A 72089-nucleotide genomic window follows, 5' to 3' on the forward strand; every position below is an offset into this window, starting at 1 on the left:
ACCACTATCAGATTAGAGCCATAAGGGAGTCTAGACATCTACCACCCCACTACCACTATCAGATTAGAGCCATAAGGGAGTCTAGACATCTACCACCCCACTATCAGATTAGAGCCATAAAGGAGACTAGACATCTACCACCCCACTACCACTACCAGATTAGAGCCATAAGGGAGACTAGACATTTACCACCCCACTATCAGATTAGAGCCATAAAGAAGACTAGACATCTACCACCCACTACCAGATTAGAGCCATAAGGGAGACTAGACATCTACCACCCCACTACCATTATCATATTAGAGCCATAAGGGAGTCTAGACATCTACCACCCCACTAACACTATAAGATTAGAGTCATAATGGAGACTAGACATCTACCACCCCTCTACCACTATCAGATTAGAGCCATAAGGGAGTCTAGACATCTACCACCCCACTATCAGATTAGAGCCATAAGGGAGACTAGACATCTACCACCCCACTATCAGATTAGAGCCATACGGGAGACTAGACATCTACCACCCCACTATCAGATTAGAGTCATAAGGGAGACTAGACATCTACCACCCCTCTACCACTATCAGATTAGAGCCATAAGGAAGACTAGACATCTTCCACCCCACTACCACTATCAGATTAGAGCCATAAGGGAGACTAGACATCTACCACTATCAGATTAGAGCCATAAGGGAGACTAGACATCTACCACCCCACTACCGCTGTCAGATTAGAGCCATAAGGGAGACTAGACATCTACCACCCCACTACCACTACCAGATTAGAGCCATAAGGGAGACTAGACATTTACCACCCCACTATCAGATTAGAGCCATAAAGAAGACTAGACATCTACCACCCACTACCAGATTAGAGCCATAAGGGAGACTAGACATCTACCACCCCACTACCATTATCATATTAGAGCCATAAGGGAGTCTAGACATCTACCACCCCACTACCACTATAAGATTAGAGTCATAATGGAGACTAGACATCTACCACCCCTCTACCACTATCAGATTAGAGCCATAAGGGAGTCTAGACATCTACCACCCCACTATCAGATTAGAGCCATAAGGGAGACTAGACATCTACCACCCCACTATCAGATTAGAGCCATACGGGAGACTAGACATCTACCACCCCACTATCAGATTAGAGTCATAAGGGAGACTAGACATCTACCACCCCTCTACCACTATCAGATTAGAGCCATAAGGAAGACTAGACATCTTCCACCCCACTACCACTATCAGATTAGAGCCATAAGGGAGACTAGACATCTACCACTATCAGATTAGAGCCATAAGGGAGACTAGACATCTACCACCCCACTACCGCTGTCAGATTAGAGCCATAAGGGAGACTAGACATCTACCACCCCACTACCACTATCAGATTAGAGCCATAAGGGAGACTAGACATCTACCACCCCACTACCACTATCAGATTCGAGCCATAAGGGAGACTAGACATCTACCACCCCACTACCACTAACAGATTAGAGTCATAAAGGAGACTAGACATATACCACCCCACTACCACTATCATATTAGAGCCATAAGGGAGACTACACATCTACCAACCCACTACCACTATCAGATTAGAGTCATAAGGGAGACTAGACATCTACCACCCCACTACCATTATCATATTAGAGCCATAAGGGAGTCTAGACATCTACCACCCCACTACCACTATAAGATTAGAGTCATAATGGAGACTAGACATCTACCACCCCTCTACCACTATCAGATTAGAGCCATAAGGGAGTCTAGACATCTACCACCCCACTATCAGATTAGAGCCATAAGGGAGACTAGACATCTACCACCCCACTATCAGATTAGAGCCATAAGGGAGACTAGACATCTACCACCCCACTATCAGATTAGAGTCATAAGGGAGACTAGACATCTACCACCCCTCTACCACTATCAGATTAGAGCCATAAGGAAGACTAGACATCTTCCACCCCACTACCACTATCAGATTAGAGCCATAAGGGAGACTAGACATCTACCACCCCACTACCGCTGTCAGATTAGAGCCATAAGGGAGACTAGACATCTACCACCCCACTACCACTATCAGATTAGAGCCATAAGGGAGACTAGACATCGACCACCCCACTACCACTATCAGATTAGAGCCATAAGGGAGACTAGACATCTACCACCCCACTACCACTAACAGATTAGAGTCATAAAGGAGACTAGACATATACCACCCCACTACCACTATCATATTAGAGCCATAAGGGAGACTACACATCTACCAACCCACTACCACTATCAGATTAGAGTCATAAGGGAGACTAGACATCTACCACCGCTCTACCACTATCAGATTAGAGCCATAAGGGAGACTACACATCTACCACCCCACTATCAGATTAGAGCCATAAGGGAGACTAGACATCTACCACCCCACTATCAGATTAGAGCCATAAGGGAGACTAGACATCTACCACCCCACTACCACTATCAGATTAGAGCCATAAGGGAGACTAGACATCTACCACCCCACTACCACTATCAGATTAGAGCCATAAGGGAGACTAGACATCTTCCACCCCACTATCAGATTAGAGCCATAAGGGAGACTAGACATCTACCACCCCACTACCACTATAAGATTAGAGTCATAAGGGAGACTAGACATCTACCACCCCACTACCACTATCAGATTAGAGCCATAATGGAGACTAGACATCTACCACCCCACTATCAGATTAGAGCCATAAGGGAGACTAGACATCTACCACCCCACTACCACTATCAGATTAGAGTCATAAGGGAGACTAAACATCTACCACCCCACTACCATTATCATATTAGAGCCATAAGGGAGTCTAGACATCTACCACCCCACTACCACTATAAGATTAGAGTCATAATGGAGACTAGACATCTACCACCCCTCTACCACTATCAGATTAGAGCCATAAGGGAGTCTAGACATCTACCACCCCACTATCAGATTAGAGCCATAAGGGAGACTAGACATCTACCACCCCACTATCAGATTAGAGCCATAAGGGAGACTAGACATCTACCACCCCACTATCAGATTAGAGTCATAAGGGAGACTAGACATCTACCACCCCTCTACCACTATCAGATTAGAGCCATAAGGAAGACTAGACATCTTCCACCCCACTACCACTATCAGATTAGAGCCATAAGGGAGACTAGACATCTACCACTATCAGATTAGAGCCATAAGGGAGACTAGACATCTACCACCCCACTACCGCTGTCAGATTAGAGCCATAAGGGAGACTAGACATCTACCACCCCACTACCACTATCAGATTAGAGCCATAAGGGAGACTAGACATCGACCACCCCACTACCACTATCAGATTAGAGCCATAAGGGAGACTAGACATCTACCACCCCACTACCACTAACAGATTAGAGTCATAAAGGAGACTAGACATATACCACCCCACTACCACTATCATATTAGAGCCATAAGGGAGACTACACATCTACCAACCCACTACCACTATCAGATTAGAGTCATAAGGGAGACTAGACATCTACCACCGCTCTACCACTATCAGATTAGAGCCATAAGGGAGACTACACATCTACCACCCCACTATCAGATTAGAGCCATAAGGGAGACTAGACATCTACCACCCCACTATCAGATTAGAGCCATAAGGGAGACTAGACATCTACCACCCCACTACCACTATCAGATTAGAGCCATAAGGGAGACTAGACATCTACCACCCCACTACCACTATCAGATTAGAGCCATAAGGGAGACTAGACATCTTCCACCCCACTATCAGATTAGAGCCATAAGGGAGACTAGACATCTACCACCCCACTACCACTATAAGATTAGAGTCATAAGGGAGACTAGACATCTACCACCCCACTACCACTATCAGATTAGAGCCATAATGGAGACTAGACATCTACCACCCCACTATAAGATTAGAGCCATAAGGGAGACTAGACATCTACCACCCCACTACCACTATCAGATTAGAGTCATAAGGGAGACTAAACATCTACCACCCCATTACCACTATCAGATTAGAGTCATAAGGGAGACATCTACCACCCCACTATCAGATTAGAGCCATAAGGGAGACTAGACATCTACCACTATCAGATTAGAGCCATAAGGGAGACTAGACATCTACCACCTCACTACCACTATCAGATTAGAGCCATAAGGGAGACTAGACATCTTCCACCCCACTATCAGATTAGAGCCATAAGGGAGACTAGACATCTACCACTATCAGATTAGAGCCATAAGGGAGACTAGACATCTACCTCCCCACTACCACTATCAGATTAGAGCCATAAGTGAGACTTGACATCTACCGCCCCACTACCACTATCAGATTAGAGCCATAAGGGAGTCTAGACATCTACCACCCCACTATCAGATTAGAGCCATAATGGAGACTAGACATCTACCACCCCACTATCAGATTAGAGCCATAAGGGAGACTAGACATCTACCACCCCACTACCACTATCAGATTAGAGTCATAAGGGAGACTAAACATCTACCACCCCACTACCATTATCATATTAGAGCCATAAGGGAGTCTAGACATCTACCACCCCACTACCACTATAAGATTAGAGTCATAATGGAGACTAGACATCTACCACCCCTCTACCACTATCAGATTAGAGCCATAAGGGAGTCTAGACATCTACCACCCCACTATCAGATTAGAGCCATAAGGGAGACTAGACATCTACCACCCCACTATCAGATTAGAGCCATAAGGGAGACTAGACATCTACCACCCCACTATCAGATTAGAGTCATAAGGGAGACTAGACATCTACCACCCCTCTACCACTATCAGATTAGAGCCATAAGGAAGACTAGACATCTTCCACCCCACTACCACTATCAGATTAGAGCCATAAGGGAGACTAGACATCTACCACTATCAGATTAGAGCCATAAGGGAGACTAGACATCTACCACCCCACTACCGCTGTCAGATTAGAGCCATAAGGGAGACTAGACATCTACCACCCCACTACCACTATCAGATTAGAGCCATAAGGGAGACTAGACATCGACCACCCCACTACCACTATCAGATTAGAGCCATAAGGGAGACTAGACATCTACCACCCCACTACCACTAACAGATTAGAGTCATAAAGGAGACTAGACATATACCACCCCACTACCACTATCATATTAGAGCCATAAGGGAGACTACACATCTACCAACCCACTACCACTATCAGATTAGAGTCATAAGGGAGACTAGACATCTACCACCGCTCTACCACTATCAGATTAGAGCCATAAGGGAGACTACACATCTACCACCCCACTATCAGATTAGAGCCATAAGGGAGACTAGACATCTACCACCCCACTATCAGATTAGAGCCATAAGGGAGACTAGACATCTACCACCCCACTACCACTATCAGATTAGAGCCATAAGGGAGACTAGACATCTACCACCCCACTACCACTATCAGATTAGAGCCATAAGGGAGACTAGACATCTTCCACCCCACTATCAGATTAGAGCCATAAGGGAGACTAGACATCTACCACCCCACTACCACTATAAGATTAGAGTCATAAGGGAGACTAGACATCTACCACCCCACTACCACTATCAGATTAGAGCCATAATGGAGACTAGACATCTACCACCCCACTATAAGATTAGAGCCATAAGGGAGACTAGACATCTACCACCCCACTACCACTATCAGATTAGAGTCATAAGGGAGACTAAACATCTACCACCCCATTACCACTATCAGATTAGAGTCATAAGGGAGACATCTACCACCCCACTATCAGATTAGAGCCATAAGGGAGACTAGACATCTACCACTATCAGATTAGAGCCATAAGGGAGACTAGACATCTACCACCTCACTACCACTATCAGATTAGAGCCATAAGGGAGACTAGACATCTTCCACCCCACTATCAGATTAGAGCCATAAGGGAGACTAGACATCTACCACTATCAGATTAGAGCCATAAGGGAGACTAGACATCTACCTCCCCACTACCACTATCAGATTAGAGCCATAAGTGAGACTTGACATCTACCGCCCCACTACCACTATCAGATTAGAGCCATAAGGGAGTCTAGACATCTACCACCCCACTATCAGATTAGAGCCATAAGGGAGACTAGACTTCTACCACCCCACTACCACTATCAGATTAGAGCCATAAGGGAGTCTAGACATCTACCATCCCACTATCAGATTAGAGCCATAAAGGAGACTAGACATCTACCACCCCACTACCACTACCAGATTAGAGCCATAAGGGAGACTAGACATTTACCACCCCACTATCAGATTAGAGCCATAAAGAAGACTAGACATCTACCACCCACTACCAGATTAGAGCCATAAGGGAGACTAGACATCTACCACCCCACTACCATTATCATATTAGAGCCATAAGGGAGTCTAGACATCTACCACCCCACTACCACTATCATATTAGAGCCATAAGTGAGACTAGACATCTACCACCCCACTACCACTATAAGATTAGAGCCATAAGGGAGACTAGACATCTACCACCCCACTATCAGATTAGAGCCATAAGGGAGACTAGACATCTACCACCCCACTATCAGATTAGAGTCATAAGGGAGACTAGACATCTACCACCCCTCTACCACTATCAGATTAGAGCCATAAGGAAGACTAGACATCTACCACCCCACTACCACTATCAGATTAGAGCCATAAGGGAGACTAGACATCTACCACTATCAGATTAGAGCCATAAGGGAGACTAGACATCTACCACCCCACTACCGCTGTCAGATTAGAGCCATAAGGGAGACTAGACATCTACCACCCCACTACCACTATCAGATTAGAGCCATAAGGGAGACTAGACATATACCACCCCACTACCACTATCATATTAGAGCCATAAGGGAGACTACACATCTACCAACCCACTACCACTATCAGATTAGAGTCATAAGGGAGACTAGACATCTACCACCCCTCTACCACTACCAGATTAGAGCCATAAGGGAGACTACACATCTACCACCCCACTATCAGATTAGAGCCATAAGGGAGACTAGACATCTACCACCCCACTACCACTATCAGATTAGAGCCATAAGGGAGACTAGACATCTACCACCCCACTACCACTATCAGATTAGAGCCATAAGGGAGACTAGACATCTTCCACCCCACTATCAGATTAGAGCCATAAGGGAGACTAGACATCTACCACCCCACTACCACTATAAGATTAGAGTCATAAGGGAGACTAGACATCTACCACCCCACTACCACTATCAGATTAGAGCCATAATGGAGACTAGACATCTACCACCCCACTATCAGATTAGAGCCATAAGGGAGACTAGACATCTACCACCCCACTACCACTATCAGATTAGAGTCATAAGGGAGACTAGACATCTACCACCCCACTATCAGATTAGAGCCATAAGGGAGACTAGACATCTACCACTATCAGATTAGAGCCATAAGGGAGACTAGACATCTACCACCTCACTACCACTATCAGATTAGAGCCATAAGGGAGACTAGACATCTACCACCCCACTACCGCTGTCAGATTAGAGCCATAAGGGAGACTAGACATCTACCTCCCCACTACCACTATCAGATTAGAGCCATAAGGGAGACTAGACATCTACCACCCCACTACCACTATCAGATTAGAGCCATAAGGGAGCCTCGACATCTACCACTATCAGATTAGAGCCATAAGGGAGACTAGACATCTACCTCCCCACTACCACTATCAGATTAGAGCCATAAGGGAGACTAGACATCTACCACCCCACTACCACTATCAGATTAGAGCCATAAGGGAGACTAGACATCTACCACTATCAGATTAGAGCCATAAGGGAGACTAAACATCTACCTCCGCACTACCACTATCAGATTAGAGCCATAAGGGAGACTAGACATCTACCACCCCACTACCACTATCAGATTAGAGTCATAAGGGAGACTAGACATCTACCACCCCACTATCAGATTAGAGCCATAAGGGAGACTAGACATCTACCACTATCAGATTAGAGCCATAAGGGAGACTAGACATCTACCACCTCACTACCACTATCAGATTAGAGCCATAAGGGAGTCTAGACATCTACCACCCCACTACCACTATCAGATTAGAGCCATAAGTGAGACTTGACATCTACCGCCCCACTACCACTATCAGATTAGAGCCATAAGGGAGCCTAGACATCTACCACCCCACTACCACTATCAGATTAGAGCCATAAGGGAGTCTAGACATCTACCACCCCACTATCAGATTAGAGCCATAAAGGAGACTAGACATCTACCACCCCACTACCACTACCAGATTAGAGCCATAAGGGAGACTAGACAATTACCACCCCACTATCAGATTAGAGCCATAAAGAAGACTAGACATCTACCACCCACTACCAGATTAGAGCCATAAGGGAGACTAGACATCTACCACCCCACTACCATTATCATATTAGAGCCATAAGGGAGTCTAGACATCTACCACCCCACTACCACTATAAGATTAGAGTCATAATGGAGACTAGACATCTACCACCCCTCTACCACTATCAGATTAGAGCCATAAGGGAGTCTAGACATCTACCACCCCACTATCAGATTAGAGCCATAAGGGAGACTAGACATCTACCACCCCACTATCAGATTAGAGCCATAAGGGAGACTAGACATCTACCACTATCAGATTAGAGCCATAAGGGAGACTAGACATCTACCACCCCACTACCACTATCAGATTAGAGCCATAAGGAAGACTAGACATCTACCACCCCACTACCACTATCAGATTAGAGCCATAAGGGAGACTAGACATCTACCACCCCACTACCACTATCAGATTAGAGCCATAAGGGAGACTAGACATCTACCACCCCACTACCACTATCAGATTAGAGCCATAAGGGAGACTAGACATCGACCACCCCACTACCACTATCAGATTAGAGCCATAAGGGAGACTAGACATCTACCACCCCACTACCACTAACAGATTAGAGTCATAAAGGAGACTAGACATATACCACCCCACTACCACTATCATATTAGAGCCATAAGGGAGACTACACATCTACCAACCCACTACCACTATCAGATTAGAGTCATAAGGGAGACTAGACATCTACCACCGCTCTACCACTATCAGATTAGAGCCATAAGGGAGACTACACATCTACCACCCCACTATCAGATTAGAGCCATAAGGAAGACTAGACATCTACCACCCCACTATCAGATTAGAGCCATAAGGGAGACTAGACATCTACCACCCCACTACCACTATCAGATTAGAGCCATAAGGGAGACTAGACATCTACCACCCCACTACCACTATCAGATTAGAGCCATAAGGGAGACTAGACATCTTCCACCCCACTATCAGATTAGAGCCATAAGGGAGACTAGACATCTACCACCCCACTACCACTATAAGATTAGAGTCATAAGGGAGACTAGACATCTACCACCCCACTACCACTATCAGATTAGAGCCATAATGGAGACTAGACATCTACCACCCCACTATCAGATTAGAGCCATAAGGGAGACTAGACATCTACCACCCCACTACCACTATCAGATTAGAGTCATAAGGGAGACTAAACATCTACCACCCCACTACCACTATCAGATTAGAGCCATAAGGGAGACTAGACATCTACCACCCCACTACCACTATCAGATTAGAGTCATAATGGAGACTAGACATCTACCACCCCACTACCACTATCAGATTAGAGCCATAAGGGAGTCTAGACATCTACCACCCCACTATCAGATTAGAGCCATAAGGGAGACTAGACATCTACCACCCCACTATCAGATTAGAGCCATAAGGGAGACTAGACATCTACCACCCCACTATCAGATTAGAGTCATAAGGGAGACTAGACATCTACCACCCCTCTACCACTATCAGATTAGAGCCATAAGGAAGACTAGACATCTTCCACCCCACTACCACTATCAGATTAGAGCCATAAGGGAGACTAGACATCTACCACCCCACTACCGCTGTCAGATTAGAGCCATAAGGGAGACTAGACATCTACCACCCCACTACCACTATCAGATTAGAGCCATAAGGGAGACTAGACATCGACCACCCCACTACCACTATCAGATTAGAGCCATAAGGGAGACTAGACATCTACCACCCCACTACCACTAACAGATTAGAGTCATAAAGGAGACTAGACATATACCACCCCACTACCACTATCATATTAGAGCCATAAGGGAGACTACACATCTACCACCCCACTACCACTATCATATTAGAGCCATAAGGGAGACTAGACATCTACCACCGCTCTACCACTATCAGATTAGAGCCATAAGGGAGACTACACATCTACCACCCCACTATCAGATTAGAGCCATAAGGGAGACTAGACATCTACCACCCCACTATCAGATTAGAGCCATAAGGGAGACTAGACATCTACCACCCCACTACCACTATCAGATTAGAGCCATAAGGGAGACTAGACATCTACCACCCCACTACCACTATCAGATTAGAGCCATAAGGGAGACTAGACATCTTCCACCCCACTATCAGATTAGAGCCATAAGGGAGACTAGACATCTACCACCCCACTACCACTATAAGATTAGAGTCATAAGGGAGACTAGACATCTACCACCCCACTACCACTATCAGATTAGAGCCATAATGGAGACTAGACATCTACCACCCCACTATCAGATTAGAGCCATAAGGGAGACTAGACATCTACCACCCCACTACCACTATCAGATTAGAGTCATAAGGGAGACTAAACATCTACCACCCCACTACCATTATCATATTAGAGCCATAAGGGAGTCTAGACATCTACCACCCCACTACCACTATAAGATTAGAGTCATAATGGAGACTAGACATCTACCACCCCTCTACCACTATCAGATTAGAGCCATAAGGGAGTCTAGACATCTACCACCCCACTATCAGATTAGAGCCATAAGGGAGACTAGACATCTACCACCCCACTATCAGATTAGAGCCATAAGGGAGACTAGACATCTACCACCCCACTATCAGATTAGAGTCATAAGGGAGACTAGACATCTACCACCCCTCTACCACTATCAGATTAGAGCCATAAGGAAGACTAGACATCTTCCACCCCACTACCACTATCAGATTAGAGCCATAAGGGAGACTAGACATCTACCACTATCAGATTAGAGCCATAAGGGAGACTAGACATCTCCCACCCCACTACCGCTGTCAGATTAGAGCCATAAGGGAGACTAGACATCTACCACCCCACTACCACTATCAGATTAGAGCCATAAGGGAGACTAGACATCGACCACCCCACTACCACTATCAGATTAGAGCCATAAGGGAGACTAGACATCTACCACCCCACTACCACTAACAGATTAGAGTCATAAAGGAGACTAGACATCTACCACCGCTCTACCACTATCAGATTAGAGCCATAAGGGAGACTACACATCTACCACCCCACTATCAGATTAGAGCCATAAGGGAGACTAGACATCTACCACCCCACTATCAGATTAGAGCCATAAGGGAGACTAGACATCTACCACCCCACTACCACTATCAGATTAGAGCCATAAGGGAGACTAGACATCTACCACCCCACTACCACTATCAGATTAGAGCCATAAGGGAGACTAGACATCTTCCACCCCACTATCAGATTAGAGCCATAAGGGAGACTAGACATCTACCACCCCACTACCACTATAAGATTAGAGTCATAAGGGAGACTAGACATCTACCACCCCACTACCACTATCAGATTAGAGCCATAATGGAGACTAGACATCTACCACCCCACTATCAGATTAGAGCCATAAGGGAGACTAGACATCTACCACCCCACTACCACTATCAGATTAGAGTCATAAGGGAGACTAAACATCTACCACCCCATTACCACTATCAGATTAGAGTCATAAGGGAGACATCTACCACCCCACTATCAGATTAGAGCCATAAGGGAGACTAGACATCTACCACTATCAGATTAGAGCCATAAGGGAGACTAGACATCTACCACCTCACTACCACTATCAGATTAGAGCCATAAGGGAGACTAGACATCTTCCACCCCACTATCAGATTAGAGCCATAAGGGAGACTAGACATCTACCACTATCAGATTAGAGCCATAAGGGAGACTAGACATCTACCTCCCCACTACCAGTATCAGATTAGAGCCATAAGTGAGACTTGACATCTACCGCCCCACTACCACTATCAGATTAGAGCCATAAGGGAGTCTAGACATCTACCACCCCACTATCAGATTAGAGCCATAAGGGAGACTAGACTTCTACCACCCCACTACCACTATCAGATTAGAGCCATAAGGGAGTCTAGACATCTACCACCCCACTATCAGATTAGAGCCATAAAGGAGACTAGACATCTACCACCCCACTACCACTACCAGATTAGAGCCATAAGGGAGACTAGACATTTACCACCCCACTATCAGATTAGAGCCATAAAGAAGACTAGACATCTACCACCCACTACCAGATTAGAGCCATAAGGGAGACTAGACATCTACCACCCCACTACCATTATCATATTAGAGCCATAAGGGAGTCTAGACATCTACCACCCCACTACCACTATCATATTAGAGCCATAAGTGAGACTAGACATCTACCACCCCACTACCACTATAAGATTAGAGCCATAAGGGAGACTAGACATCTACCACCCCACTATCAGATTAGAGCCATAAGGGAGACTAGACATCTACCACCCCACTATCGGATTAGAGCCATAAGGGAGACTAGACATCTACCACCCCACTATCAGATTAGAGCCATAAGGGAGACTAGACATCTACCACCCCACTACCACTATCAGATTAGAGTCATAAGGGAGACTAGACATCTACCACCCCACTATCAGATTAGAGCCATAAGGGAGACTAGACATCTACCACTATCAGATTAGAGCCATAAGGGAGACTAGACATCTACCACCTCACTACCACTATCAGATTAGAGCCATAAGGGAGACTAGACATCTACCACCCCACTACCGCTGTCAGATTAGAGCCATAAGGGAGACTAGACATCTACCTCCCCACTACCACTATCAGATTAGAGCCATAAGGGAGACTAGACATCTACCACCCCACTACCACTATCAGATTAGAGCCATAAGGGAGCCTCGACATCTACCACTATCAGATTAGAGCCATAAGGGAGACTAGACATCTACCTCCCCACTACCACTATCAGATTAGAGCCATAAGGGAGACTAGACATCTACCACCCCACTACCACTATCAGATTAGAGCCATAAGGGAGACTAGACATCTACCACTATCAGATTAGAGCCATAAGGGAGACTAAACATCTACCTCCCCACTACCACTATCAGATTAGAGCCATAAGGGAGACTAGACATCTACCACCCCACTACCACTATCAGATTAGAGTCATAAGGGAGACTAGACATCTACCACCCCACTATCAGATTAGAGCCATAAGGGAGACTAGACATCTACCACTATCAGATTAGAGCCATAAGGGAGACTAGACATCTACCACCTCACTACCACTATCAGATTAGAGCCATAAGGGAGACTAGACATCTACCACCCCACTACCGCTGTCATATTAGAGCCATAAGGGAGACTAGACATCTACCTCCCCACTACCACTATCAGATTAGAGCCATAAGGGAGACTAGACATCTACCACCCCACTACCACTATCAGATTAGAGCCATAAGGGAGACTAGACATCTACCACCCCACTACCACTAACAAATTAGAGTCATAAAGGAGACTAGACATCTACCACCCCACTATCAGATTAGAGCCATAAGGGAGACTAGACATCTACCACCCCACTACCACTATCAGATTAGAGCCATAAGGGAGACTAGACATCTACCACCCCTCTACCACTACCAGATTAGAGCCATAAGGGAGACTACACATCTACCACCCCACTATCAGATTAGAGCCATAAGGGAGACTAGACATCTACCACCCCTCTACCACTACCAGATTAGAGCCATAAGGGAGACTACACATCTACCACCCCACTATCAGATTAGAGCCATAAGGGAGACTAGACATCTACCACCCCTCTACCACTATCAGATTAGAGCCATAAGGGAGTCTAGACATCTACCACCCCACTATCAGATTAGAGCCATAAGGGAGACTAGACATCTACCACCCCACTATCAGATTAGAGCCATAAGGGAGACTAGACATCTACCACCCCACTATCAGATTAGAGTCATAAGGGAGACTAGACATCTACCACCCCTCTACCACTATCAGATTAGAGCCATAAGGAAGACTAGACATCTTCCACCCCACTACCACTATCAGATTAGAGCCATAAGGGAGACTAGACATCTACCACTATCAGATTAGAGCCATAAGGGAGACTAGACATCTACCACCCCACTACCGCTGTCAGATTAGAGCCATAAGGGAGACTAGACATCTACCACCCCACTACCACTATCAGATTAGAGCCATAAGGGAGACTAGACATCGACCACCCCACTACCACTATCAGATTAGAGCCATAAGGGAGCCTAGACATCTACCACCCCACTACCACTAACAGATTAGAGTCATAAAGGAGACTAGACATATACCACCCCACTACCACTATCATATTAGAGCCATAAGGGAGACTACACATCTACCAACCCACTACCACTATCAGATTAGAGTCATAAGGGAGACTAGACATCTACCACCGCTCTACCACTATCAGATTAGAGCCATAAGGGAGACAACACATCTACCACCACACTATCAGATTAGAGCCATAAGGGAGACTAGACATCTACCACCCCACTATCAGATTAGAGCCATAAGGGAGACTAGACATCTACCACCCCACTACCACTATCAGATTAGAGCCATAAGGGAGACTAGACATCTACCACCCCACTACCACTATCAGATTAGAGCCATAAGGGAGACTAGACATCTTCCACCCCACTATCAGATTAGAGCCATAAGGGAGACTAGACATCTACCACCCCACTACCACTATAAGATTAGAGTCATAAGGGAGACTAGACATCTACCACCCCACTACCACTATCAGATTAGAGCCATAATGGAGACTAGACATCTACCACCCCACTATAAGATTAGAGCCATAAGGGAGACTAGACATCTACCACCCCACTACCACTATCAGATTAGAGTCATAAGGGAGACTAAACATCTACCACCCCATTACCACTATCAGATTAGAGTCATAAGGGAGACATCTACCACCCCACTATCAGATTAGAGCCATAAGGGAGACTAGACATCTACCACTATCAGATTAGAGCCATAAGGTAGACTAGACATCTACCACCTCACTACCACTATCAGATTAGAGCCATAAGGGAGACTAGACATCTTCCACCCCACTATCAGATTAGAGCCATAAGGGAGACTAGACATCTACCACTATCAGATTAGAGCCATAAGGGAGACTAGACATCTACCTCCCCACTACCACTATCAGATTAGAGCCATAAGTGAGACTTGACATCTACCGCCCCACTACCACTATCAGATTAGAGCCATAAGGGAGTCTAGACATCTACCACCCCACTATCAGATTAGAGCCATAAGGGAGACTAGACTTCTACCACCCCACTACCACTATCAGATTAGAGCCATAAGGGAGTCTAGACATCTACCACCCCACTATCAGATTAGAGCCATAAAGGAGACTAGACATCTACCACCCCACTACCACTACCAGATTAGAGCCATAAGGGAGACTAGACATTTACCACCCCACTATCAGATTAGAGCCATAAAGAAGACTAGACATCTACCACCCACTACCAGATTAGAGCCATAAGGGAGACTAGACATCTACCACCCCACTACCATTATCATATTAGAGCCATAAGGGAGTCTAGACATCTACCACCCCACTACCACTATCATATTAGAGCCATAAGTGAGACTAGACATCTACCACCCCACTACCACTATAAGATTAGAGCCATAAGGGAGACTAGACATCTACCACCCCACTATCAGATTAGAGCCATAAGGGAGACTAGACATCTACCACCCCACTATCAGATTAGAGTCATAAGGGAGACTAGACATCTACCACCCCTCTACCACTATCAGATTAGAGCCATAAGGAAGACTAGACATCTTCCACCCCACTACCACTATCAGATTAGAGCCATAAGGGAGACTAGACATCTACCACTATCAGATTAGAGCCATAAGGGAGACTAGACATCTACCACCCCACTACCGCTGTCAGATTAGAGCCATAAGGGAGACTAGACATCTACCACCCCACTACCACTATCAGATTAGAGCCATAAGGGAGACTAGACATATACCACCCCACTACCACTATCATATTAGAGCCATAAGGGAGACTACACATCTACCAACCCACTACCACTATCAGATTAGAGTCATAAGGGAGACTAGACATCTACCACCCCTCTACCACTACCAGATTAGAGCCATAAGGGAGACTACACATCTACCACCCCACTATCAGATTAGAGCCATAAGGGAGACTAGACATCTACCACCCCACTATCAGATTAGAGCCATAAGGGAGACTAGACATCTACCACCCCACTACCACTATCAGATTAGAGCCATAAGGGAGACTAGATATCTACCACCCCACTACAACTATCAGATTAGAGCCATAAGGGAGACTAGACATCTTCCACCCCACTATCAGATTAGAGCCATAAGGGAGACTAGACATCTACCACCCCACTACCACTATAAGATTAGAGTCATAAGGGAGACTAGACATCTACCACCCCACTACCACTATCAGATTAGAGCCATAATGGAGACTAGACATCTACCACCCCACTATCAGATTAGAGCCATAAGGGAGACTAGACATCTACCACCCCACTACCACTATCAGATTAGAGTCATAAGGGAGACTAGACATCTACCACCTCACTACCACTATCAGATTAGAGCCATAAGGGAGACTAGACATCTACCACTATCAGATTAGAGCCATAAGGGAGACTAGACATCTACCACCTCACTACCACTATCAGATTAGAGCCATAAGGGAGACTAGACATCTACCACCCCACTACCGCTGTCAGATTAGAGCCATAAGGGAGACTAGACATCTACCTCCCCACTACCACTATCAGATTAGAGCCATAAAGGAGACTAGACATCTACCACCCCACTACCACTATCAGATTAGAGCCATAAGGGAGCCTCGACATCTACCACTATCAGATTAGAGCCATAAGGGAGACTAGACATCTACCTCCCCACTACCACTATCAGATTAGAGCCATAAGGGAGACTAGACATCTACCACCCCACTACCACTATCAGATTAGAGCCATAAGGGAGACTAGACATCTACCACTATCAGATTAGAGCCATAAGGGAGACTAAACATCTACCTCCCCACTACCACTATCAGATTAGAGCCATAAGGGAGACTAGACATCTACCACCCCACTACCACTATCAGATTAGAGTCATAAGGGAGACTAGACATCTACCACCCCACTATCAGATTAGAGCCATAAGGGAGACTAGACATCTACCACTATCAGATTAGAGCCATAAGGGAGACTAGACATCTACCACCTCACTACCACTATCAGATTAGAGCCATAAGGGAGACTAGACATCTACCACCCCACTACCACTATCAGATTAGAGCCATAAGTGAGACTTGACATCTACCGCCCCACTACCACTATCAGATTAGAACCATAAGGGAGTCTAGACATCTACCACCCCACTATCAGATTAGAGCCATAAGGGAGCCTAGACATCTACCACCCCACTACCACTATCAGATTAGAGCCATAAGGGAGTCTAGACATCTACCACCCCACTATCAGATTAGAGCCATAAAGGAGACTAGACATCTACCACCCCACTACCACTACCAGATTAGAGCCATAAGGGAGACTAGACAATTACCACCCCACTATCAGATTAGAGCCATAAAGAAGACTAGACATCTACCACCCACTACCAGATTAGAGCCATAAGGGAGACTAGACATCTACCACCCCACTACCATTATCATATTAGAGCCATAAGGGAGTCTAGACATCTACCACCCCACTACCACTATAAGATTAGAGTCATAATGGAGACTAGACATCTACCACCCCTCTACCACTATCAGATTAGAGCCATAAGGGAGTCTAGACATCTACCACCCCACTATCAGATTAGAGCCATAAGGGAGACTAGACATCTACCACCCCACTATCAGATTAGAGCCATAAGGGAGACTAGACATCTACCACCCCACTATCAGATTAGAGTCATAAGGGAGACTAGACATCTACCACCCCTCTACCACTATCAGATTAGAGCCATAAGGAAGACTAGACATCTTCCACCCCACTACCACTATCAGATTAGAGCCATAAGGGAGACTAGACATCTACCACCCCACTACCGCTGTCAGATTAGAGCCATAAGGGAGACTAGACATCTACCACCCCACTACCACTATCAGATTAGAGCCATAAGGGAGACTAGACATCGACCACCCCACTACCACTATCAGATTAGAGCCATAAGGGAGACTAGACATCTACCACCCCACTACCACTAACAGATTAGAGTCATAAAGGAGACTAGACATATACCACCCCACTACCACTATCATATTAGAGCCATAAGGGAGACTACACATCTACCAACCCACTACCACTATCAGATTAGAGTCATAAGGGAGACTAGACATCTACCACCGCTCTACCACTATCAGATTAGAGCCATAAGGGAGACTACACATCTACCACCCCACTATCAGATTAGAGCCATAAGGGAGACTAGACATCTACCACCCCACTATCAGATTAGAGCCATAAGGGAGACTAGACATCTACCACCCCACTACCACTATCAGATTAGAGCCATAAGGGAGACTAGACATCTTCCACCCCACTATCAGATTAGAGCCATAAGGGAGACTAGACATCTACCACCCCACTACCACTATAAGATTAGAGTCATAAGGGAGACTAGACATCTACCACCCCACTACCACTATCAGATTAGAGCCATAATGGAGACTAGACATCTACCACCCCACTATCAGATTAGAGCCATAAGGGAGACTAGACATCTACCACCCCACTACCACTATCAGATTAGAGTCATAAGGGAGACTAAACATCTACCACCCCACTACCATTATCATATTAGAGCCATAAGGGAGTCTAGACATCTACCACCCCACTACCACTATAAGATTAGAGTCATAATGGAGACTAGACATCTACCACCCCTCTACCACTATCAGATTAGAGCCATAAGGGAGTCTAGACATCTACCACCCCACTATCAGATTAGAGCCATAAGGGAGACTAGACATCTACCACCCCACTATCAGATTAGAGCCATAAGGGAGACTAGACATCTACCACCCCACTATCAGATTAGAGTCATAAGGGAGACTAGACATCTACCACCCCTCTACCACTATCAGATTAGAGCCATAAGGAAGACTAGACATCTTCCACCCCACTACCACTATCAGATTAGAGCCATAAGGGAGACTAGACATCTACCACTATCAGATTAGAGCCATAAGGGAGACTAGACATCTACCACCCCACTACCGCTGTCAGATTAGAGCCATAAGGGAGACTAGACATCTACCACCCCACTACCACTATCAGATTAGAGCCATAAGGGAGACTAGACATCGACCACCCCACTACCACTATCAGATTAGAGCCATAAGGGAGACTAGACATCTACCACCCCACTACCACTAACAGATTAGAGTCATAAAGGAGACTAGACATATACCACCCCACTACCACTATCATATTAGAGCCATAAGGGAGACTACACATCTACCAACCCACTACCACTATCAGATTAGAGTCATAAGGGAGACTAGACATCTACCACCGCTCTACCACTATCAGATTAGAGCCATAAGGGAGACTACACATCTACCACCCCACTATCAGATTAGAGCCATAAGGGAGACTAGACATCTACCACCCCACTATCAGATTAGAGCCATAAGGGAGACTAGACATCTACCACCCCACTACCACTATCAGATTAGAGCCATAAGGGAGACTAGACATCTACCACCCCACTACCACTATCAGATTAGAGCCATAAGGGAGACTAGACATCTTCCACCCCACTATCAGATTAGAGCCATAAGGGAGACTAGACATCTACCACCCCACTACCACTATAAGATTAGAGTCATAAGGGAGACTAGACATCTACCACCCCACTACCACTATCAGATTAGAGCCATAATGGAGACTAGACATCTACCACCCCACTATCAGATTAGAGCCATAAGGGAGACTAGACATCTACCACCCCACTACCACTATCAGATTAGAGTCATAAGGGAGACTAAACATCTACCACCCCATTACCACTATCAGATTAGAGTCATAAGGGAGACATCTACCACCCCACTATCAGATTAGAGCCATAAGGGAGACTAGACATCTACCACTATCAGATTAGAGCCATAAGGGAGACTAGACATCTACCACCTCACTACCACTATCAGATTAGAGCCATAAGGGAGACTAGACATCTTCCACCCCACTATCAGATTAGAGCCATAAGGGAGACTAGACATCTACCACTATCAGATTAGAGCCATAAGGGAGACTAGACATCTACCTCCCCACTACCACTATCAGATTAGAGCCATAAGTGAGACTTGATATCTACCGCCCCACTACCACTATCAGATTAGAGCCATAAGGGAGTCTAGACATCTACCACCCCACTATCAGATTAGAGCCATAAGGGAGACTAGACTTCTACCACCCCACTACCACTATCAGATTAGAGCCATAAGGGAGTCTAGACATCTACCACCCCACTATCAGATTAGAGCCATAAAGGAGACTAGACATCTACCACCCCACTACCACTACCAGATTAGAGCCATAAGGGAGACTAGACATTTACCACCCCACTATCAGATTAGAGCCATAAAGAAGACTAGACATCTACCACCCACTACCAGATTAGAGCCATAAGGGAGACTAGACATCTACCACCCCACTACCATTATCATATTAGAGCCATAAGGGAGTCTAGACATCTACCACCCCACTACCACTATCATATTAGAGCCATAAGTGAGACTAGACATCTACCACCCCACTACCACTATAAGATTAGAGCCATAAGGGAGACTAGACATCTACCACCCCACTATCAGATTAGAGCCATAAGGGAGACTAGACATCTACCACCCCACTATCAGATTAGAGCCATAATGGAGACTAGACATCTACCACCCCACTATCAGATTAGAGCCATAAGGGAGACTAGACATCTACCACCCCACTACCACTATCAGATTAGAGTCATAAGGGAGACTAGACATCTACCACCCCACTATCAGATTAGAGCCATAAGGGAGACTAGACATCTACCACTATCAGATTAGAGCCATAAGGGAGACTAGACATCTACCACCTCACTACCACTATCAGATTAGAGCCATAAGGGAGACTAGACATCTACCAACCCACTACCACTATCAGATTAGAGCCATAAGGGAGCCTCGACATCTACCACTATCAGATTAGAGCCATAAGGGAGACTAGACATCTACCTCCCCACTACCACTATCAGATTAGAGCCATAAGGGAGACTAGACATCTACCACCCCACTACCACTATCAGATTAGAGCCATAAGGGAGCCTCGACATCTACCACTATCAGATTAGAGCCATAAGGGAGACTAGACATCTACCTCCCCACTACCACTATCAGATTAGAGCCATAAGGGAGACTAGACATCTACCACCTCACTACCACTATCAGATTAGAGCCATAAGGGAGACTAGACATCTACCACCCCACTACCGCTGTCAGATTAGAGCCATAAGGGAGACTAGACATCTACCTCCCCACTACCACTATCAGATTAGAGCCATAAGGGAGACTAGACATCTACCACCCCACTACCACTATCAGATTAGAGCCATAAGGGAGCCTCGACATCTACCACTATCAGATTAGAGCCATAAGGGAGACTAGACATCTACCTCCCCACTACCACTATCAGATTAGAGCCATAAGGGAGACTAGACATCTACCACCCCACTACCACTATCAGATTAGAGCCATAAGGGAGACTAGACATCTACCACTATCAGATTAGAGCCATAAGGGAGACTAAACATCTACCTCCCCACTACCACTATCAGATTAGAGCCATAAGGGAGACTAGACATCTACCACCCCACTACCACTATCAGATTAGAGTCATAAGGGAGACTAGACATCTACCACCCCACTATCAGATTAGAGCCATAAGGGAGACTAGACATCTACCACTATCAGATTAGAGCCATAAGGGAGACTAGACATCTACCACCTCACTACCACTATCAGATTAGAGCCATAAGGGAGACTAGACATCTACCACCCCACTACCACTATCAGATTAGAGCCATAAGTGAGACTTGACATCTACCGCCCCACTACCACTATCAGATTAGAGCCATAAGGGAGTCTAGACATCTACCACCCCACTATCAGATTAGAGCCATAAGGGAGCCTAGACATCTACCACCCCACTACCACTATCAGATTAGAGCCATAAGGGAGTCTAGACATCTACCACCCCACTATCAGATTAGAGCCATAAAGGAGACTAGACATCTACCACCCCACTACCACTACCAGATTAGAGCCATAAGGGAGACTAGACAATTACCACCCCACTATCAGATTAGAGCCATAAAGAAGACTAGACATCTACCACCCACTACCAGATTAGAGCCATAAGGGAGACTAGACATCTACCACCCCACTACCATTATAATATTAGAGCCATAAGGGAGTCTAGACATCTACCACTCCACTACCACTATAAGATTAGAGTCATAATGGAGACTAGACATCTACCACCCCTCTACCACTATCAGATTAGAGCCATAAGGGAGTCTAGACATCTACCACCCCACTATCAGATTAGAGCCATAAGGGAGACTAGACATCTACCACCCCACTATCAGATTAGAGCCATAAGGGAGACTAGACATCTACCACCCACTACCAGATTAGAGCCATAAGGGAGACTAGACATCTACCACCCCACTACCATTATCATATTAGAGCCATAAGGGAGTCTAGACATCTACCACCCCACTACCACTATCATATTAGAGCCATAAGTGAGACTAGACATCTACCACCCCACTACCACTATAAGATTAGAGCCATAAGGGAGACTAGACATCTACCACCCCACTATCAGATTAGAGCCATAAGGGAGACTAGACATCTACCACCCCACTATCAGATTAGAGCCATAATGGAGACTAGACATCTACCACCCCACTATCAGATTAGAGCCATAAGGGAGACTAGACATCTACCACCCCACTACCACTATCAGATTAGAGTCATAAGGGAGACTAGACATCTACCACCCCACTATCAGATTAGAGCCATAAGGGAGACTAGACATCTACCACTATCAGATTAGAGCCATAAGGGAGACTAGACATCTACCACCTCACTACCACTATCAGATTAGAGCCATAAGGGAGACTAGACATCTACCAACCCACTACCACTATCAGATTAGAGCCATAAGGGAGCCTCGACATCTACCACTATCAGATTAGAGCCATAAGGGAGACTAGACATCTACCTCCCCACTACCACTATCAGATTAGAGCCATAAGGGAGACTAGACATCTACCACCCCACTACCACTATCAGATTAGAGCCATAAGGGAGCCTCGACATCTACCACTATCAGATTAGAGCCATAAGGGAGACTAGACATCTACCTCCCCACTACCACTATCAGATTAGAGCCATAAGGGAGACTAGACATCTACCACCTCACTACCACTATCAGATTAGAGCCATAAGGGAGACTAGACATCTACCACCCCACTACCGCTGTCAGATTAGAGCCATAAGGGAGACTAGACATCTACCTCCCCACTACCACTATCAGATTAGAGCCATAAGGGAGACTAGACATCTACCACCCCACTACCACTATCAGATTAGAGCCATAAGGGAGCCTCGACATCTACCACTATCAGATTAGAGCCATAAGGGAGACTAGACATCTACCTCCCCACTACCACTATCAGATTAGAGCCATAAGGGAGACTAGACATCTACCACCCCACTACCACTATCAGATTAGAGCCATAAGGGAGACTAGACATCTACCACTATCAGATTAGAGCCATAAGGGAGACTAAACATCTACCTCCCCACTACCACTATCAGATTAGAGCCATAAGGGAGACTAGACATCTACCACCCCACTACCACTATCAGATTAGAGTCATAAGGGAGACTAGACATCTACCACCCCACTATCAGATTAGAGCCATAAGGGAGACTAGACATCTACCACTATCAGATTAGAGCCATAAGGGAGACTAGACATCTACCACCTCACTACCACTATCAGATTAGAGCCATAAGGGAGACTAGACATCTACCACCCCACTACCACTATCAGATTAGAGCCATAAGTGAGACTTGACATCTACCGCCCCACTACCACTATCAGATTAGAGCCATAAGGGAGTCTAGACATCTACCACCCCACTATCAGATTAGAGCCATAAGGGAGCCTAGACATCTACCACCCCACTACCACTATCAGATTAGAGCCATAAGGGAGTCTAGACATCTACCACCCCACTATCAGATTAGAGCCATAAAGGAGACTAGACATCTACCACCCCACTACCACTACCAGATTAGAGCCATAAGGGAGACTAGACAATTACCACCCCACTATCAGATTAGAGCCATAAAGAAGACTAGACATCTACCACCCACTACCAGATTAGAGCCATAAGGGAGACTAGACATCTACCACCCCACTACCATTATCATATTAGAGCCATAAGGGAGTCTAGACATCTACCACTCCACTACCACTATAAGATTAGAGTCATAATGGAGACTAGACATCTACCACCCCTCTACCACTATCAGATTAGAGCCATAAGGGAGTCTAGACATCTACCACCCCACTATCAGATTAGAGCCATAAGGGAGACTAGACATCTACCACCCCACTATCAGATTAGAGCCATAAGGGAGACTAGACATCTACCACCCCACTATCAGATTAGAGTCATAAGGGAGACTAGACATCTACCACCCCTCTACCACTATCAGATTAGAGCCATAAGGAAGACTAGACATCTTCCACCCCACTACCACTATCAGATTAGAGCCATAAGGGAGACTAGACATCTACCACCCCACTACCGCTGTCAGATTAGAGCCATAAGGGAGCCTAGACATCTACCACCCCACTACCACTATCAGATTAGAGCCATAAGGGAGACTAGACATCGACCACCCCACTACCACTATCAGATTAGAGCCATAAGGGAGACTAGACATCTACCACCCCACTACCACTAACAGATTAGAGTCATAAAGGAGACTAGACATATACCACCCCACTACCACTATCATATTAGAGCCATAAGGGAGACTACACATCTACCAACCCACTACCACTATCAGATTAGAGTCATAAGGGAGACTAGACATCTACCACCGCTCTACCACTATCAGATTAGAGCCATAAGGGAGACTACACATCTACCACCCCACTATCAGATTAGAGCCATAAGGGAGACTAGACATCTACCACCCCACTATCAGATTAGAGCCATAAGGGAGACTAGACATCTACCACCCCACTACCACTATCAGATTAGAGCCATAAGGGAGACTAGACATCTACCACCCCACTACCACTATCAGATTAGAGCCATAAGGGAGACTAGACATCTTCCACCCCACTATCAGATTAGAGCCATAAGGGAGACTAGACATCTACCACCCCACTACCACTATAAGATTAGAGTCATAAGGGAGACTAGACATCTACCACCCCACTACCACTATCAGATTAGAGCCATAATGGAGACTAGACATCTACCACCCCACTATCAGATTAGAGCCATAAGGGAGACTAGACATCTACCACCCCACTACCACTATCAGATTAGAGTCATAAGGGAGACTAAACATCTACCACCCCACTACCATTATCATATTAGAGCCATAAGGGAGTCTAGACATCTACCACCCCACTACCACTATAAGATTAGAGCCATAATGGAGACTAGACATCTACCACACCTCTACCACTATCAGATTAGAGCCATAAGGGAGTCTAGACATCTACCACCCCACTATCAGATTAGAGCCATAAGGGAGACTAGACATCTACCACCCCACTATCAGATTAGAGCCATAAGGGAGACTAGACATCTACCACCCCACTATCAGATTAGAGTCATAAGGGAGACTAGACATCTACCACCCCTCTACCACTATCAGATTAGAGCCATAAGGAAGACTAGACATCTTCCACCCCACTACCACTATCAGATTAGAGCCATAAGGGAGACTAGACATCTACCACTATCAGATTAGAGCCATAAGGGAGACTAGACATCTACCACCCCACTACCGCTGTCAGATTAGAGCCATAAGGGAGACTAGACATCTACCACCCCACTACCACTATCAGATTAGAGCCATAAGGGAGACTAGACATCGACCACCCCACTACCACTATCAGATTAGAGCCATAAGGGAGACTAGACATCTACCACCCCACTACCACTAACAGATTAGAGTCATAAAGGAGACTAGACATATACCACCCCACTACCACTATCATATTAGAGCCATAAGGGAGACTACACATCTACCAACCCACTACCACTATCAGATTAGAGTCATAAGGGAGACTAGACATCTACCACCGCTCTACCACTATCAGATTAGAGCCATAAGGGAGACTACACATCTACCACCCCACTATCAGATTAGAGCCATAAGGGAGACTAGACATCTACCACCCCACTATCAGATTAGAGCCATAAGGGAGACTAGACATCTACCACCCCACTACCACTATCAGATTAGAGCCATAAGGGAGACTAGACATCTACCACCCCACTACCACTATCAGATTAGAGCCATAAGGGAGACTAGACATCTTCCACCCCACTATCAGATTAGAGCCATAAGGGAGACTAGACATCTACCACCCCACTACCACTATAAGATTAGAGTCATAAGGGAGACTAGACATCTACCACCCCACTACCACTATCAGATTAGAGCCATAATGGAGACTAGACATCTACCACCCCACTATCAGATTAGAGCCATAAGGGAGACTAGACATCTACCACCCCACTACCACTATCAGATTAGAGTCATAAGGGAGACTAAACATCTACCACCCCATTACCACTATCAGATTAGAGTCATAAGGGAGACATCTACCACCCCACTATCAGATTAGAGCCATAAGGGAGACTAGACATCTACCACTATCAGATTAGAGCCATAAGGGAGACTAGACATCTACCACCTCACTACCACTATCAGATTAGAGCCATAAGGGAGACTAGACATCTTCCACCCCACTATCAGATTAGAGCCATAAGGGAGACTAGACATCTACCACTATCAGATTAGAGCCATAAGGGAGACTAGACATCTACCTCCCCACTACCACTATCAGATTAGAGCCATAAGTGAGACTTGATATCTACCGCCCCACTACCACTATCAGATTAGAGCCATAAGGGAGTCTAGACATCTACCACCCCACTATCAGATTAGAGCCATAAGGGAGACTAGACTTCTACCACCCCACTACCACTATCAGATTAGAGCCATAAGGGAGTCTAGACATCTACCACCCCACTATCAGATTAGAGCCATAAAGGAGACTAGACATCTACCACCCCACTACCACTACCAGATTAGAGCCATAAGGGAGACTAGACATTTACCACCCCACTATCAGATTAGAGCCATAAAGAAGACTAGACATCTACCACCCACTACCAGATTAGAGCCATAAGGGAGACTAGACATCTACCACCCCACTACCATTATCATATTAGAGCCATAAGGGAGTCTAGACATCTACCACCCCACTACCACTATCATATTAGAGCCATAAGTGAGACTAGACATCTACCACCCCACTACCACTATAAGATTAGAGCCATAAGGGAGACTAGACATCTACCACCCCACTATCAGATTAGAGCCATAAGGGAGACTAGACATCTACCACCCCACTATCAGATTAGAGCCATAATGGAGACTAGACATCTACCACCCCACTATCAGATTAGAGCCATAAGGGAGACTAGACATCTACCACCCCACTACCACTATCAGATTAGAGTCATAAGGGAGACTAGACATCTACCACCCCACTATCAGATTAGAGCCATAAGGGAGACTAGACATCTACCACTATCAGATTAGAGCCATAAGGGAGACTAGACATCTACCACCTCACTACCACTATCAGATTAGAGCCATAAGGGAGACTAGACATCTACCACCCCACTACCACTATCAGATTAGAGCCATAAGGGAGCCTCGACATCTACCACTATCAGATTAGAGCCATAAGGGAGACTAGACATCTACCTCCCCACTACCACTATCAGATTAGAGCCATAAGGGAGACTAGACATCTACCACCCCACTACCACTATCAGATTAGAGCCATAAGGGAGCCTCGACATCTACCACTATCAGATTAGAGCCATAAGGGAGACTAGACATCTACCTCCCCACTACCACTATCAGATTAGAGCCATAAGGGAGACTAGACATCTACCACCCCACTACCACTATCAGATTAGAGCCATAAGGGAGACTAGACATCTACCACTATCAGATTAGAGCCATAAGGGAGACTAAACATCTACCTCCCCACTACCACTATCAGATTAGAGCCATAAGGGAGACTAGACATCTACCACCCCACTACCACTATCAGATTAGAGTCATAAGGGAGACTAGACATCTACCACCCCACTATCAGATTAGAGCCATAAGGGAGACTAGACATCTACCACTATCAGATTAGAGCCATAAGGGAGCCTAGACATCTACCACCTCACTACCACTATCAGATTAGAGCCATAAGGGAGACTAGACATCTACCACCCCACTACCGCTGTCAGATTAGAGCCATAAGGGAGACTAGACATCTACCTCCCCACTACCACTATCAGATTAGAGCCATAAGGGAGACTAGACATCTACCACCCCACTACCACTATCAGATTAGAGCCATAAGGGAGACTAGACATCTACCACCCCACTACCACTAACAAATTAGAGTCATAAAGGAGACTAGACATCTACCACCCCACTATCAGATTAGAGCCATAAGGGAGACTAGACATCTACCACCCCACTACCACTATCAGATTAGAGCCATAAGGGAGACTAGACATCTACCTCCCCACTACCACTAACAGATTAGAGCCATAAGGGAGACTAGACATCTACCACCCCACTACCACTATCAGATTAGAGCCATAAGGGAGCCTAGACATCTACCACTATCAGATTAGAGCCATAAGGGAGACTAGACATCTACCTCCCCACTACCACTATCAGATTAGAGCCATAAGGGAGACTAGACATCTACCACCCCTCTACCACTATCAGATTAGAGCCATAAGGGAGACTACACATCTACCAACCCACTATCAGATTAGAGCCATAAGGGAGACTAGACATCTACCACCCCACTATCAGATTAGAGCCATAAGGGAGACTAGACATCTACCACCCCACTACCACTATCAGATTAGAGCCATAAGGGAGACTAGACATCTACCACCCCACTACCACTATCAGATTAGAGCCATAAGGGAGACTAGACATCTTCCACCCCACTACCACTATCAGATTAGAGCCATAAGGGAGATTAGACATCTACCACTATCAGATTAGAGCCATAAGGGAGACTAGACATCTACCTCCCCACTACCACTATCAGATTAGAGCCATAAGTGAGACTTGACATCTACCGCCCCACTACCACTATCAGATTAGAGCCATAAGGGAGTCTAGACATCTACCACCCCACTATCAGATTAGAGCCATAAGGGAGACTAGACATCTACCACCCCACTACCACTATCAGATTAGAGCCATAAGGGAGTCTAGACATCTACCACCCCACTATCAGATTAGAGCCATAAGGGAGACTAGACATCTACCACCCCACAACCACTACCAGATTAGAGCCATAAGGGAGACTAGACATTTACCACCCCACTATCAGATTAGAGCCATAAAGAAGACTAGACATCTACCACCCACTACCAGATTAGAGCCATAAGGGAGACTAGACATCTACCACCCCACTACCATTATCATATTAGAGCCATAAGGGAGTCTAGACATCTACCACCCCACTACCACTATCATATTAGAGCCATAAGTGAGACTAGACATCTACCACCCCACTACCACTATAAGATTAGAGTCATAAGGGAGACTAGACATCTACCACCCCTCTACCACTATCAGATTAGAGCCATAAGGGAGTCTAGACATCTACCACCCCACTATCAGATTAGAGCCATAAGGGAAACTAGACATCTACCACCCCACTATCAGATTAGAGCCATAAGGGAGACTAGACATCTACCACCCCACTATCAGATTAGAGTCATAAGGGAGACTAGACATCTACCACCCCTCTACCACTATCAGATTAGAGCCATAAGGAAGACTAGACATCTTCCACCCCACTACCACTATCAGATTAGAGCCATAAGGGAGACTAGACATCTACCACTATCAGATTAGAGCCATAAGGGAGACTAGACATCTACCACCCCACTACCGCTGTCAGATTAGAGCCATAAGGGAGACTAGACATCTACCACCCCACTACCACTATCAGATTAGAGCCATAAGGGAGACTAGACATCGACCACCCCACTACCACTATCAGATTAGAGCCATAAGGGAGACTAGACATCTACCACCCCACTACCACTAACAGATTAGAGTCATAAAGGAGACTAGACATCTACCACCCCTCTACCACTATCAGATTAGAGCCATAAGGGAGACTACACATCTACCACCCCACTATCAGATTAGAGCCATAAGGGAGACTAGACATCTACCACCCCACTACCACTATCAGATTAGAGCCATAAGGGAGACTAGACATCTACCACCCCACTACCACTATCAGATTAGAGCCATAAGGGAGTCTAGACATCTTCCACCCCACTATCAGATTAGAGCCATAAGGGAGACTAGACATCTACCACCCCACTACCACTATCAGATTAGAGCCATAAGGGAGTCTAGACATCTACCACCCCACTATCAGATTAGAGCCATAAAGGAGACTAGACATCTACCACCCCACTACCACTACCAGATTAGAGCCATAAGGGAGACTAGACATTTACCACCCCACTATCAGATTAGAGCCATAAAGAAGACTAGACATCTACCACCCACTACCAGATTAGAGCCATAAGGGAGACTAGACATCTACCACCCCACTACCGCTGTCAGATTAGAGCCATAAGGGAGACTAGACATCTACCACCCCACTACCACTATCAGATTAGAGCCATAAGGGAGACTAGACATCGACCAACCCACTACCACTATCAGATTAGAGCCATAAGGGAGACTAGACATCTACCACCCCACTACCACTAACAGATTAGAGTCATAAAGGAGACTAGACATATACCACCCCTCTACCACTATCAGATTAGAGCCATAAGGGAGACTACACATCTACCACCCCACTATCAGATTAGAGCCATAAGGGAGACTAGACATCTACCACCCCACTACCACTATCAGATTAGAGCCATAAGGGAGCCTAGACATCTACCACTATCAGATTAGAGCCATAAGGGAGACTAGACATCTACCTCCCCACTACCACTATCAGATTAGAGCCATAAGGGAGACTAGACATCTACCACCCCTCTACCACTATCAGATTAGAGCCATAAGGGAGACTACACATCTACCACCCCACTATCAGATTAGAGCCATAAGGGAGACTAGACATCTACCACCCCACTATCAGATTAGAGCCATAAGGGAGACTAGACATCTACCACCCCACTACCACTATCAGATTAGAGCCATAAGGGAGACTAGACATCTACCACCCCACTACCACTATCAGATTAGAGCCATAAGGGAGACTAGACATCTTCCACCCCACTACCACTATCAGATTAGAGCCATAAGGGAGATTAGACATCTACCACTATCAGATTAGAGCCATAAGGGAGACTAGACATCTACCTCCCCACTACCACTATCAGATTAGAGCCATAAGTGAGACTTGACATCTACCGCCCCACTACCACTATCAGATTAGAGCCATAAGGGAGTCTAGACATCTACCACCCCACTATCAGATTAGAGCCATAAGGGAGACTAGACATCTACCACCCCACTACCACTATCAGATTAGAGCCATAAGGGAGTCTAGACATCTACCACCCCACTATCAGATTAGAGCCATAAGGGAGACTAGACATCTACCACCCCACTACCACTACCAGATTAGAGCCATAAGGGAGACTAGACATTTACCACCCCACTATCAGATTAGAGCCATAAAGAAGACTAGACATCTACCACCCACTACCAGATTAGAGCCATAAGGGAGACTAGACATCTACCACCCCACTACCATTATCATATTAGAGCCATAAGGGAGTCTAGACATCTACCACCCCACTACCACTATCATATTAGAGCCATAAGTGAGACTAGACATCTACCACCCCACTACCACTATAAGATTAGAGTCATAAGGGAGACTAGACATCTACCACCCCTCTACCACTATCAGATTAGAGCCATAAGGGAGTCTAGACATCTACCACCCCACTATCAGATTAGAGCCATAAGGGAAACTAGACATCTACCACCCCACTATCAGATTAGAGCCATAAGGGAGACTAGACATCTACCATCCCACTATCAGATTAGAGTCATAAGGGAGACTAGACATCTACCACCCCTCTACCACTATCAGATTAGAGCCATAAGGAAGACTAGACATCTTCCACCCCACTACCACTATCAGATTAGAGCCATAAGGGAGACTAGACATCTACCACTATCAGATTAGAGCCATAAGGGAGACTAGACATCTACCACCCCACTACCGCTGTCAGATTAGAGCCATAAGGGAGACTAGACATCTACCACCCCACTACCACTATCAGATTAGAGCCATAAGGGAGACTAGACATCGACCACCCCACTACCACTATCAGATTAGAGCCATAAGGGAGACTAGACATCTACCACCCCACTACCACTAACAGATTAGAGTCATAAAGGAGACTAGACATATACCACCCCTCTACCACTATCAGATTAGAGCCATAAGGGAGACTACACATCTACCACCCCACTATCAGATTAGAGCCATAAGGGAGACTAGACATCTACCACCCCACTACCACTATCAGATTAGAGCCATAAGGGAGACTAGACATCTACCACCCCACTACCACTATCAGATTAGAGCCATAAGGGAGTCTAGACATCTTCCACCCCACTATCAGATTAGAGCCATAAGGGAGACTAGACATCTACCACCCCACTACCACTATCAGATTAGAGCCATAAGGGAGTCTAGACATCTACCACCCCACTATCAGATTAGAGCCATAAAGGAGACTAGACATCTACCACCCCACTACCACTACCAGATTAGAGCCATAAGGGAGACTAGACATTTACCACCCCACTATCAGATTAGAGCCATAAAGAAGACTAGACATCTACCACCCACTACCAGATTAGAGCCATAAGGGAGACTAGACATCTACCACCCCACTACCGCTGTCAGATTAGAGCCATAAGGGAGACTAGACATCTACCACCCCACTACCACTATCAGATTAGAGCCATAAGGGAGACTAGACATCTACCACCCCACTACCACTAACAGATTAGAGTCATAAAGGAGACTAGACATATACCACCCCTCTACCACTATCAGATTAGAGCCATAAGGGAGCCTACACATCTACCACCCCACTATCAGATTAGAGCCATAAGGGAGACTAGACATCTACCACCCCACTACCACTATCAGATTAGAGCCATAAGGGAGACTAGACATCTACCACCCCACTACCACTATCAGATTAGAGCCATAAGGGAGTCTAGACATCTTCCACCCCACTATCAGATTAGAGCCATAAGGGAGACTAGACATCTACCACCCCACTACCACTATCAGATTAGAGCCATAAGGGAGTCTAGACATCTACCACCCCACTATCAGATTAGAGCCATAAAGGAGACTAGACATCTACCACCCCACTACCACTACCAGATTAGAGCCATAAGGGAGACTAGACATTTACCACCCCACTATCAGATTAGAGCCATAAAGAAGACTAGACATCTACCACCCACTACCAGATTAGAGCCATAAGGGAGACTAGACATCTACCACCCCACTACCATTATCATATTAGAGCCATAAGGGAGTCTAGACATCTACCACCCCACTACCACTATCATATTAGAGCCATAAGTGAGACTAGACATCTACCACCCCACTACCACTATAAGATTAGAGTCATAAGGGAGACTAGACATCTACCACCCCTCTACCACTATCAGATTAGAGCCATAAGGGAGTCTAGACATCTACCACCCCACTATCAGATTAGAGCCATAAGGGAGTCTAGACATCTACCACCCCACTATCAGATTAGAGCCATAAGGGAGACTAGACATCTACCACCCCACTATCAGATTAGAGTCATAAGGGAGACTAGACATCTACCACCCCTCTACCACTATCAGATTAGAGCCATAAGGAAGACTAGACATCTTCCACCCCACTACCACTATCAGATTAGAGCCATAAGGGAGACTAGACATCTACCACTATCAGATTAGAGCCATAAGGGAGACTAGACATCTACCACCCCACTACCGCTGTCAGATTAGAGCCATAAGGGAGACTAGACATCTACCACCCCACTACCACTATCAGATTAGAGCCATAAGGGAGACTAGACATCTACCACCCCACTACCACTAACAGATTAGAGTCATAAAGGAGACTAGACATATACCTCCCCACTACCACTATCAGATTAGAGCCATAAGGGAGACTAGACATCTACCACCCCACTACCACTATCAGATTAGAGCCATAAGGGAGACTAGACATCTACCACCCCACTACCACTAACAAATTAGAGTCATAAAGGAGACTACACATCTACCACCCCACTACCACTATCAGATTAGAGCCATAAGGGAGACTAGACATCTACCTCCCCACTACCACTAACAGATTAGAGCCATAAGGGAGACTAGACATCTACCACCCCACTACCACTATCAGATTAGAGCCATAAGGGAGACTAGACATCTACCACTATCAGATTAGAGCCATAAGGGAGACTAGACATCTACCACCCCACTATCAGATTAGAGCCATAAGGGAGACTAGACATCTACCACCCCACTATCAGATTAGAGCCATAAGGGAGACTATACATCTACCACTATCAGATTAGAGCCATAAGGGAGACTAGACATCTACCACCCCACTATCAGATTAGAGCCATAAGGGAGACTAGACATCTACCACCCCACTATCAGATTAGAGTCATAAGGGAGACTAGACATCTACCACCCCTCTACCACTATCAGATTAGAGCCATAAGGAAGACTAGACATCTTCCACCCCACTACCACTATCAGATTAGAGCCATAAGGGAGACTAGACATCTACCACTATCAGATTAGAGCCATAAGGGAGACTAGACATCTACCACCCCACTACCGCTGTCAGATTAGAGCCATAAGGGAGACTAGACATCTACCACCCCACTACCACTATCAGATTAGAGCCATAAGGGAGACTAGACATCGACCACCCCACTACCACTATCAGATTAGAGCCATAAGGGAGACTAGACATCTACCACCCCACTACCACTAACAGATTAGAGTCATAAAGGAGACTAGACATATACCACCCCACTACCACTATCATATTAGAGCCATAAGGGAGACTACACATCTACCAACCCACTACCACTATCAGATTATAGTCATAAGGGAGACTAGACATCTACCACCGCTCTACCACTATCAGATTAGAGCCATAAGGGAGACTACACATCTTCCACCCCACTATCAGATTAGAGCCATAAGGGAGACTAGACATCTACCACCCCACTATCAGATTAGAGCCATAAGGGAGACTAGACATCTACCACCCCACTACCACTATCAGATTAGAGCCATAAGGGAGACTAGACATCTACCACCCCACTACCACTATCAGATTAGAGCCATAAGGGAGACTAGACATCTTCCACCCCACTATCAGATTAGAGCCATAAGGGAGACTAGACATCTACCACCCCACTACCACTATAAGATTAGAGTCATAAGGGAGACTAGACATCTACCACCCCACTACCACTATCAGATTAGAGCCATAAGGGAGACTAGACATCTACCACCCCACTACCACTATCAGATTAGAGCCATAAGGGAGACTAGACATCTACCACCCCACTACCACTATCAGATTAGAGTCATAAGGGAGACTAAACATCTACCACCCCATTACCACTATCAGATTAGAGTCATAAGGGAGACTAGACATCTACCACCCCACTATCAGATTAGAGCCATAAGGGAGACTAGACATCTACCACTATCAGATTAGAGCCATAAGGGAGACTAGACATCTACCACCTCACTACCACTATCAGATTAGAGCCATAAGGGAGACTAGACATCTTCCACCCCACTATCAGATTAGAGCCATAAGGGAGACTAGACATCTACCACCCCACTACCACTATCAGATTAGAGCCATAAGGGAGACTAAACATCTACCACCCCATTACCACTATCAGATTAGAGTCATAAGGGAGACTAGACATCTACCACCCCACTATCAGATTAGAGCCATAAGGGAGACTAGACATCTACCACTATCAGATTAGAGTCATAAGGGAGACTAGACATTTACCTCCCCACTACCACTATCAGATTAGAGTCATAAGGGAGACTAGACATCTACCACCCCACTATCAGATTAGAGCCATAAGGGAGACTAGACATCTACCACTATCAGATTAGAGCCATAAGGGAGACTAGACATTTACCTCCCCACTACCACTATCAGATTAGAGCCATAAGGGAGTCTAGACATCTACCACCCCACTATCAGATTAGAGCCATAAGGGAGCCTAGACATCTACCACCCCACTACCACTATCAGATTAGAGCCATAAGGGAGTCTAGACATCTACCACCCCACTATCAGATTAGAGCCATAAAGGAGACTAGACATCTACCACCCCACTACCACTACCAGATTAGAGCCATAAGGGAGACTAGACATTTACCACCCCACTACCAGATTAGAGCCATAAGGGAGACTAGACATCTACCACCCCACTACCATTATCATATTAGAGCCATAAGGGAGTCTAGACATCTACCACCCCACTACCACTATCATATTAGAGCCATAAGTGAGACTAGACATCTACCACCCCACTACCACTATAAGATTAGAGTCATAAGGGAGACTAGACATCTACCACCCCTCTACCACTATCAGATTAGAGCCATAAGGGAGTCTAGACATCTACCACCCCACTATCAGATTAGAGCCATAAGGGAGTCTAGACATCTACCACCCCACTATCAGATTAGAGCCATAAGGGAGACTAGACATCTACCACCCCACTATCAGATTAGAGTCATAAGGGAGACTAGACATCTACCACCCCTCTACCACTATCAGATTAGAGCCATAAGGAAGACTAGACATCTTCCACCCCACTACCACTATCAGATTAGAGCCATAAGGGAGACTAGACATCTACCACCCCACTACCACTATCAGATTAGAGCCATAAGGGAGACTAGACATCTACCACTATCAGATTAGAGCCATAAGGGAGACTAGACATCTACCACCCCACTACCGCTGTCAGATTAGAGCCATAAGGGAGACTAGACATCTACCACCCCACTACCACTATCAGATTAGAGCCATAAGGGAGACTAGACATCGACCACCCCACTACCACTATCAGATTAGAGCCATAAGGGAGACTAGACATCTACCACCCCACTACCACTAACAGATTAGAGTCATAAAGGAGACTAGACATATACCACCCCACTACCACTATCATATTAGAGCCATAAGGGAGACTACACATCTACCAACCCACTACCACTATCAGATTAGAGTCATAAGGGAGACTAGACATCTACCACCGCTCTACCACTATCAGATTAGAGCCATAAGGGAGACTACACATCTACCACCCCACTATCAGATTAGAGCCATAAGGGAGACTAGACATCTACCACCCCACTATCACTACCAGATTAGAGCCATAAGGGAGACTAGACATTTACCACCCCACTACCAGATTAGAGCCATAAGGGAGACTAGACATCTACCACCCCACTACCATTATCATATTAGAGCCATAAGGGAGTCTAGACATCTACCACCCCACTACCACTATAAGATTAGAGTCATAATGGAGACTAGACATCTACCACCCCTCTACCACTATCAGATTAGAGCCATAAGGGAGTCTAGACATCTACCACCCCACTATCAGATTAGAGCCATAAGGGAGACTAGACATCTACCACCCCACTATCAGATTAGAGCCATAAGGGAGACTAGACATCTACCACCCCACTATCAGATTAGAGTCATAAGGGAGACTAGACATCTACCACCCCTCTACCACTATCAGATTAGAGCCATAAGGAAGACTAGACATCTTCCACCCCACTACCACTATCAGATTAGAGCCATAAGGGAGACTAGACATCTACCACTATCAGATTAGAGCCATAAGGGAGACTAGACATCTACCACCCCACTACCGCTGTCAGATTAGAGCCATAAGGGAGACTAGACATCTACCACCCCACTACCACTATCAGATTAGAGCCATAAGGGAGACTAGACATCGACCACCCCACTACCACTATCAGATTAGAGCCATAAGGGAGACTAGACATCTACCACCCCACTACCACTATCAGATTAGAGCCATAAGGGAGACTAGACATCGACCACCCCACTACCACTATCAGATTAGAGCCATAAGGGAGACTAGACATCTACCACCACTATCAGATTAGAGCCATAAGGGAGACTAGACATCTACCACCCCACTACCGCTGTCAGATTAGAGCCATAAGGGAGACTAGACATCTACCACCCCACTACCACTATCAGATTAGAGCCATAAGGGAGACTAGACATCTACCACCCCACTACCGCTGTCAGATTAGAGCCATAAGGGAGACTAGACATCTACCACCCCACTACCACTATCATATTAGAGCCATAAGGGAGACTACTCATCTACCAACCCACTACCACTATCAGATTAGAGTCATAAGGGAGACTAGACATCTACCACCGCTCTACCACTATCAGATTAGAGCCATAAGGGAGACTACACATCTACCACCCCACTATCAGATTAGAGCCATAAGGGAGACTAGACATCTACCACCCCACTATCAGATTAGAGCCATAAGGGATACTAGACATCTACCACCCCACTACCACTATCAGATTAGAGCCATAAGGGAGACTAGACATCTACCACCCCACTACCACTATCAGATTAGAGCCATAATGGAGACTAGACATCTACCACCCCACTATCAGATTAGAGCCATAAGGGAGACTAGACATCTACCACCCCACTACCACTATCAGATTAGAGTCATAAGGGAGACTAAACATCTACCACCCCATTACCACTATCAGATTAGAGTCATAAGGGAGACATCTACCACCCCACTATCAGATTAGAGCCATAAGGGAGACTAGACATCTACCACTATCAGATTAGAGCCATAAGGGAGACTAGACATCTACCACCTCACTACCACTATCAGATTAGAGCCATAAGGGAGACTAGACATCTTCCACCCCACTATCAGATTAGAGCCATAAGGGAGACTAGACATCTACCACTATCAGATTAGAGCCATAAGGGAGACTAGACATCTACCTCCCCACTACCACTATCAGATTAGAGCCATAAGTGAGACTTGACATCTACCGCCCCACTACCACTATCAGATTAGAGCCATAAGGGAGTCTAGACATCTACCACCCCACTATCAGATTAGAGCCATAAGGGAGACTAGACTTCTACCACCCCACTACCACTATCAGATTAGAGCCATAAGGGAGTCTAGACATCTACCACCCCAATATCAGATTAGAGCCATAAAGGAGACTAGACATCTACCACCCCACTACCACTACCAGATTAGAGCCATAAGGGAGACTAGACATTTACCACCCCACTATCAGATTAGAGCCATAAAGAAGACTAGACATCTACCACCCACTGCCAGATTAGAGCCATAAGGGAGACTAGACATCTACCACCCCACTACCATTATCATATTAGAGCCATAAGGGAGTCTAGACATCTACCACCCCACTACCACTATCATATTAGAGCCATAAGTGAGACTAGACATCTACCACCCCACTACCACTATAAGATTAGAGTCATAAGGGAGACTAGACATCTACCACCCCTCTACCACTATCAGATTAGAGCCATAAGGGAGTCTAGACATCTACCACCCCACTATCAGATTAGAGCCATAAGGGAGACTAGACATCTACCACCCCACTATCAGATTAGAGCCATAAGGGAGACTAGACATCTACCACCCCACTATCAGATTAGAGTCATAAGGGAGACTAGACATCTACCACCCCTCTACCACTATCAGATTAGAGCCATAAGGAAGACTAGACATCTTCCACCCCACTACCACTATCAGATTAGAGCCATAAGGGAGACTAGACATCTACCACTATCAGATTAGAGCCATAAGGGAGACTAGACATCTACCACCCCACTACCGCTGTCAGATTAGAGCCATAAGGGAGACTAGACATCTACCACCCCACTACCACTATCAGATTAGAGCCATAAGGGAGACTAGACATATACCACCCCACTACCACTATCATATTAGAGCCATAAGGGAGACTACACATCTACCAACCCACTACCACTATCAGATTAGAGTCATAAGGGAGACTAGACATCTACCACCCCTCTACCACTACCAGATTAGAGCCATAAGGGAGACTACACATCTACCACCCCACTATCAGATTAGAGCCATAAGGGAGACTAGACATCTACCACCCCACTATCAGATTAGAGCCATAAGGGAGACTAGACATCTACCACCCCACTACCACTATCAGATTAGAGCCATAAGGGAGACTAGACATCTACCACCCCACTACCACTATCAGATTAGAGCCATAAGGGAGACTAGACATCTTCCACCCCACTATCAGATTAGAGCCATAAGGGAGACTAGACATCTACCACCCCACTACCACTATAAGATTAGAGTCATAAGGGAGACTAGACATCTACCACCCCACTACCACTATCAGATTAGAGCCATAATGGAGACTAGACATCTACCACCCCACTATCAGATTAGAGCCATAAGGGAGACTAGACATCTACCACCCCACTACCACTATCAGATTAGAGTCATAAGGGAGACTAGACATCTACCACCCCACTATCAGATTAGAGCCATAAGGGAGACTAGACATCTACCACTATCAGATTAGAGCCATAAGGGAGACTAGACATCTACCACCTCACTACCACTATCAGATTAGAGCCATAAGGGAGACTAGACATCTACCACCCCACTACCGCTGTCAGATTAGAGCCATAAGGGAGACTAGACATCTACCTCCCCACTACCACTATCAGATTAGAGCCATAAGGGAGACTAGACATCTACCACCCCACTACCACTATCAGATTAGAGCCATAAGGGAGCCTCGACATCTACCACTATCAGATTAGAGCCATAAGGGAGACTAGACATCTACCTCCCCACTACCACTATCCGATTAGAGCCATAAGGGAGACTAGACATCTACCACCCCACTACCACTATCAGATTAGAGCCATAAGGGAGACTAGACATCTACCACTATCAGATTAGAGCCATAAGGGAGACTAAACATCTACCTCCCCACTACCACTATCAGATTAGAGCCATAAGGGAGACTAGACATCTACCACCCCACTACCACTATCAGATTAGAGCCATAAGGGAGACTAGACATCTACCACCCCACTATCAGATTAGAGCCATAAGGGAGACTAGACATCTACCACTATCAGATTAGAGCCATAAGGGAGACTAGACATCTACCACCTCACTACCACTATCAGATTAGAGCCATAAGGGAGACTAGACATCTACCACCCCACTACCACTATCAGATTAGAGCCATAAGGGAGACTAGACATCTACCACCCCACTACCACTATCCGATTAGAGCCATAAGGGAGACTAGACATCTACCACCCCACTACCACTATCAGAGTAGAGCCATAAGGGAGACTAGACATCAGATTAGAGCCATAAAGGAGACTAGACATCTACCACCACTATCAGATTAGAGCCATAAGGGAGACTAGACATCTACCACCCCACTACCACTATCAGATTAGAGCCATAAGGGAGACTAGACATCTACCTCCCCACTACCACTAACAGATTAGAGCCATAAGGGAGACTAGACATCTACCACCCCACTACCACTATCAGATTAGAGCCATAAGGGAGCCTAGACATCTACCACTATCAGATTAGAGCCATAAGGGAGACTAGACATCTACCTCCCCACTACCACTATCAGATTAGAGCCATAAGGGAGACTAGACATCTACCACCCCTCTACCACTATCAGATTAGAGCCATAAGGGAGACTACACATCTACCACCCCACTATCAGATTAGAGCCATAAGGGAGACTAGACATCTACCACCCCACTATCAGATTAGAGCCATAAGGGAGACTAGACATCTACCACCCCACTACCACTATCAGATTAGAGCCATAAGGGAGCCTAGACATCTACCACCCCACTACCACTATCAGATTAGAGCCATAAGGGAGACTAGACATCTTCCACCCCACTACCACTATCAGATTAGAGCCATAAGGGAGACTAGACATCTACCACTATCAGATTAGAGCCATAAGGGAGACTAGACATCTACCACCCCTCTACCACTATCAGATTAGAGCCATAAGGAAGACTAGACATCTTCCACCCCACTACCACTATCAGATTAGAGCCATAAGGGAGACTAGACATCTACCACTATCAGATTAGAGCCATAAGGGAGACTAGACATCTACCACCCCACTACCACTATCAGATTAGAGCCATAAGGGAGACTAGACATCTACCACCCCACTACCACTATCAGATTAGAGCCATAAGGGAGACTAGACATCGACCACCCCACTACCACTATCAGATTAGAGCCATAAGGGAGACTAGACATCTACCACCCCACTACCACTAACAGATTAGAGTCATAAAGGAGACTAGACATCTACCACCCCTCTACCACTATCAGATTAGAGCCATAAGGGAGACTACACATCTACCACCCCACTATCAGATTAGAGCCATAAGGGAGACTAGACATCTACCACCCCACTACCACTATCAGATTAGAGCCATAAGGGAGACTAGACATCTACCACCCCACTACCACTATCAGATTAGAGCCATAAGGGAGTCTAGACATCTTCCACCCCACTATCAGATTAGAGCCATAAGGGAGACTAGACATCTACCACCCCACTACCACTATCAGATTAGAGCCATAAGGGAGTCTAGACATCTACCACCCCACTATCAGATTAGAGCCATAAAGGAGACTAGACATCTACCACCCCACTACCACTACCAGATTAGAGCCATAAGGGAGACTAGACATTTACCACCCCACTATCAGATTAGAGCCATAAAGAAGACTAGACATCTACCACCCACTACCAGATTAGAGCCATAAGGGAGACTAGACATCTACCACCCCACTACCATTATCATATTAGAGCCATAAGGGAGTCTAGACATCTACCACCCCACTACCACTATCATATTAGAGCCATAAGTGAGACTAGACATCTACCACCCCACTACCACTATAAGATTAGAGTCATAAGGGAGACTAGACATCTACCACCCCTCTACCACTATCAGATTAGAGCCATAAGGGAGTCTAGACATCTACCACCCCACTATCAGATTAGAGCCATAAGGGAGTCTAGACATCTACCACCCCACTATCAGATTAGAGCCATAAGGGAGACTAGACATCTACCACCCCACTATCAGATTAGAGTCATAAGGGAGACTAGACATCTACCACCCCTCTACCACTATCAGATTAGAGCCATAAGGAAGACTAGACATCTTCCACCCCACTACCACTATCAGATTAGAGCCATAAGGGAGACTAGACATCTACCACTATCAGATTAGAGCCATAAGGGAGACTAGACATCTACCACCCCACTACCGCTGTCAGATTAGAGCCATAAGGGAGACTAGACATCTACCACCCCACTACCACTATCAGATTAGAGCCATAAGGGAGACTAGACATCGACCACCCCACTACCACTATCAGATTAGAGCCATAAGGGAGACTAGACATCTACCACCCCACTACCACTAACAGATTAGAGTCATAAAGGAGACTAGACATATACCTCCCCACTACCACTATCAGATTAGAGCCATAAGGGAGACTAGACATCTACCACCCCACTACCACTATCAGATTAGAGCCATAAGGGAGACTAGACATCTACCACCCCACTACCACTAACAAATTAGAGTCATAAAGGAGACTACACATCTACCACCCCACTACCACTATCAGATTAGAGCCATAAGGGAGACTAGACATCTACCTCCCCACTACCACTAACATATTAGAGCCATAAGGGAGACTAGACATCTACCACCCCACTACCACTATCAGATTAGAGCCATAAGGGAGCCTAGACATCTACCATTATCAGATTAGAGCCATAAGGGAGACTAGACATCTACCTCCCCACTACCACTATCAGATTAGAGCCATAAGGGAGACTAGACATCTACCACCCCTCTACCACTATCAGATTAGAGCCATAAGGGAGACTACACATCTACCACCCCACTATCAGATTAGAGCCATAAGGGAGACTAGACATCTACCACCCCACTATCAGATTAGAGCCATAAGGGAGACTAGACATCTACCACCCCACTACCACTATCAGATTAGAGCCATAAGGGAGACTAGACATCTACCACCCCACTACCACTATCAGATTAGAGCCATAAGGGAGACTAGACATCTTCCACCCCACTACCACTATCAGATTAGAGCCATAAGGGAGTCTAGACATCTACCACCCCACTATCAGATTAGAGCCATAAGGGAGACTAGACATCTACCACCCCACTACCACTATCAGATTAGAGCCATAAGGGAGTCTAGACATCTACCACCCCACTATCAGATTAGAGCCATAAAGGAGACTAGACATCTACCACCCCACTACCACTACCAGATTAGAGCCATAAGGGAGACTAGACATTTACCACCCCACTATCAGATTAGAGCCATAAAGAAGACTAGACATCTACCACCCACTACCAGATTAGAGCCATAAGGGAGACTAGACATCTACCACCCCACTACCATTATCATATTAGAGCCATAAGGGAGTCTAGACATCTACCACCCCACTACCACTATCATATTAGAGCCATAAGTGAGACTAGACATCTACCACCCCACTACCACTATAAGATTAGAGTCATAAGGGAGACTAGACATCTACCACCCCTCTACCACTATCAGATTAGAGCCATAAGGGAGTCTAGACATCTACCACCCCACTATCAGATTAGAGCCATAAGGGAAACTAGACATCTACCACCCCACTATCAGATTAGAGCCATAAGGGAGACTAGACATCTACCACCCCACTATCAGATTAGAGTCATAAGGGAGACTAGACATCTACCACCCCTCTACCACTATCAGATTAGAGCCATAAGGAAGACTAGACATCTTCCACCCCACTACAGCTATCAGATTAGAGCCATAAGGGAGACTAGACATCTACCACTATCAGATTAGAGCCATAAGGGAGACTAGACATCTACCACCCCACTACCGCTGTCAGATTAGAGCCATAAGGGAGACTAGACATCTACCACCCCACTACCACTATCAGATTAGAGCCATAAGGGAGACTAGACATCGACCACCCCACTACCACTATCAGATTAGAGCCATAAGGGAGACTAGACATCTACCACCCCACTACCACTAACAGATTAGAGTCATAAAGGAGACTAGACATATACCACCCCTCTACCACTATCAGATTAGAGCCATAAGGGAGACTACACATCTACCACCCCACTATCAGATTAGAGCCATAAGGGAGACTAGACATCTACCACCCCACTATCAGATTAGAGCCATAAGGGAGACTAGACATCTACCACCCCACTACCACTATCAGATTAGAGCCATAAGGGAGACTAGACATCTACCACCCCACTACCACTATCAGATTAGAGCCATAAGGGAGTCTAGACATCTTCCACCCCACTATCAGATTAGAGCCATAAGGGAGACTATACATCTACCACCCCACTACCACTATCAGATTAGAGCCATAAGGGAGTCTAGACATCTACCACCCCACTATCAGATTAGAGCCATAAAGGAGACTAGACATCTACCACCCCACTACCACTACCAGATTAGAGCCATAAGGGAGACTAGACATTTACCACCCCACTATCAGATTAGAGCCATAAAGAAGACTAGACATCTACCACCCACTACCAGATTAGAGCCATAAGGGAGACTAGACATCTACCACCCCACTACCATTATCATATTAGAGCCATAAGGGAGTCTAGACATCTACCACCCCACTACCACTATCATATTAGAGCCATAAGTGAGACTAGACATCTACCACCCCACTACCACTATAAGATTAGAGTCATAAGGGAGACTAGACATCTACCACCCCTCTACCACTATCAGATTAGAGCCATAAGGGATTCTAGACATCTACCACCCCACTATCAGATTAGAGCCATAAGGGAGTCTAGACATCTACCACCCCACTATCAGATTAGAGCCATAAGGGAGACTAGACATCTACCACCCCACTATCAGATTAGAGTCATAAGGGAGACTAGACATCTACCACCCCTCTACCACTATCAGATTAGAGCCATAAGGAAGACTAGACATCTTCCACCCCACTACCACTATCAGATTAGAGCCATAAGGGAGACTAGACATCTACCACTATCAGATTAGAGCCATAAGGGAGACTAGACATCTACCACCCCACTACCGCTGTCAGATTAGAGCCATAAGGGAGACTAGACATCTACCACCCCACTACCACTATCAGATTAGAGCCATAAGGGAGACTAGACATCGACCACCCCACTACCACTATCAGATTAGAGCCATAAGGGAGACTAGACATCTACCACCCCACTACCACTAACAGATTAGAGTCATAAAGGAGACTAGACATATACCACCCCTCTACCACTATCAGATTAGAGCCATAAGGGAGACTACACATCTACCACCCCACTATCAGATTAGAGCCATAAGGGAGACTAGACATCTACCACCCCACTATCAGATTAGAGCCATAAGGGAGACTAGACATCTACCACCCCACTACCACTATCAGATTAGAGCCATAAGGGAGACTAGACATCTACCACCCCACTACCACTATCAGATTAGAGCCATAAGGGAGACTAGACATCTTCCACCCCACTATCAGATTAGAGCCATAAGGGAGACTAGACATATACCACCCCACTACCACTATAAGATTAGAGTCATAAGGGAGACTAGACATCTACCACCCCTCTACCACTATCAGATTAGAGCCATAAGGGAGTCTAGACATCTACCACCCCACTATCAGATTAGAGCCATAAGGGAGACTAGACATCTACCACCCCACTATCAGATTAGAGCCATAAGGGAGACTAGACATCTACCACCCCACTATCAGATTAGAGTCATACGGGAGACTAGACATCTACCACCCCTCTACCACTATCAGATTAGAGCCATAAGGGAGACTAGACATCTACCACTATCAGATTAGAGCCATAAGGGAGACTAGACATCTACCACCCCACTACCGCTGTCAGATTAGAGCCATAAGGGAGACTAGACATCTACCACCCCACTACCACTAACAGATTAGAGTCATAAAGGAGACTAGACATATACCACCCCACTACCACTATCATATTAGAGCCATAAGGGAGACTAGACATCTACCACCCCTCTACCACTATCAGATTAGAGCCATAAGGGAGACTACACATCTACCACCCCACTATCAGATTAGAGCCATAAGGGAGACTAGACATCTACCACCCCACTATCAGATTAGAGCCATAAGGGAGACTAGACATCTACCACCCCACTACCACTATCAGATTAGAGCCATAAGGGAGACTAGACATCTACCACCCCACTACCACTATCAGATTAGAGCCATAAGGGAGACTAGACATCTTCCACCCCACTATCAGATTAGAGCCATAAGGGAGCCTAGACATCTACCACTATCAGATTAGAGCCATAAGGGAGACTAGACATCTACCACCCCACTACCACTATCAGTTTCGAGCCATAAGGGAGACTAGACAACTACCACCCCACTACCACTATCAGATTAGAGCCATAATGGAGACTAGACATCTACCACCCCACTATCAGATTAGAGCCATAAGGGAGACTAGACATCTACCACCCCACTACCACTATCAGATTAGAGTCATAAAGGAGACTAGACATATACCACCCCACTACCACTATCATATTAGAGCCATAAGGGAGACTACACATCTACCAACCCACTACCACTATCAGATTAGAGTCATAAGGGAGACTAGACATCTACCACCCCTCTACCACTATCAGATTAGAGCCATAAGGGAGACTACACATCTACCACCCCACTATCAGATTAGAGCCATAAGGGAGACTAGACATCTACCACCCCACTATCAGATTAGAGCCATAAGGGAGACTAGACATCTACCACCCCACTACCACTATCAGATTAGAGCCATAAGGGAGACTAGACATCTACCACCCCACTACCACTATCAGATTAGAGCCATAAGGGAGACTAGACATCTTCCACCCCACTATCAGATTAGAGCCATAAGGGAGACTAGACATCTACCATCTACCACTATCAGATTAGAGCCATAAGGGAGACTAGACATCTACCACCCCACTACCACTATCAGATTCGAGCCATAAGGGAGACTAGACAACTACCACCCCACTACCACTATCAGATTAGAGCCATAAGGGAGACTAGACATCTACCACCCCACTATCAGATTAGAGCCATAAGGGAGACTAGACATCTACCACCCCACTACCACTATCAGATTAGAGCCATAAGGGAGACTAGACATCTACCACCCCACTATCAGATTAGAGCCATAAGGGAGACTAGACATCTACCACTATCAGATTAGAGCCATAAGGGAGACTAGACATCTACCACCTCACTACCACTATCAGATTAGAGCCATAAGGGAGACTAGACATCTACCACCCCACTACCACTATCAGATTAGAGCCATAAGGGAGACTAGACATCTACCACCCCACTACCACTATCAGATTAGAGCCATAAGGGAGACTAGACACCTACCACCCCACTACCACTATCAGATTAGAGCCATAAGGGAGACTAGACATCTACCACCCCACTACCACTATCAGATTAGAGCCATAAAGGAGACTAGACATCTACCACCCCACTACCACTATCAGATTAGAGCCATAAGGGAGACTAGACATCTACCACCCCACTACCACTATCAGATTAGAGCCATAAGGGAGCCTAGACATCTACCACTATCAGATTAGAGCCATAAAGCAGACTAGACATCTACCTCCCCACTACCACTATCAGATTAGAGCCATAAGGGAGACTAGACATCTACCACCCCACTACCACTAACAGATTAGAGTCATAAGGGAGACTAGACATCTACCACCCCACTACCACTATCAGATTAGAGCCATAAGGGAGCCTAGACATCTACCACTATCAGATTAGAGCCATAAGGGAGACTAGACATCTACCTCCCCACTACCACTATCAGATTAGAGCCATAAGGGAGACTAGACACCTACCACCCCTCTACCACTATCAGATTAGAGCCATAAGGGAGACTAGACATCTACCACCCCACTATCAGATTAGAGCCATAAGGGAGACTAGACATCTACCACCCCACTATCAGATTAGAGCCATAAGGGAGACTAGACATCTACCACCCCACTACCACTATCAGTTTCGAGCCATAAGGGACACTAGACAACTACCACCCCACTACCACTATCAGATTAGAGCCATAATGGAGACTAGACATCTACCACCCCACTACCACTATCAGATTAGAGCCATAATGGAGACTAGACATCTACCACCCCACTATCAGATTAGAGCCATAAGGGAGACTAGGCATCTACCACTATCAGATTAGAGCCATAAGGGAGACTAGACATCTACCACCTCACTACCACTATCAGATTAGAGCCATAAGGGAGACTAGACATCTACCACCCCACTACCACTATCAGATTAGAGCCATAAGGGAGACTAGACATCTACCACCCCACTACCACTAACAGATTAGAGTCATAAAGGAGACTAGACATCTACCACCCCACTACCACTATCAGATTAGAGCCATAAGGGAGACTAGACATCTACCACCCCACTACCACTATCAGATTAGAGCCATAAGAGAGCCTAGACATCTACCACTATCAGATTAGAGCCATAAGGGAGACTAGACATCTACCTCCCCACTACCACTATCAGATTAGAGCCATAAGGGAGACTAGACATCTACCACCCCACTACCACTATCAGATTAGAGCCATAAGAGAGCCTAGACATCTACCACTATCAGATTAGAGCCATAAGGGAGACTAGACATCTACCTCCCCACTACCACTATCAGATTAGAGCCATAAGGGAGACTAGACATCTACCACCCCACTACCACTAACAGATTAGAGTCATAAAGGAGACTAGACATCTACCACCCCACTACCACTATCAGATTAGAGCCATAAGGGAGACTAGACATCTACCACCCCACTACCACTATCAGATTAAAGTCATAAGGGAGACTAGACATCTACCACCCCACTATCAGATTAGAGCCATAAGGGAGACTAGACATCTACCACCCCACTTCCACTATCAGATTAGAGTCATAAGGGAGACTAGACATCTACCACCCCACTACCACTATCAGATTAGAGTCATAAAGGAGACTAGACATCTACCACCCCACTATCAGATTAGAGCCATAAGGGAGACTAGACGTCTACCACCCAAATTACCACTATCAGATTAGAGTCATAAGGGAGACTAGACATCTACCACCCCACTATCAGATTAGAGCCATAAGGGAGCCTAGACATCTACCACCCCACTACCACTATCAGATTAGAGCCATAAGGGAGACTAGACAACTACCACCCCACTACCACTAACAGATTAGAGTCATAAAGGAGACTAGACATCTACCACCCCACTACCACTATCATATTAGAGCCATAAGGGAGACTAGACATCTACCAACCCACTACCACTATCAGATTAGAGTCATAAGGGAGACTTTACATCTACCACCCCTCTACCACTATCAGATTAGAGCCATAAGGGGGACTAGACATCTACCACCCCACTATCAGATTAGAGCCATAAGGGAGACTAGACATCTACCAACCCACTATCAGATTAGAGCCATAAGGGAGACTAGACATCTACCACCCCACAACCACTATCAGATTAGAGCCATAAGGGAGACTAGACATCTACCACCCCACTACCACTATCAGATTAGAGCCATACGGGAGACTAGACATCTACCACCCCACTATCAGATTAGAGCCATAAGGGAGACTAGACATCTACCACCCCACTACCACTATCAGATTAGAGCCATAAGGGAGAGTAGACATCTACGTCCCCACTATCAGATTAGAGCCACAAGGGAGACTAGACATCTACCACCCCTCTACCACTATCAGATTAGAGCTATAAGGGAGACAAGACATCTACCACCCCACTACCGCTGTCAGATTAGAGCCATAAGGGAGACTAGACATCTACCACCCCACTACCACTATCAGATTAGAGCCAAAAGGGAGACTAGACATCTACCACCCCACTACCACTAACAGATTAGAGTCATAAAGGAGACTAGACATCTACCACCCCACTATCAGATTAGAGCCATAAGGGAGACTAGACATCTACCACCCACTACCACTACCAGATTAGAGCCATAAGGGAGACTAGACATCTACCACCCCACTATCAGATTAGAGCCATAAGGGAGACTAGACATCTACGACCCCACTACCACTATCATATTAGAGCCATAAAGGAGACTAGACATCTACCACCCCACTACCACTACCAGATTAGAGCCATAAGGGAGACTAGACATCTACCACCCCAATACCATTATCAGATTAGAGCCATAAGGGAGACTAGACATCTACCACCCCACTACCACTATCAGATTAGAGCCATAAGGGAGTCTAGACATCTACCACCCCAATATCAGATTAGAGCCATAAAGGAGACTAGACATCTACCACCCCACTACCACTATCAGATTAGAGCCATAAGGGAGACTAGACATCTACCACTATCAGATTAGAGTCATAAGGTAGACTAGACATCTACCACCCCACTACCACTACCAGATTAGAGCCATAAGGGAGACTAGACATTTACCACCCCACTATCAGATTAGAGCCATAAGGGAGACAAGACATCTACCACTATCAGATTAGAGCCATACGGGAGACTAGACATCTACCACTATCAGATTAGAGCCATAAGGGAGTCTAGACATCTACCACCCCAATATCAGATTAGAGCCATAAAGGAGACTAGACATCTACCACCCCACTACCACTATCAGATTAGAGCCATAAGGGAGACTAGACATCTACCACCCCACTACCACAAACAGATTAGAGTCATAAAGGAGACTAGACATCTACCACCCACTACCAGATTAGAGCCATAAGGGAGACTAGACATCTACCATCCCACTACCACTATCAGATTAGAGCCATAAGGGAGACTAGACATCTACCACCCCACTACCACTAACAGATTAGAGTCATAAGGGAGACTAGACATCTACCACCCCACTACCACTATCAGATTAGAGCCATAAGGGAGCCTAGACATCTACCACTATCAGATTAGAGCCATAAGGGAGACTAGACATCTACCAACCCACTACCACTATCAGATTAGAGTCATAAGGGAGACTTTACATCTACCACCCCTCTACCACTATCAGATTAGAGCCATAAGGGGGACTAGACATCTACCACCCCACTATCAGATTAGAGCCATAAGGGAGACTAGACATCTACCAACCCACTATCAGATTAGAGCCATAAGGGAGACTAGACATCTACCACCCCACAACCACTATCAGATTAGAGCCATAAGGGAGACTAGACATCTACCACCCCACTACCACTATCAGATTAGAGCCATACGGGAGACTAGACATCTACCACCCCACTATCAGATTAGAGCCATAAGGGAGACTAGACATCTACCACCCCACTACCACTATCAGATTAGAGCCATAAGGGAGAGTAGACATCTACGTCCCCACTATCAGATTAGAGCCACAAGGGAGACTAGACATCTACCACCCCTCTACCACTATCAGATTAGAGCTATAAGGGAGACAAGACATCTACCACCCCACTACCGCTGTCAGATTAGAGCCATAAGGGAGACTAGACATCTACCACCCCACTACCACTATCAGATTAGAGCCAAAAGGGAGACTAGACATCTACCACCCCACTACCACTAACAGATTAGAGTCATAAAGGAGACTAGACATCTACCACCCCACTATCAGATTAGAGCCATAAGGGAGACTAGACATCTACCACCCACTACCACTACCAGATTAGAGCCATAAGGGAGACTAGACATCTACCACCCCACTATCAGATTAGAGCCATAAGGGAGACTAGACATCTACGACCCCACTACCACTATCATATTAGAGCCATAAAGGAGACTAGACATCTACCACCCCACTACCACTACCAGATTAGAGCCATAAGGGAGACTAGACATCTACCACCCCAATACCATTATCAGATTAGAGCCATAAGGGAGACTAGACATCTACCACCCCACTACCACTATCAGATTAGAGCCATAAGGGAGTCTAGACATCTACCACCCCAATATCAGATTAGAGCCATAAAGGAGACTAGACATCTACCACCCCACTACCACTATCAGATTAGAGCCATAAGGGAGACTAGACATCTACCACTATCAGATTAGAGTCATAAGGTAGACTAGACATCTACCACCCCACTACCACTACCAGATTAGAGCCATAAGGGAGACTAGACATTTACCACCCCACTATCAGATTAGAGCCATAAGGGAGACAAGACATCTACCACTATCAGATTAGAGCCATACGGGAGACTAGACATCTACCACTATCAGATTAGAGCCATAAGGGAGTCTAGACATCTACCACCCCAATATCAGATTAGAGCCATAAAGGAGACTAGACATCTACCACCCCACTACCACTATCAGATTAGAGCCATAAGGGAGACTAGACATCACCACATCCGGTTTGGAGCGAGCGGTCGCATTTGCATTCGCTCTGCAGGTAGTATAACTTTTCATTTCATTTTCATTACATTTCATTATAGTACAACGGTTTAATTTGTCTAACCTTAGCAATTTCTTCTTAGCTAGCTACTTAGCCGTCTGTGTATAAAAGATAATTGCGTAATTATCGTATTCCGTCGTCTATCGTAGCGTTGCGTAATTATCGTATTCCGTCGTCTATCGTAGTCCACACTGCTATCTGCCCAGCAGCCAGCAAACGTCCACCGTCTACCGAATAGTAGTATAAACTTTTCATTACATTTCATTATAGTACAACGGTCTGATTTTCATTTTCACTACAGTACAACGGTTTGATTTGTTTGATCTTAGCTAGCTACATAGCCGTCTTTGCATCAAACATAATTGTGTAGTTATTGAGGTTCGCCAGCCAGCTATTTTCGCCCTAACGTAACGCAACGTAGCCAACACTGCTAGCTAGCTAGCTTGCCACCGAATAGCAGCATTGTAGAAACGAGTGCATTACAACGGAACGACTTGATCAGTGTAGTGTTGGCTGACTACACAGTTGTCTTTGCTATCTTTGATTTGTATTTGTTCGATCTTAGCTAGCTACTTAGCTGGCTACATAGCCGTCTTTGTATCGGTGATAATTGTGTAGTTATCAAGGTTCGCTAGCCAGGTATTCTCGCCCTAACGTAACGTAACGTAACGTAGTCAACCCTGCTAGCTAGCCAGCTAGCCACCGATTAGCAGCACTGTAGAAACGATTACATTACAACGGAACGACTTGACTTGTGTAGTGTTAGCTAGCTACATAGTTTTCTTTGCTATCTTTTTATCTAAGATAATTGTGTAGCTTTGAGTAATTATCGGTTAGCTAGCCAGCTATTTTTCGCCTGCCGCGCTGCCGTCCTCCTACCTAGCCAACACTGCTAGCTAGCCAACTTCTACCGAATAGCAGCACTGTAGAAACTTACATTACAACGGAACGACTTGATTAGCGTAGTGTTAGCTAGTTGTCTTTGCTGTCCTTGTATCCATGATAATTGTGTAGTTTAGAGAAATGTAGTGAAATTGTCGAGGTTACCTAGCCAGCTTCACTTTCAACAACGTAGCCACTGCTAGCCAGGCTACTTCACCAGCCAGCAGTACTATATCATTTTAGTCAATAAGATCTTGTATTTTATTTTTATTTTTTTGCAACGTAAGCTTAACTTTCTGAACACTCGAGACGTGTAGCCCACTTGTCATTCTAATCTCCTTTGCATTAGCGTAGCCTCTTCTGTAGCCTGTCAACCATGTGTCTGTCTATCCCTGTTCTCTCCTCTCTGCACAGACCATACAAACGCTTCACACCGCGTGGCCGCGCCCACCCTAACCTGGTGGTCCCAGCCCGCACGACCCACGTGGAGTTCCAGGTCTCCGGTAGCCTCTGGAACTGCCGATCTGCGGCCAACAAGGCAGAGCTCATCTCAGCCTATGCGTCCCTCCAGTCCCTCGACTTCCTGGCACTGACGGAAACATGGCTCACCACAGATAACACTGCTACTCCTACTGCTCTCTCTTCGTCTGCCCACGTGTTCTCGCACACCCCGAGACCTTCTGGTCAGCGGGGTGGTGGCACCGGGATCCTCATCTCTCCCAAGTGGTCATTCTCTCTTTCTCCCCTTACCCATCTGTCTATCGCCTCCTTTGAATTCCATGCTGTCACAGTTACCAGCCCTTTCAAGCTTAACATCCTTATCATTTATCGCCCTCCAGGTTCCCTTGGAGAGTTCATCAATGAGCTTGATGCCTTGATAAGCTCCTTTCCTGAGGACGGCTCACCTCTCACAGTTCTGGGTGACTTTAACCTCCCCATGTCTACCTTTGACTCATTCCTCTCTGCCTCCTTCTTTCCACTCCTCTCCTCTTTTGACCTCACCCTCTCACCTTCCCCCCCTACTCACAAGGCAGGCAATACGCTTGACCTCATCTTTACTAGATGCTGTTCTTCCACTAACCTCATTGCAACTCCCCTCCAAGTCTCCGACCACTACCTTGTATCCTTTTCCCTCTCGCTCTCATCCAACACTTCCCACACTGCCCCTACTCGGATGGTATCGCGCCGTCCCAACCTCCGCTCTCTCTCCCCCGCTACTCTCTCCTCTTCCATCCTATCATCTCTTCCCTCTGCCCAAACCTTCTCCAACCTATCTCCTGATTCTGCCTCCTCAACCCTCCTCTCCTCCCTTTCTGCATCCTTTGACTCTCTATGTCCCCTATCCTCCAGGCCGGCTCGGTCCTCCCCTCCCGCTCCGTGGCTCGACGACTCATTGCGAGCTCACAGAACAGGGCTCCGGGCAGCCGAGCGGAAATGGAGGAAAACTCGCCTCCCTGCGGACCTGGCATCCTTTCACTCCCTCCTCTCTACATTTTCCTCTTCTGTCTCTGCTGCTAAAGCCACTTTCTACCACTCTAAATTCCAAGCATCTGCCTCTAACCCTAGGAAGCTCTTTGCCACCTTCTCCTCCCTCCTGAATCCTCCTCCCCCTCCCCCCCCCTCCTCCCTCTCTGCAGACGACTTCGTCAACCATTTTGAAAAGAAGGTCGACGACATCCGATCCTCGTTTGCTAAGTCAAACGACACCGCTGGTTCTGCTCACACTGCCCAACCCTGTGCTTTGACCTCTTTCTCCCCTCTCTCTCCAGATGAAATCTCGCGTCTTGTGACGGCCGGCCGCCCAACAACCTGCCCGCTTGACCCTATCCCCTCCTCTCTTCTCCAGACCATTTCCGGAGACCTTCTACCTTACCTCACCTCGCTCATCAACTCATCCTTGACCGCTGGCTACGTCCCTTCCGTCTTCAAGAGAGCGAGAGTTGCACCCCTTCTGAAAAAACCTACACTCGATCCCTCCGATGTCAACAACTACAGACCAGTATCCCTTCTTTCTTTTCTCTCCAAAACTCTTGAACGTGCCGTCCTTGGCCAGCTCTCCTGCTATCTCTCTCAGAATGACCTTCTTGATCCAAATCAGTCAGGTTTCAAGACTAGTCACTCAACTGAGACTGCTCTTCTCTGTATCACGGAGGCGCTCCGCACTGCTAAAGCTAACTCTCTCTCCTCTGCTCTCATCCTTCTAGACCTATCGGCTGCCTTCGATACTGTGAACCATCAGATCCTCCTCTCCACCCTCTCCGAGTTGGGCATCTCCGGCGCGGCCCACGCTTGGATTGCGTCCTACCTGACAGGTCGCTCCTACCAGGTGGCGTGGCGAGAATCTGTCTCCTCACCACGCGCTCTCACCACTGGTGTCCCCCAGGGCTCTGTTCTAGGCCCTCTCCTATTCTCGCTATACACCAAGTCACTTGGCTCTGTCATAACCTCACATGGTCTCTCCTATCATTGCTATGCAGACGACACACAATTAATCTTCTCCTTTCCCCCTTCTGATGACCAGGTGGCGAATCGCATCTCTGCATGTCTGGCAGACATATCAGTGTGGATGACGGATCACCACCTCAAGCTGAACCTCGGCAAGACGGAGCTGCTCTTCCTCCCGGGGAAGGACTGTCCGTTCCATGATCTCGCCATCACGGTTGACAACTCCATTGTGTCCTCCTCCCAGAGCGCTAAGAACCTTGGCGTGATCCTGGACAACACCCTGTCGTTCTCCACCAACATCAAGGCGGTGGCCCGTTCCTGTAGGTTCATGCTCTACAACATCCGCAGAGTACGACCCTGCCTCACACAGGAAGCGGCGCAGGTCCTAATCCAGGCACTTGTCATCTCCCGTCTGGATTACTGCAACTCGCTGTTGGCTGGGCTCCCTGCCTGTGCCATTAAACCCCTACAACTCATCCAGAACGCCGCAGCCCGTCTGGTGTTCAACCTTCCCAAGTTCTCTCACGTCACCCCGCTCCTCCGCTCTCTCCACTGGCTTCCAGTTGAAGCTCGCATCCGCTACAAGACCATGGTGCTTGCCTACGGAGCTGTGAGGGGAACGGCACCTCAGTACCTTCAGGCTCTGATCAGGCCCTACACCCAAACAAGGGCACTGCGTTCATCCACCTCTGGCCTGCTCGCCTCCCTACCACTGAGGAAGTACAGTTCCCGCTCAGCCCAGTCAAAACTGTTCGCTGCTCTGGCACCCCAATGGTGGAACAAACTCCCTCACGACGCCAGGACAGCGGAGTCAATCACCACCTTCCGGAGACACCTGAAACCCCACCTCTTCAAGGAATACCTAGGATAAAGCAATCGTTCTGCCCCCCCCCCCCCCTTAAAAGATCTAGATGCACTATTGTAAAGTGGCTGTTCCACTGGATGTCATAAGGTGAATGCACCAATTTGTAAGTCGCTCTGGATAAGAGCGTCTGCTAAATGACTTAAATGTAAATGTAAATGTACCACCCCACTACCACAAACAGATTAGAGTCATAAAGGAGACTAGACATCTACCACCCACTACCAGATTAGAGCCATAAGGGAGACTAGACATCTACCATCCCACTACCACTATCAGATTAGAGCCATAAGGGAGACTAGACATCTACCACCCCACTACCACTAACAGATTAGAGTCATAAGGGAGACTAGACATCTACCACCCCACTACCACTATCAGATTAGAGCCATAAGGGAGCCTAGACATCTACCACTATCAGATTAGAGCCATAAGGGAGACTAGACATCTACCACCCCTCTACCACTATCAGATTAGAGCCATAAGGGAGACTACACATCTACCACCCCACTATCAGATTAGAGCCATAAGGGAGACTAGACATCTACCACCCCACTATCAGATTAGAGCCATAAGGGAGACTAGACATCTACCACCCCACTACCACTATCAGTTTCGAGCCATAAGGGACAATAGACAACTACCACCCCACTACCACTATCAGATTAGAGCCATAATGGAGACTAGACATCTACCACCCCACTACCACTATCAGATTAGAGCCATAAGGGAGACTAGACATCTACCACCCCACTATCAGATTAGAGCCATAAGGGAGACTAGACATCTAACACCCCACTACCACTATCAGATTAGAGTCATAAGGGAGACTAGACATCTACCACCCCACTATCAGATTAGAGCCATAAGGGAGACTAGGCATCTACCACTATCAGATTAGAGCCATAAGGGAGACTACACATCTACCACCTCACTACCACTATCAGATTAGAGCCATAAGGGAGACTAGACATCTACCACCCCACTACCACTATCAGATTAGAGCCATAAGGGAGACTAGACATCTACCACCCCACTACCACTAACAGATTAGAGTCATAAAGGAGACTAGACATCTACCACCCCACTACCACTATCAGATTAGAGCCATAAGGGAGACTAGACATCTACCACCCCACTACCACTATCAGATTAGAGCCATAAGAGAGCCTAGACATCTACCACTATCAGATTAGAGCCATAAGGGAGACTAGACATCTACCTCCCCACTACCACTATCAGATTAGAGCCATAAGGGAGACTAGACATCTACCACCCCACTACCACTATCAGATTAGAGCCATAAGAGAGCCTAGACATCTACCACTATCAGATTAGAGCCATAAGGGAGACTAGACATCTACCTCCCCACTACCACTATCAGATTAGAGCCATAAGGGAGACTAGACATCTACCACCCCACTACCACTATCAGATTAGAGCCATAAGGGAGACTAGACATCTACCACCCCACTACCACTAACAGATTAGAGTCATAAAGGAGACTAGACATCTACCACCCCACTACCACTATCAGATTAGAGCCATAAGGGAGACTAGACATCTACCACCCCACTACCACTATCAGATTAAAGTCATAAGGGAGACTAGACATCTACCACCCCACTATCAGATTAGAGCCATAAGGGAGACTAGACATCTACCACCCCACTTCCACTATCAGATTAGAGTCATAAGGGAGACTAGACATCTACCACCCCACTACCACTATCAGATTAGAGTCATAAAGGAGACATCTACCACCCCACTATCAGATTAGAGCCATAAGGGAGACTAGACGTCTACCACCCAAATTACCACTATCAGATTAGAGTCATAAGGGAGACTAGACATCTACCACCCCACTATCAGATTAGAGCCATAAGGGAGCCTAGACATCTACCACCCCACTACCACTATCAGATTAGAGCCATAAGGGAGACTAGACATCTACCACCCCTCTACCACTATCAGATTAGAGCCATAAGGGGGACTAGACATCTACCACCCCACTATCAGATTAGAGCCATAAGGGAGACTAGACATCTACCAACCCACTATCAGATTAGAGCCATAAGGGAGACTAGACATCTACCACCCCACAACCACTATCAGATTAGAGCCATAAGGGAGAGTAGACATCTACCACCCCACTACCACTATCAGATTAGAGCCATATGGGAGACTAGACATCTACCACCCCACTATCAGATTAGAGCCATAAGGGAGACTAGACATCTACCACCCCACTACCACTATCAGATTAGAGCCATAAGGGAGAGTAGACATCTACGTCCCCACTATCAGATTAGAGCCACAAGGGAGACTAGACATCTACCACCCCTCTACCACTATCAGATTAGAGCTATAAGGGAGACAAGACATCTACCACCCCACTACCGCTGTCAGATTAGAGCCATAAGGGAGACTAGACATCTACCACCCCACTACCACTATCAGATTAGAGCCAAAAGGGAGACTAGACATCTACCACCCCACTACCACTAACAGATTAGAGTCATAAAGGAGACTAGACATCTACCACCCCACTATCAGATTAGAGCCATAAGGGAGACTAGACATCTACCACCCACTACCACTACCAGATTAGAGCCATAAGGGAGACTAGACATCTACCACCCCACTATCAGATTAGAGCCATAAGGGAGGCTAGACATCTACGACCCCACTACCACTATCATATTAGAGCCATAAAGGAGACTAGACATCTACCACCCCACTACCACTACCAGATTAGAGCCATAAGGGAGACTAGACATCTACCACCCCAATACCATTATCAGATTAGAGCCATAAGGGAGACTAGACATCTACCACCCCACTACCACTATCAGATTAGAGCCATAAGGGAGTCTAGACATCTACCACCCCAATATCAGATTAGAGCCATAAAGGAGACTAGACATCTACCACCCCACTACCACTATCAGATTAGAGCCATAAGGGAGACTAGACATCTACCACTATCAGATTAGAGTCATAAGGTAGACTAGACATCTACCACCCCACTACCACTACCAGATTAGAGCCATAAGGGAGACTAGACATTTACCACCCCACTATCAGATTAGAGCCATAAGGGAGACAAGACATCTACCACTATCAGATTAGAGCCATACGGGAGACTAGACATCTACCACTATCAGATTAGAGCCATACGGGAGACTAGACATCTACCACCCCACTACCACTATCAGATTAGAGCCATAAGGGAGACAAGACATCTACCACCCCACTACCGCTGTCAGATTAGAGCCATAAGGGAGACTAGACATCTACCACCCCACTACCACTATCAGATTAGAGCCATAAGGGAGTCTAGACATCTACCACCCCAATATCAGATTAGAGCCATAAAGGAGACTAGACATCTACCACCCCACTACCACTATCAGATTAGAGCCATAAGGGAGACTAGACATCTACCACCCCACTATCAGATTAGAGCCATAAGGGAGACTAGACGTCTACCACCCAAATTACCACTATCAGATTAGAGTCATAAGGGAGACTAGACATCTACCACCCCACTATCAGATTAGAGCCATAAGGGAGCCTAGACATCTACCACCCCACTACCACTATCAGATTAGAGCCATAAGGGAGACTAGACATCTACCACCCCACTACCACTAACAGATTAGAGTCATAAAGGAGACTAGACATCTACCACCCCACTACCACTATCATATTTGAGCCATAAGGGAGACTAGACATCTACCAACCCACTACCACTATCAGATTAGAGTCATAAGGGAGACTTTACATCTACCACCCCTCTACCACTATCAGATTAGAGCCATAAGGGGGACTAGACATCTACCACCCCACTATCAGATTAGAGCCATAAGGGAGACTAGACATCTACCAACCCACTTTTAGATTAGAGCCATAAGGGAGACTAGACATCTACCACCCCACAACCACTATCAGATTAGAGCCATAAGGGAGACTAGACATCTACCACCCCACTACCACTATCAGATTAGAGCCATAAGGGAGACTAGACATCTACCACCCCACTATCAGATTAGAGCCATAAGGGAGACTAGACATCTACCACCCCACTACCACTATCAGATTAGAGCCATAAGGGAGAGTAGACATCTACGTCCCCACTATCAGATTAGAGCCACAAGGGAGACTAGACATCTACCACCCCTCTACCACTATCAGATTAGAGCTATAAGGGAGACAAGACATCTAACACCCCACTACCGCTGTCAGATTAGAGCCATAAGGGAGACTAGACATCTACCACCCCACTACCACTATCAGATTAGAGCCATAAGGGAGACTAGACATCTACCACCCCACTACCACTAACAGATTAGAGTCATAAAGGAGACTAGACATCTACCACCCCACTATCAGATTAGAGCCATAAGGGAGACTAGACATCTACCACCCACTACCACTACCAGATTAGAGCCATAAGGGAGACTAGACATCTACCACCCCACTATCAGATTAGAGCCATAAGGGAGACTAGACATCTACGACCCCACTACCACTATCATATTAGAGCCATAAAGGAGACTAGACATCTACCACCCCACTACCACTACCAGATTAGAGCCATAAGGGAGACTAGACATCTACCACCCCACAACCACTATCAGATTAGAGCCATAAGGGAGACTAGACATCTACCACCCCACTATCAGATTAGAGCCATACGGGAGACTAGACATCTACCACCCCACTATCAGATTAGAGCCATAAGGGAGACTAGACATCTACCACCCCACTACCACTATCAGATTAGAGCCATAAGGGAGAGTAGACATCTACGTCCCCACTATCAGATTAGAGCCACAAGGGAGACTAGACATCTACCACCCCTCTACCACTATCAGATTAGAGCTATAAGGGAGACAAGACATCTAACACCCCACTACCGCTGTCAGATTAGAGCCATAAGGGAGACTAGACATCTACCACCCCACTACCACTATCAGATTAGAGCCATAAGGGAGACTAGACATCTACCACCCCACTACCACTAACAGATTAGAGTCATAAAGGAGACTAGACATCTACCACCCCACTATCAGATTAGAGCCATAAGGGAGACTAGACATCTACCACCCCACTACCACTATCAGATTAGAGCCATAAGGGAGACTAGACATCTACCACCCCACTATCAGATTAGAGCCATAAGGGAGACTAGACATCTACGACCCCACTACCACTATCATATTAGAGCCATAAAGGAGACTAGACATCTACCACCCCACTACCACTACCAGATTAGAGCCATAAGGGAGACTAGACATCTACCACCCCAATACCATTATCAGATTAGAGCCATAAGGGAGACTAGACATCTACCACCCCACTACCACTATCAGATTAGAGCCATAAGGGAGTCTAGACATCTACCACCCCAATATCAGATTAGAGCCATAAAGGAGACTAGACATCTACCACCTCACTACCACTATCAGATTAGAGCCATAAGGGAGACTAGACATCTACCACTATCAGATTAGAGTCATAAGGTAGACTAGACATCTACCACCCCACTACCACTACCAGATTAGAGTCATAAAGGAGACTAGACATCTACCAGCCCACTATCAGATTAGAGCCATAAGGGAGACTAGACATCTACCACCCACTACCACTACCAGATTAGAGCCATAAGGGAGACTAGACATCTACCACCCCACTATCAGATTAGAGCCATAAGGGAGACTAGACATCTACGACCCCACTACCACTATCATATTAGAGCCATAAAGGAGACTAGACATCTACCACCCCACTACCACTACCAGATTAGAGCCATAAAGGAGACTAGACATCTACCACCCCAATACCATTATCAGATTAGAGCCATAAGGGAGACTAGACATCTACCACCCCACTACCACTATCAGATTAGAGCCATAAGGGAGTCTAGACATCTACCACCCCAATATCAGATTAGAGCCATAAAGGAGACTAGACATCTACCACCCCACTACCACTATCAGATTAGAGCCATAAGGGAGACTAGACATCTACCACTATCAGATTAGAGTCATAAGGTAGACTAGACATCTACCACCCCACTACCACTACCAGATTAGAGCCATAAGGGAGACTAGACATCTACCACCCCACTATCAGATTAGAGCCATAAGGGAGACAAGACATCTACCACTATCAGATTAGAGCCATACGGGAGACTAGACATCTACCACTATCAGATTAGAGCCATACGGGAGACTAGACATCTACCACCCCACTACCACTATCAGATTAGAGCCATAAGGGAGACCAGACATCTACCACCCCACTACCACTATCAGATTAGAGGCATAAGGGAGAGTAGACATCTACGTCCCCACTATCAGATTAGAGCCACAAGGGAGACAAGACATCTACCACCCCACTACCGCTGTCAGAGCCATAAGACTAGACATCTACCACCCCACTATCAGATTAGAGCCATAAGGGAGACTAGACATCTACCACCCACTACCACTACCAGATTAGAGCCATAAGGGAGACTAGACATCTACCACCCCAATACCACTATCAGATTAGAGCCATAAGGGAGACTAAACATCTACCACCCCACTACCACTATCAGATTAGAGCCATAAGGGAGTCTAGACATCTACCACCCCAATATCAGATTAGAGCCATAAAGGAGACTAGACATCTACCACCCCACTACCACTATCAGATTAGAGCCATAAGGGAGACTAGACATCTACCACTATCAGATTAGAGCCATAAGGGAGACTAAACATCTCCCACCCCACTACCACTATCAGATTAGAGTCATAAAGGAGACTAGACATCTACCACCCCACTATCAGATTAGAGCCATAAGGGACACTAGACATCTACCACACCACTACCAGATTAGAGTCATAAGGGAGACTAGACATCTACCACCACACTACCACTGTCAGATTAGAGCCATAAGGGAGACTAGACATCTACCACCCCACTACCACTATCAGATTAGAGCCATAAGGGAGACTAGACATCTACCACCCCACTACCACAAACAGATTAGAGTCATAAAGGAGACTAGACATCTACCACCCCACTATCAGATTAGAGCCATAAGGGAACCTAGACATCTACCACCCCACTATCAGATTAGAGTCATAAAGGAGACTAGACATCTACCACCCCACTATCAGATTAGAGTCATACGGGAGACTAGACATCTACCACCCACTACCAGATTAGAGCCATAAGGGAGACTAGACATCTACCACCCCACTACCACTATCAGATTAGAGCCATACGGTTGACAAAACATCTACCACCCCACCCCACTACCACTATCAGATTAGAGCAATAAGGGAGACTAGACATCTACCACCCCACCCCACTATCAGATTAGAGTCATAAAGGAGACTAGACATCTACCACCCCTCTACCACTATCAGATTAGAGCCATAAGGGAGACAAGACATCTACCACCCCACTACCGCTGTCAGATTAGAGCCATAAGGGAGACTAGACATCTACCACCCCACTACCACTATCAGATTAGAGCCATATGGGAGTCTACACATCTACCACCCCAATATCAGATTAGAGCCATAAAGGAGACTAGACATCTACCACCACACTACCACTATCAGATTAGAGCCATAAGGGAGACTAGACATCTACCACCCCACTACCACAAACAGATTAGAGTCATAAAGGAGACTAGACATCTACCACCCCACTATCAGATTAGAGCCATAAGGGAACCTAGACATCTACCACCCCACTATCAGATTAGAGTCATAAAGGAGACTAGACATCTACCACCCCACTATCAGATTAGAGCCATAAGGGACACTAGACATCTACCACACCACTACCACTATCAGATTAGAGTCATAAGGGAGACTAGACATCTACCACCCCACTACCACTGTCAGATTAGAGCCATAAGGGAGACTAGACATCTACCACCCCACTACCACTATCAGATTAGAGCCATAAGGGAGACTAGACATCTACCACCCCACTACCACAAACAGATTAGAGTCATAAAGGAGACTAGACATCTACCACCCCACTATCAGATTAGAGCCATAAGGGAACCTAGACATCTACCACCCCACTATCAGATTAGAGTCATAAAGGAGACTAGACATCTACCACCCCACTATCAGATTAGAGCCATAAGGGAGACTAGACATCTACCACCCCACTACCACTATCAGATTAGAGCCATACGGTTGACAAAACATCTACCACCCCACCCCACTACCACTATCAGATTAGAGCAATAAGGGAGACTAGACATCTACCACCCCACCCTACTATCAGATTAGAGTCATAAGGGAGACTAGACATCTACCACCCCACTACCGCTGTCAGATTAGAGCCATAAGGGAGACTAGACATCTACGACCCCACTACCACTATCATATTAGAGCCATAAAGGAGACTAGACATCTACCACCCCACTACCACTACCAGATTAGAGCCATAAGGTAGACTAGACATCTACCACCCCAATACCACTATCAGATTAGAGCCATAAGGGAGACTAGACATCTACCACCCCACTACCACTATCAGATTAGAGCCATAAGGGAGTCTAGACATCTACCACCCCAATATCAGATTAGATCCATAAAGGAGACTAGACATCTACCACCCCACTACCACTATCAGATTAGAGCCATAAGGGAGACTAGACATCTACCACTATCAGATTAGATACATAAGGTAGACTAGACATCTACCACCCCACTACCACTACCAGATTAGAGCCATAAGGGAGACTAGACATCTACCACCCCACTATCAAATTAGAGCCATAAGGGAGACAAGACATCTACCACTATCAGATTAGAGCCATACGGGAGACTAGACATCTACCACTATCAGATTAGAGCCATACGGGAGACTAGACATCTACCACCCCACTACCACTATCAGATTAGAGCCATAAGGGAGACTAGACATCTACCACCCCACTACCACTATCAGATTAGAGCCATAAGGGAGAGTAGACATCTACGTCCCCACTATCAGATTAGAGCCACAAGGGAGACAAGACATCTACCACCCCACTACCGCTGTCAGATTAGAGCCATAAGGGAGACTAGACATCTACCACCCCACTACCACTATCAGATTAGATCCATAAGGGAGACTAGACATCTACCACCCCACTATCAGATTAGAGCCATAAGGGAGACTAGACATCTACCACCCACTACCACTACCAGATTAGAGCCATAAGGGAGACTAGACATCTACCACCCCACTATCATTTTAGAGCCATAAGGGAGACTAGACATCTACCACCCCACCACCACTACCAGATTAGAGCCATAAGGGAGACTAAACATCTACCACCCCACTACCACTATCAGATTAGAGCCATATGGGAGACTAGACATCTACCACCCCACTACCACTATCAGCTTAGAGCCATAAGGGAGACTAGACATCTACCACCCCACTATCAGATTAGAGTCACAAAGGAGACTAGACATCTACCACCCCACTATCAGATTAGAGCCATAAGGGAACCTAGACATCTACCACCCCACTATCAGATTAGAGTCATAAAGGAGACTAGACATCTACCACCCCACTATCAGATTAGAGCCATAAGGGAGACTAGACATCTACCACCCCACTACCACTATCAGATTAGAGCCATACGGTTGACAAAACATCTACCACCCCACCCCACTACCACTATCAGATTAGAGCAATAAGGGAGACTAGACATCTACCACCCCACCCTACTATCAGATTAGAGTCATAAGGGAGACTAGACATCTACCACCCCACTACCGCTGTCAGATTAGAGCCATAAGGGAGACTAGACATCTACGACCCCACTACCACTATCATATTAGAGCCATAAAGGAGACTAGACATCTACCACCCCACTACCACTACCAGATTAGAGCCATAAGGTAGACTAGACATCTACCACCCCAATACCACTATCAGATTAGAGCCATAAGGGAGACTAGACATCTACCACCCCACTACCACTATCAGATTAGAGCCATAAGGGAGTCTAGACATCTACCACCCCAATATCAGATTAGATCCATAAAGGAGACTAGACATCTACCACCCCACTACCACTATCAGATTAGAGCCATAAGGGAGACTAGACATCTACCACTATCAGATTAGATACATAAGGTAGACTAGACATCTACCACCCCACTACCACTACCAGATTAGAGCCATAAGGGAGACTAGACATCTACCACCCCACTATCAAATTAGAGCCATAAGGGAGACAAGACATCTACCACTATCAGATTAGAGCCATACGGGAGACTAGACATCTACCACTATCAGATTAGAGCCATACGGGAGACTAGACATCTACCACCCCACTACCACTATCAGATTAGAGCCATAAGGGAGACTAGACATCTACCACCCCACTACCACTATCAGATTAGAGCCATAAGGGAGAGTAGACATCTACGTCCCCACTATCAGATTAGAGCCACAAGGGAGACAAGACATCTACCACCCCACTACCGCTGTCAGATTAGAGCCATAAGGGAGACTAGACATCTACCACCCCACTACCACTATCAGATTAGATCCATAAGGGAGACTAGACATCTACCACCCCACTACCACTAACATATTAGAGTCATAAAGGAGACTAGACATCTACCACCCCACTATCAGATTAGAGCCATAAGGGAGACTAGACATCTACCACCCACTACCACTACCAGATTAGAGCCATAAGGGAGACTAGACATCTACCACCCCACTATCATTTTAGAGCCATAAGGGAGACTAGACATCTACCACCCCACCACCACTACCAGATTAGAGCCATAAGGGAGACTAAACATCTACCACCCCACTACCACTATCAGATTAGAGCCATATGGGAGACTAGACATCTACCACCCCACTACCACTATCAGCTTAGAGCCATAAGGGAGACTAGACATCTACCACCCCACTATCAGATTAGAGTCACAAAGGAGACTAGACATCTACCACCCCACTATCAGATTAGAGCCATAAGGGAGACTAGACATCTACCACCCCAATACCACTATCAGATTAGAGCCATAAGGGAGAATAGACATCTACCACCCCAATACCACTATCAGATTAGAGCCATAAGGGAGACTAGACATCTACCACCCCACTACCACTATCAGATTAGAGCCATACAGTTGACAAAACATCTACCACCCCACCCCTCTACCACTATCAGATTAGAGCAATAAGGGAGACTAAACATCTACCACCCCACCCCACTATCAGATTAGAGTCATAAGGGAGACTAGACATCTACCACCCCTCTACCACTATCAGATTAGAGCCATAAGGGAGACAAGACATCTACCACCCCACTACCACTATCAGATTAGAGCCATAAGGGAGACTAGACATCTACCACCCCACTATCAGATTAGAGTCATAAGGGAGACTAGAAATATACCACCCCACTACCACTATCAGATTAGAGCCATAAGGGACACTAGACAACTACCACCCCACTACCGCTGTCAGATTAGAGCCATAAGGGAGACTAGACATCTACCACCCCACTATCAGATCAGAGCCATAAGGGAGACTAGACATCTACCACCCCACAACCACTATCAGATTAGAGCCATAAGGGAGACTAGACATCTACCACCCCACTACCACTATCAGATTAGAGCCATACGGGAGACTAGACATCTACCACCCCACTATCAGATTAGAGCCATAAGGGAGACTAGACATCTACCACCCCACTACCACTATCAGATTAGAGCCATAAGGGAGAGTAGACATCTACGTCCCCACTATCAGATTAGAGCCACAAGGGAGCCTAGACATCTACCACCCCTCTACCACAAACAGATTAGAGTCATAAAGGAGACTAGACATCTACCACCCCACTATCAGATTAGAGCCATAAGGGAACCTAGACATCTACCACCCCACTATCAGATTAGAGTCATAAAGGAGACTAGACATCTACCACCCCACTATCAGATTAGAGTCATACGGGAGACTAGACATCTACCACCCACTACCAGATTAGAGCCATAAGGGTGACTAGACATCTACCACCCCACTACCACTATCAGATTAGAGCCATACGGTTGACAAAACATCTACCACCCCACCCCACTACCACTATCAGATTAGAGCAATAAGGGAGACTAGACATCTACCACCCCACCCCACTATCAGATTAGAGTCATAAAGGAGACTAGAGATCTACCACCCCTCTACCACTATCAGATTAGAGCCATAAGGGAGACAAGACATCTACCACCCCACTACCGCTGTCAGATTAGAGCCATAAGGGAGACTAGACATCTACCACCCCACTACCACTATCAGATTAGAGCCATATGGGAGTCTACACATCTACCACCCCAATATCAGATTAGAGCCATAAAGGAGACTAGACATCTACCACCACACTACCACTATCAGATTAGAGCCATAAGGGAGACTAGACATCTACCACCCCACTACCACAAACAGATTAGAGTCATAAAGGAGACTAGACATCTACCACCCCACTATCAGATTAGAGCCATAAGGGAACCTAGACATCTACCACCCCACTATCAGATTAGAGTCATAAAGGAGACTAGACATCTACCACCCCACTATCAGATTAGAGCCATAAGGGACACTAGACATCTACCACACCACTACCACTATCAGATTAGAGTCATAAGGGAGACTAGACATCTACCACCCCACTACCACTGTCAGATTAGAGCCATAAGGGAGACTAGACATCTACCACCCCACTACCACTATCAGATTAGAGCCATAAGGGAGACTAGACATCTACCACCCCACTACCACAAACAGATTAGAGTCATAAAGGAGACTAGACATCTACCACCCCACTATCAGATTAGAGCCATAAGGGAACCTAGACATCTACCACCCCACTATCAGATTAGAGTCATAAAGGAGACTAGACATCTACCACCCCACTATCAGATTAGAGCCATAAGGGAGACTAGACATCTACCACCCCACTACCACTATCAGATTAGAGCCATACGGTTGACAAAACATCTACCACCCCACCCCACTACCACTATCAGATTAGAGCAATAAGGGAGACTAGACATCTACCACCCCACCCTACTATCAGATTAGAGTCATAAGGGAGACTAGACATCTACCACCCCACTACCGCTGTCAGATTAGAGCCATAAGGGAGACTAGACATCTACGACCCCACTACCACTATCAT

The sequence above is a fragment of the Salvelinus alpinus genome, chromosome 27 (assembly GCF_045679555.1).
Source record: "Salvelinus alpinus chromosome 27, SLU_Salpinus.1, whole genome shotgun sequence".
Taxonomy (NCBI): Eukaryota; Metazoa; Chordata; class Actinopteri; order Salmoniformes; family Salmonidae; genus Salvelinus; species Salvelinus alpinus.